A 72,089-nucleotide genomic window follows, 5' to 3' on the forward strand; every position below is an offset into this window, starting at 1 on the left:
GTTTTCATTCCGGGGAACATTTCCCAGGAATTGAGATTTCCCGGGATTCCCGTTTCCCGGGAAATGATTTTCTGTTTCCCGGGATTCCCGTATTTCCCGGGATTTTCTTATTTCCCGGGTAGCTTTATAAAAAAAAGGAATTACTATCTATTTTCAAACAAAAACCATCATATAATTCTAACCAAAAACTCACTACATCACTAGTTATCTTTCGATGCTGATTTTTTTTATTGTAATGAAAAAGTTGTTCATAAAATAGATATCGTTTTTGACGAATTTTGCTATATAAAATAAAGGAATTTACAAGGGATGTTTTTTATGAATTCAGTAGGCTTATAAAGTTTTCATGGATGTAACAGTCACAATTTTCAATATAAAGACTCTGGTTGGATCAAGAATAAACTCCACGAGGACTTTTGCTTAATGTTATAAACTTTGTTGTTCTGAAGCCTTGCGTTTGTAATGAAGCTAACATTTCTTTAGAGACACATGAATAAATTACTCACACCGATTGAGCCGCATGACTAAGAACAAATTTTCGAATAAAATCGGAAAATAAAGCCATTGGCATTGTTTTTACGTCTGAGAGCTTTTTATCGCGGTTTTGTGAAAAAAAAACACAAAAAATACGAAACCAATTTTTTGGATTTATTGTCGCTTGTGCCTATAATACAAAGCAAAAATACAAATCAAACCGTGGTTTTTTTACAAAAACTTTTACATTTTTGCTTTAAAAAGTGGATCAAAAGCTTTTGATTGATATAAAAAGTTCTAATTTAAATAATTATTATGTTTTTTGAAAAATAATTTTTTCTTAGTAGTGCTACTATAGGAACAATAGGTTTGCTATAGATGCAAGGGAACTTTAAATTATAAGCAAAACTATATTTCGATCATTTTTGTTTTTTAACAAAATCGAGTTGAGTATCAATGGTTCCTAGGTAAATGGTTCCCGAGCTTCATGTTAAAAATATTTGCAACGATTTGTAGCAAAAACGGCCGTAAAAACTACTAGTGCGAACAATAGGGGACTGTCCTACTAAGAAAACACCGACCCTACAACGAAACACGAATAATTTAAAAAAATAAAATTCCACCAATTTGCTTTATTTTCACGTTTTTAATGAAGTTTCCCGGGAATGGTAATTTTTATTTCCCGTTTCCCGGGAAATCAAATCCCGGAAATTTGAAAACTCTAGTTTTGACAGCTCTCGACTACCATTCTTCCATGCGCTTGTGTTGGAAGTTTGAGAAATTTGAGAATTCAGCGTAGCGCGATCAGTGAGTGGAATACAAACATCAGTATCGCTGCTCGGCGGCGAATGAGAGAAACTGAATGTTCGAAAGGTTGTTGTATGTAATTTTTTGCCGCTGGCGCCAACTGTTAGCGGTTATGAACGAAATAAACAGTCTTTACTCTATTGATTTCATTTTGATAAAAAAAATAGATTTTTCTCGAACTTTAAATTAAAAAATAATATTATTCTGCTATTTTTTTCTGTGATTACACGTCCAATTTTTTTTTATTTTACGTTCAATTTCAATAGTTTATGGCTTTTTTTAAGTGAATAATGAAGCCAAATTTCCAGATTGATACATGTTTTTGGAAAGTTACAAAACTAAAAATCAATCAGCACAATTCCGTTCTAAAATATCCGAAAAATCTTGCAATTCCTGGAACCTTTTTATAAAGCTATGTAAAAAGCGATTTAAGTAAATTCAGTAATATTTTAGAAATAAAAATTCTGCAATAGTTCTAGTCTGTTCCGGGGGAATAAACCTTTTGGCAAAATTTTGGGAGGAGCTGATGTGGGAATACGATTTTGGAGAATTTTGTTGATGCCCAATAGTTTTTGTTCAATCAGTGTTAACACATGTAGATATGTTGACCCATACACCGTAGAATTATTGGGAAAACTTTAAACAGTCTCATTCGATTTGAGTTCCCTCCAATAAAATGTGTTTTGACGCTCCTATAAGAACTTGCAGGAAAAGTTTCATAAGGGTGGTAAAGGATCCTTGTTGGAGTTGATGACGTCTTGTCTAAGAAATATTATCTGACACTTTCAAAGCCCAAGAAAAAATGGTGCAAAAAATCAAAAGTGTAAAAGCAGTTATCTCTTTTTGAATAGACAAATCGAAGAAAATGAAAACACAACAGTTCTTTTATTTGCCAAATAAAACAGCTGTGTGTTTTTATTTTCTTTGGTTTGTTGGTTTAAGGCCGGTTTGCTACTGAGAAGAAAAGGAATCGCCTATCTCGATGTGTGGAAAATTTCTCCCAAGAAATGGTCAAGAAAATCACTTTTTCTGATCGCAAGTACGCAGTTGAGAAGAAATGTCACTTCAAAGGGGGCTCTCTGTAGGAAAATTTCTTGACCCTTTCAGTCAAGGAATTTCTTTACTTTTCTTGAGCGAAACAGCATACTTAGCTTAAGCCTGATTTGCTGCTGGAAAGGAATCGCTGAAGAAATTTCTCGCCAATTCCTTGCAGAAATTTTCTACAGCGACTCCCGTTTGAACTGACATTTCTTTTCAACTGTGTACCGCGATCAGAAAAAAGCGCTTACTTGATCGATTCCTTGCAGAAATTTCCCATGCATCTAGATAGGCCAAGAAATTACTTGTCAGCAGCGAATCAGGCTTTATATAGAGAAAGCTGCTTTTCCATTTTTTTACTTTTCTACCATTTTACTTGGGCCTTAACAAACGAAATCTGCTAATCAAAAAATTGAATTAGAATTCAGAACCTCAAATTCAAATTTAGATACCCTGGGAACTAACAGAAAGATATTTGATGTTCTCGTCTAACGTTCCATTTGTATTCTCAGCTATATATTCAGAATTAAAACAAACCATTAAAATCTAATTTAACCACCTTTATGTCTGTTCATTTTACTTTCAGTGCGAGCCAGAGAAATGCCCAGATAGAAAAAAACGCCGCGAGGAAGAACGACGCCATCAAGCTGAACACCGAAATCGGAAACAACGCAAAACAAAACGCTATAGATAGAGTTCTTCGGGAATCATTAGGCTTCCTGATCAAATACCACAACCGACACACATCTAGCCATATTTGAATTTAAAATTAAGCGAACAGAAAATCATCGAAGCATCCCACTTTGGTCGAATGTGATGCCTAACCTAGAGTTGTTCTAAGTTCTAAGCATTCCTAGTGAAACCAAAAAACTAACATAGTTCTGAGCCAAGCACACTATTTATTACAACATCAATCTTAAAACGCCGGAAAGAACATAAAAAGCAGGAACTGTTAAAAACTCAATAACTACATTTTCAATCGCTATGTCCCTTGTTACAACATTCCTGAAGTTCAATGCACAAAGTTGAGCAAAACGGCAAAAAAGTGCTATGCGGTCAGACGATTTTAGTCAAGATTTCATGTTCATACAGAACGACAGTTCATCGAAGACCGCTGTATTAATCAAATCCTTCCGAATCAACGTCACAGTTACATTTACATTGCCAATAAGTAGGTTGATTCGAAGGAATCCTACCTAGCTAGTATTATTAGTTCGGAAATCCTATTGGGTTGCGGAGTTCTGGTATCCAGTAGCCAAATTCTTTCCTTTTTAAAACTTGAGTAAATGTCTAGAAGGCATTTCCTATTACTTGAACTCCACTGACTATGCTCTGTCCTTTGTCCTTCCCTCAACGAACATACGCTATTACATTATTATTTTCTGTGATATTATTAACTTATTTAAATTATGAACAACAATGAATTGTGCAAATAAATAAAATGAATAATGACTGTGTCACATGTTTAATTACATCGAAAGAAATTCCTACAAATCAAAATATTTGAACGGGGGGCCTTCCTTAGCCGAGTGGTTATAGTCCGCGGCTAAAAAGCACAGCCATGCTGAAGGTGTCTAGGTTCGATTCCCGTCGGTCCAGGATCTTTCGTAATGTAAATTAAAATTTCCTTGACTTCCATGGGCATAGAGTATCATCATACTGCCACAGAGTATACGAAATGGCAAGTTTGGCAAAGAAAGTTCTAAGTTAATAACTGTGGAAGTGGTCATAAATGACACTAAACTGAGAAGCAGGCTCTGTGAGGAACGGTATTCCAGAAGAAGAAGAAGCATTAGAAAATATGCCTTAGGGGAGCCAAAATTACAAATTTGCGTCACTCTAAATGTCTATGCTATCCCATGTAAAATTGCACCAAAATGATTCCAATGTACTAGAAGAACTTAGTCCATCCTGTACAATAGCTAATGGCTCATTTATTTCAGTCAACGAAATAAGATGCTTCATCAAAACACAATCTAATAGTTCAACAGCCTCATTCAAGAATTAATTCTCAGATTCCCAGAGGAAAATCTTCAGAAATCAACAGTAATTTTATTTAGAATAATTTCAGGGTGTCCTTGAGAGATCTCTACTGAAATTCTTTAAGAGAATTTCTTTGTCAATTCTCGAAGAAAATTATTCAGCGATTTTCCAAAGCATGCTTAGAAGAATTTCTCCAGAAGTTGCTCCATGAAATCCGTGAAAACTCCAAAACTACTGCCTCTGATAATTTCCTCAAAGTATTATTTTTTTTCCGAAAACTATCCTAGAATTTCCTCCACATATTTTTTCACTAATTCTTCAACCAAAATTCTCCAGTTGTTACTGTAGGAGCTCTTCTAAAGATTTCTACAGGATTTCTCGCGAGAAAAACACACCGAATTTTTTGAAAAAAAAATAGCTCTAGGGTTTTTGAAGAAACTATGCAAGAAATTGTCGGGTGGATTTCTTCAAGAAATCGTCTACGTTTCCTCCCAGGAATTCAGAAAATTTCTTGAGGAGTACTTTCGAAAAAATCTATTGTTTTTATATGAATTTCTTCTAATCATTTCATTCGAGTATTATCCAGTATTCAATCCAAATATTACCACTGCAATTTTTCCAAATATGTCATAAAAGGTTTCTCGAAACATTCTCATGCAAATCTTAAAAAGTAATTTTTATTTTAGTTTTTATATGAGTTGATACAGCAGCAATTTTCCCCAATAATTCCTTAAATCATTCCTGGTACAATTTTCTTCAAGATTCTGTCCATTTTTTTTAAAGAAGTTTCCTTTACAAAACCTGCGAAACACTATCCCGAGATTTAATTAATTTTTTTTTCCGATTATCTCAGCAAATTATCCCATGAAATCTTCCAAGACTTCTTCGAAAGTCCAGGATTTCTTTGTAATTAAGGATGACTTTAACACTTACACAGGTTTTATCAGAGGTTACTTAGGATTCTCTTCAGAAATACCTCATGGATTTTTTTTTTTTTGAAACAAAAAACTTAGCGTTCTCTGAAGACATTCCTGGAAGAAATCCATAAAAAAAAACTTCAAAAGACTTACTTTAGAAAATCTCATAAGGGAGGAAATTCTGTAGAAATCGTAGAATGAATCTCTGGAGCATCTGCTGAAGGTATTTTCAGATAAATTTTCTAGTTGAAATCTTGTAAAAATTTTGTATACATCCTAAAATACAACTTCATAGAAAATTTCACAAAGAATTTTTGGAAGAACTTTTATGATTTGTGAAATAATCTGTGTAAAAAATTCCATTTCTGTAAGTACCATGGGAAAATTAAGGCTGAATGTTTGCGGTATCTTATTTTTTTTTGGAGAAACTGCATAGGAATATTCGTGGAGAAATTTCTTGGGAAATAATAGCTAAAATGTACACCTTTAGAAATTTCAGAAGTAATATCCGAACAAACCTGAAATAATTTATGATGGAAATTGCTTGAGAAGATCATGGAAAAAAAACACATACAGTAATAAGAGCGAGCAGTAATACTTGTCGTAACGTCACAAGGAATTCTCAAATAAAAAGTCTAAGTTCTTATAGAGATATATCTGCTCATATGGTATAAATAATCAGTGTTGACCAGACTCATTTCCCCCGAAATTCGAATGGTGAAGCCATGGAACTGTTATAACTGTGCGTTGTATTCCTGAGATGGAGGGGAGTTGGTTGGGCTTGAGTGTTTCACATGGGATCCGACAGTTTCGATTTCGGTGGGCCGCAATTCAAGTTTCGGTGAAATAATTCGCACTCACTCACTCACTCATTCATTTCACCGAAACTTGAATTGTGGGCTCTCTGGGATCAAAATTGATCGATTTTGTGTGGCAGTACTCAAGCTTAACCATCTGTTTTGCTATCTTAGGAGGATAGAGCATGTTTGTAGTAGTTTCGTGGCTTCGTAGTTCGGAAAATGTTATTTTTCGGGGAAATGAGTCTGAGCAACACTTTCGTTTATTTTCTAGTTTCGTTTATTTTCTAGTTTCTTGTTCGGTCTCTTTTAGGCCTCTTTTTGGTTCCTTTTTTTTCAGGCAACAGGTCGTTAATATCTTATTTTTAAGGTACTCAGTCGCTACCAGCGCCTGTAAAGACGGAAAGATTTCTAAATCTTGTGGTAACGACTGACACTCTTTGCGTTAGAGCCTTGTAAATATTTTATTTTTTTTAACTTTCAATTTACAATTTAGAAATGCATAGGGTTAAAAAATATTAGCCAAAGTTTGTCCCTAGCGGAATTTGGGGCAAGTGTGCCACCTTTAGCAAATTGTTCTCTAACTTTGCCTAAAGCTTATAAAATCCACCTATTTAGCCCTCATGATGTTAGTTTCACATCTTCTCATAACCATTGTGCCATTTAAAATGAAAATAATTTCTAAAAGTATTAGTTTTAGAGCTTTTCAAATATCATCCAAAATAACCTATTTTTCGACACTATGGGCAAGAATGAACATCGCATGTAATTCCTACTTGTAATGAAATTTTATTTATTTCCTATTAATATTACTTACAAAGCAGACGCTAATCGATAATTTAAAAAATAATTTTAAGTTTACCGTAATAAGGGGATTCAAATGCCACATATAACTGACACATTTGAATAGTTTCACGATGGACAGTACATTAGAAAGTTCTGTTAATAATTTACCTTTTACCATCCTATTGAGAAACAACGAAATCTTATAAAAATCCACTCAAATTTGGTTGTCTTTGCAAAAGTCGATGTAAATACGTGAAAAATAGAGCAATTTTCAATCATATTTTGATCATTGTATTGTGAACTATAGGGGAACTTTATGTTAAGCTCAAAGAGAAAATATATATTGTAGTTTTTATAAAAAAGCAGGGGTGGCACACTTGCCCCTATGGCACACTTGCCCCAAAGTCCAAAAGTGGTTTGGAGGATGATTAGTAGGTCAAACAAGATATTACTCTGATCGTGGCCATATCACTGTTTTTGTTGGCTTTCACTTTAAAACGTAGCTTGTGTTTTTCATGCCGGTATGAACGTTAAGTTCATGCTTCAAATGGGAATCAAATCTTAGCCACACCACCCTCCCGTTACGCATATTTAATATCCCTCCACCCACAAATATATACAGTCGGGTCTCCTATTAAAAGCTTTCCTATAACGTGCACTCCTATTACGCTCACTCCTATTAGACACACCAGGACGTTATAGGAGACCCCAGGGCTTATGGGGTTTCATCACTTTGGGGGTGTCGTTGAATATCTCGTATGCCAAAAGAGATAGTACAGTACAGTTTTCGGCGAAGTTTAAGTACTAAGTACGATCTACCTTGAGGAGTTGAGGATCATCTTTTAGTTGAGAACTTGGCCGGTAGGGGCGCTTTTTCTGATTTGTACTATATGAACCGTCAGGGATAAGTTGCTCAATATCACAAGGGCTAACATTATTTGAGCCGAAAGTTCGAAATTTTGCCACTAGGCGGCGCTAGTGAGCAAATAATTTTTGTTTCGTAGATAGCTCAGTAGCCTGACTACTTAGAAAGATGGCGTCTTCGGCAAATTTGCTCAGTACCACAAGGGCTAACATTATTTGAGCCGAAAAATTCAAAATTTTGCCACTAGGCGGCGCTAGTGAGCAAATAATTTTTGTTTTGTGCATAGCTTCAGTTGCTTGACCACTTAGAAAGATGGCGTCTTCGGCAAAAGTTTGCTCAGTATCAAAAGGGCTAACATTATTTGAGCCGAAAGTTTCAAAATTTTTGCCACTAGGCGGCGCTAGTGGAGCATGGAATTTTTGTTTTGTGGATAGCTCAGTAGCCTGACCACTTACACGACACTCTTGTTTGAATATTTTTAAAATATAAACCTTCTTTTTCATAACGTTAATTCAATCTTATAAAAAAAACTTTTTCTCCCGATTTGTAAGTATATATAAAATCTCGAACTTTCGCTCAAATAATGTTAGCCCTTGTGATACTAAGCAACTTTGGCGAAGACGCCATCTTTCTAAAATGCTCGGGCTACTGAGCTTTCCACGAAACAAAAATTCATTGCTCACTAGCGCCGCCATAAGTGGCAACATTTCGAAACTTTCAGCTCAAATAATGTTAGCCCTTATGATACTGAGCAACTTGCCGAAGACGCCATCTTTCTAAGTGGTCGGGCTACTGAGCTATGCGCAAACAAAAATTCTTGGCTCACTAGCGCCGCCTAGTGACAAAATTTTGAAAACTTTCGGCTAAAATAATGTTAGCCCCTTGTGGTACTGAAGCAACTTGCCGAAGACGCCATCTTTCTAAGTGGTCAGGCAACTGAGCTATGCGCAAAACAAAATTTCCATGCCCACTAGCGCCGCCTGGTGGCGTAATTCCGTATCAGAATAACCACCACATGTTAGCCTTTGAGCTACTGAACAACTCTTCCGAAGATACCAACCTTCCAACACATCAGGATTCAGAGATATCATATGTTACAAAAATTTTGCATTCTTATCCCTCATGGTTCATATAGTGCAAATCAGAAAAGCGCCCCTACCGGCCAAGTTCTCAACTAAAAGGATGGTCCTCAACTCCTAAAAGGTAGATCGTACTTAGTACTGAAACTTCGCCGAAGACAGTACTGTGCTATCTCTTTTTGGCAATACGAGATATTCAACGACACCCCCAAAGTGATGAAATCCCATAAGCCCTGGGTCTCCTATAACGCAGATTCCTATTACGCCCCCCCAACCATGTGTCTAAGTAGGAGACCTGACTGTACTTTTTGAACATGAAAGAAGTGTTCGAACAAGCTATGGGGACAAGTTATAAATGGATGTGCAAACCACATAGCAAATGCAATGTATGGCGCTGTTTAAAAACCAAGCAAATTAATTTTTAAACTTGTCGTTTGATGGAATAAAATATATTTCTGTCGTCTTTATTCCATGGACTTCCATTGACGATTTGATGAATTTATTTAGCTCTATGGCTAGGTTATTGGTTATTCCATAGTACTTTCTACAAGCTTGAGTAGTTCTACGTTTCTCAGGTGCCTATAATAGTGTAGAAGAAAAAAAAGAATTAATAAGAGAAAGCGATAATTATTTTAGAATTGATTTTAGAATGCAATGAATGATTTAAGGAAATTTTGCACATTCAAAACAGAAAAGTGAACAATTTTGACAGTCCCAATCAACAATTTCAGATTACAGCTTGCTTGGATTATACTATAAAATCTGTGGCCAAGGAACGTCAAAGTCGAACCACCCCCCATCAGATTCAAAAATGAATGTAAATGGAAACATTATATTATGTTATAACTTTGTCTGTGCTATAACTGTTAAATAATCGATGACACATATGACCATCAATATAGATAAAGCATTTCAAACTGAATATATCATTTATTAGTTTAATACTAACTTGATGTGACACCAGTGTCCTATACGAATATGCAATTGGGCCACTGTATGCATGCTATAAAATGTTTGACATTTACTGTGAGCGCTGTTTTCAAGTTACCCATGAGATAAAGCGAGACAGCACCAACACACGGCGCACAGTAAAAGTCAAAAGAGCAAAAAAAAAATATTTTAAGTGCAGAGGCTCATACTGTTTAACCTACTGTTTGCGCGACAACAGTTGTGATTTATATGCTATCATTTTGCAACAAAGATATCTATCGACACCAAACCAAAATGTATTCCTCAAGAATCTTCTTAAGAACAATACTTGACAGTTTTTATTTACAGTTTGGCCCTTTATAATACGGCAAAATCAACAAATATACATGGAAGTCGCATAATAATGAACGCACTATGTACGGTTCGAGGAAACCACAGTTTGAAATCGTCATATCTTAAAATCCAGATAATATAGAAACTTGGGGTCTTTATTAAAGTTGTTCTGGAGGTAAAGCGCTATATGATGGTACCTCATTTAATTCGGAATTTGACCTCGGGCTCAGATTAGGTACCACTTCTAGTACTGCATTTGGTCCCTCGGTAGTACAAAAGGTACAGATCGCAGTACACTTTTCACGGCATTCTAGATTACCTTATGAGCCATAAAATTTTGGGCAACTGCAAGGGACATGGAGGTCTTTAATTTGTCTTTGATTTGACCGCTAGGTGGCAACTAGTGGGCATGGAAGTTTTACTTTTGTTTTGCAGATATTTCAGGATCCTGGCTATTAAGAAGGATGTCGTCTTTGGCAAAGTTGTTTAGTAAGTTAAGGACTATCATTGTTTGAGCTAGTTGATTCAAAATTTTGCGCTAGTGAGCATGAAACTTTTGTTTACAGATATCTCATACTGCAGGATCTCGACTTTTTAGACAGGCACCTTCGGCAAAGTTGTTCAGAAGCTCATAGACTATCATTATTTTGCAAAATATCGAACTTTAAGAATTAAACAAAATAAAAGAATTTGAGCTACTGAACAACTCTGCCGAAGACGCCATCTTTCTAAGTGATCAGGCTCCTGAGATATTTGCGAAACAAATGTTTTATGCTCACTAGCGCCGTCTAGTGGCAATATTTTGAATCAACTAGCTCAAACAATGATAATGCTTGAGTTACCGAACAACTTTGCCGAAGAAGTCATCTTTCTAAGTGGTCAGGATCATGAGATCTGAGAAACAAAAGTTTCGTACTCACTAGCGCCGCCTAGTGGCAAAATCCCGAATTTCTTGGCTATAATAATAATAGCCCCACAGATAACAGATGTTTATGCTAGAACAAAAATTTTCTGAAAACCTGTGTAAATATTCAAACAGAAACTCCTTGCAATCACTAGCGCCGCCACACAACGAATTGCGTCAATCAGTGGTGAATATAATTATCTTGAAATGTTTTATATTCACCACTCACATCGTCATGGAAACTTAGCGATAACAGCGCCACCACAGTGTTACTGCTTGTGTTGCCATATAAAACGACCGTTTATTATTTTACACAGTTTTGTAATCGTACTTGAACATCTGTTATCTGTGATAGCCCTTAAGCTACTGAAGAATTTTGCCGAAGACGTCATCTTTCTAAGTGGTCAGACTCCTGGGATATTCGCAAAACCAAGGGTGTTGTACAAAGTACAACGCGCGACTACTCGCGTTACAAAAATTCGCGCGACGATCGAAAGGTTAAAAAAAATGACTTCTGTCGCGAAATTTTTATTTCTGACACATAGCGCACTGTCCAGCAATATGCATGTAAAACGAGAAAAAAATCACTTCAAGGACGCGTTATAGTTTGTGTTATCACAAAGCACTTCTCCGAATCATCGTAACTCAACTACTGAATAGAACATTCTTACCGTAGGTATACGTTCACGAAATAAAACATTACAACAGTCACCACGGGTCAAAAGAAAAAGAGCTTTTGAACAAAGTATACCAAGTATACATGTTGGCGTTAAGTTTTGAATCTACATCTACACGGAAGTAATAATCTACCCAAATGTAGGTTTAATTCATCCATAGCACGGACGATCGGATCACGCTTATAAACATACTACAGGAAAATTACACCGGGGTTGGATAAACACTTGACATTAGATCACATATGAGCTTATTCTACAATTAAAATGAGGGCAGAAATCTCGGTCTGGGTTAACAATAATGAAACGAATCCTCGGCGAGTAATTTCATTCGAATCGAATATGGACATCTTGCTATACGAAATCGAGATTCCTTCCCACACTCCACTCGTAGAATAAGCTTTACTGTAACGTAACATTTTACAAACGTATATTACGAGGTCTATTTTGTAAATCGAGCAGAATCATGTGACTCGTCTGTAATCACTGTCGATCAAAGTAAGCAGGCATATTTCAGATGTCACCCGTCGACTTCCATAGTGATAAAGTCACATAGAGTGACAATTGTCGAAAAACTCGAGTGACAGAGCTGAGTCGAGCGATTTTTTCGGTCGACAGTGACTCCAGTCGAGTCATTTTGATCGACTCGACTTATAAAATAGACCCCTACATCAAAGCAACTGTCAATGTCATACCAAAAAAACTAAAGGGTTCAAGAGCCATACGAGTAGATGCGTGAATTGAACAAATTGTAGAAAATCCACTTTTCCAAATTATTGTATTTCTACGGCAAAAATCTGAAATGCCTTTGGAAATATGAATTGACGTTTCGGCACATGAAGTAAGTCAAACAATATAGTTTAAGTATTTTTATTTTAATCTATTCATGAATTAATGTAACGCATAATTAAAAAAAAACTGGTTAAAATATCTTAATGGAAATTATATTAAGCGTACGGCACTCCCAACCAAGAGAGGAAGCGTATCGAACTTATTACAGAACATATTTGTTTCTTGGTAAATCAGAATCCAATATAGGTTTATGTAAATTTACATTTGGAGAAGTCCATCTCCGGATGTTGTTGCATAAACCTGAAAAAAAAAGATGTTTGTAATGATTTGTATAATTAACACCAAAAACCCGAGACTTACTTCTTCAGCACATCTTGCTTTTCTGCTCATCGCTTGTCGGCAGTCCCATCTCCTTCTGTCGCTGGTCGAACATCATCTTCTCAACCATACCACGCGTCTGTCCATCCAAATCGGACAGCTTGGACGATTCCGGATTGATTTTTCGCGTATTGATTGGCGGATCGGTCACGACCAATCTGTCCCACCAATTCATCTGGTTGATTTTGTCCAAAGTGACCACAACGGTGTTCTTGTCAAGATGCCACAGAGACTCTTCCATTTTCACATCGGCATGCAGTTCACCGTCAATGACCGGTGGGTGTCCTTTGAGGCCAACCTTGAGCGATTTTCGTTGAATGTTCACCACGACGTCCTTGGCCTTCAGCGTGAACTTGACATCGAATGGTACGCGGAGTTCCAGCTCCTGAAGCGTTTGAGTCCATGTGTACTTCTCCAGATCGCATCCGTTGCCTTGGTTGGGTTTCAGTTTTCCCTTGTCCTCTGGTTCTTCGTCATCGTCCTTTTTCTCATCAGCATCTGGGGTGGCCTCCGTTACTGGTTTGGATTCCTCCTTGCTCCTAAAATGCAAAATTTAAAAGTTTAAACGTTTTCGATTTCCAATATTAAACTCATTTTTTATGTCTAGGTGTTTTTCAATTCCCGTAGTTGATCAGTCCCAAGACGATGTCTAAAATGGATTACCACCGCTAGCATTCGCTAACGAGTCCAACGAAAAATCGAAGGCATTTGTGTACGCACCGCACGAGAGTACGATGCGCACTGAGAGAACGTTAACGCTCAACGCTCCGTCATCGTAATCATCGTAATCATCGTCATAATCGAAACTTCAAAACCAGTTTTTCTGTTCAAAACTGAAAACCATATTTTCATAGAATAATTTTCAGTTTTGAACAGAAAAACTGTTTTGAAGTTTCGATGATGACGATGATTACGATGACGGAGCGTTGAGCGTAAAACTTGATTCCATGGAAACCCACTACAGCAAACATTGATACGTACTTTTGGGCAGCAATTTCCTGCTGCATTTTCTCCGCCTCGGCATCGGTAAGCTCAGTAATGGCAGCTGATTGCTGTTCCTGTTGAAGCCGTTCCTCTTCCTCCTTCTTCCGGCGAGCCTCTGCCCTTCTGCGCTCAGCTGCCTCACGTTCCTCACGTTTCTTACGGGCAACCTCCTGAGCAATTTCCGCTTCCTTACGGAATATTTTCAACACCAGCTTCTCCCATTCGCCCTTGTCGCCTCCGGTGTAGAAATCCGTTTTCCGGTTCAGGAAAACCGGCGATTGTTGCGAGGAGCTGAAAATAATTTGTGATTTAGCGAGAACGAAATTGAGGTTAACCAATCAATAAGCACTTACGTCCGGAACGCCACCCGGATGCTGCTCTGCCAGAGTGAACAAAACCTGATCGAACTTCCCTTCGTCGCTGGACATTTTGAGGATCTGTTTCCGACCAAAATCAGAATTGATTTGTACTTAAATCGTCGATTTTACTATTAAACAATCAGTTTATCAAGTCACCACGGTGAGTTTGTTTGGATTTTGCCAGATGCTTCGAGATTGCGAATCACGGATAACCAAAACAAAAGGTAGCTGTCAAAAATATCGATGCTTTTTCACAAGCGGCACACCGACCTCATCGGCCTAGAAACGTTCAATAAACACGGAGAACCGAAACAACCCAAATTAATGGCCACTCACTGATAAAAATCCACACGCTCGATCTGTGTGTTTAAAATTATGGATTGATTCATGAACGTCCATATCGATTTGCTATGATTTTCTTACAAACTTCGTGTGTGTTACACATTAAATTCCTGTGTTTTGCTCCATGGATTGATTCATCAACCGAAAACAGGGATTCCATATTTTTTCCACATAAGTTCCCGAAGTTTTCTCTTCAGATTCGTATGTGTCAACCTATGGACGCATAGATCATCACCCCAACACGGATTCAGTGTGTTTTGCTTATGGTTATCTTGTGTCATAATCATCATGTTCAAGTTGGTCGATTCATTGATTTGCGCAATGAGATTGTTAAAATGAAATCCATGAGTTACGCTATCGATTTCCATGTTCAAAGCTTCTAAATTGTTTGTGATCAACCCATGGATGCATAGTGAACTGAATTGCGGTTGGACCTCGTGTCGAACGACAGTCATCATCATGCTTCCAAAGAGAAGAAGCAAATTTTGAAGCTGAAAGTGTTAGATGAAAATTTGTGAATTCGATTTTTCTTTTATTAGTGAAGTTGATCGATACACGAGAATTCTACCTTTCTATAAGAAAACATTGATTATAATGTATAGTTTAGTGTAAAAATCTGATTCCACTAACAGATTTTCCTGGCTTTCACTTTCGAAAAAAATGGAATATGCTTATCCCTGGCTTCCCAAATTATGGATTTGCCGCGCCCCGCTTGTTGCTGGCTCACGGGTTTGAAAAAAAAAATCAAGAGAGCTTGCGACAAGCAGAGGAGCCTCGGATCCATATTTTGGGGAGCAAAAGTTTTTCTACCAAATTTCTTCTTTCAGTCCCATGACATTTATGTTCTATCACACATGACTATCTAAAGCTACTACATTTCGAATTCAATAAGCAAATCAGTTGGTTTTCATGATTTAATATTTGGAAATTCATGTTTGTTTCACATGACAACCTAATGTTGATACACATGTTATTATACCGTGAAATCAATGATGAAATCCATATGGCTACCACACTCAAATCATGTGGTTTTCCTCATTGCGCAAATCTATAAGTAAAACACACGACCTTGACGTGTAGATTTTTCTCAGTGAATAACCCCGCTGAAGACACCGACACGATTCGATGCAATCCCGCACTTTTATTCGCATTTTCGCACTTACGAAGCCGCACTTCGCAGTCCAGTAGTGAAAGAAATACACAATATGATTCAAAACGTCTCATAAAATGGCTTATATTGGGTCTTTCACGAATGTTTATATTTCAGTGATAATTTTGACATCTCTCCAAGCATGATTTCGCTGCGACCTGGGAGGGAGGCACCGATACTACACACGAAATATAGAACAATGTTTGTTTGAACTGCAAGATAACTCCAGCTTGCCAACAACAATCAAGGCAGGCTTGAGGAAAATCGCTAGTTTTCTTTTGTTGTGTACTTTTGATTTTTCCTGACAAACATGGAAAAAGGGCCACAGTTTTTCTATGCACTAAATATTCATTTTTATTGGAAAAAGTAAAACGATGCGTTTTTCAATGCTTTATATTCAATCAGATTGAAAGGTGCTCACGTGGCATTACTTGCATTATGTGCATGAATTGATTTTCATTCGATTTTTGTCACTTTTGATGAAATGCGAAAATGTGTTTTAATCAGTTACGCTCTTTTTCCATGTTAGTCCAATGTTTGAAATCTGGGCTCACAGTGACAGTTCGTGACAGCGGAATCCCGGCTCACTATGACGTACAGAAATTTTGTATTGGTTTCTCCCTCCCAGGCTGCGACATTTTCTCCCGATTAGACTCAACGATTATCACAGTACGATTTATTGCGCACTAATCACACGGTTGCGCACAGCAAGATCTGTTTAACTGAGTAAGCTAACTGGTCAACTGTGAAAAAGCTGAAACAACCTTTCTCATGATAGACCTTGCTTGTATACATTTGCACCGCGAAATTGTGTGCGAGATTCGACTGTGATACAGTTATCTCTCCCTTACTCGATATTCCGTATCTCGATATCGAGTTAGAGAACCATAGTAAAAGTTAGTTTTCATGGCTAACTCGATGGTCCCTTGGATCGCAGTTGCATTGGTTTTGTGTTCTGTAACTCGATACCTCCCTAACTCGATGGTCCCTTCAATATCGAGTAAGGGAGAGTTGACTGTAGAAAGAAATTTGGGGTAAATCTAAATAGGTGCAAAAGTCGCAATATCCCATGAAGCGATTCTCAATGCTATCAGCACCTCCTTTAATTACACAGCGCAACAAAAATGACATTTTTGCGTGTCTCAAGGACCAAATTATGTGTCTCTGGTAGATTTGGGGTTGCTGAATCAGATGCCGTTCTCAGAAATTTCCCAGCACGTCACAATTTTTAGCTACAGGTCGCCAGAGTTGTATAAAACATTGGTTTTATTGATGTTTACCTAAAATTTGAAGTATATTTCATCAAAACTTTTTTGTGATCTAATCCGCCAAGCATGCAAAAGAGGACTTAAACTTTCGTTTTAGATATATTTTGGTTGAAATTTCACGATTAAATTTAGATTAAACTGATCTTTTGAACATGCTTGCAGTCTTCATACAAAATTCTTCATTTCTCTTATATGGAAAAATACAATACTTTTCTGAACCATCAAAAATAACTTTTCCGTATCAAAAATGTTATAAACTTTGATGATGAGTATAGGGTCCTAAAGCCCTGTCCTAATTTTAGTGCCAAACGCTTAAGTTTAGGTCAAAAACACATGTTTACTCTATTTTATAATGTTTTCCGTTGGTTTATGTCAATAATGCATATTTTTTAGATTTTGTCACACCCCTTGGCTTAAACTCAAATTTTGGGTGTATTTTGTTTTCCGTGTCCCTTCCGAAATGTCAGATAGGAACAACCCCGGTGTTAAAACTAAAACCCCTGTGGTGTTTTTGTCGACTAAGCGAACGTCAAACATGATCAAAAGTGTCAAGGTTCATTTATGGACCCAATTTTCAAATTAAAGTTTAAACATGATATAGCCGTTATTAGTTAGCGGCTGCTTGGGCACGTCAGGAGTTAATCATCAATATTAACCTCCTTTTCCCGAGCAGCCTAGATAGCCGCGTAGTGTCGGTAGCGGTTGTTTCAACTGGCTAAGAATTAACACTACGGACTGCCTGTTCCGGTGGTAAAAGTCCACCTCACAGGTGACCCCTAATTTATGGTGTGATGCGTACCGTGCCTAGGAATGAATGGTTAGGGGGGTCTAAATAAAACCTAACCGCTAACGGAGCCTGTGGGGTACCAGGGCGCCCTCCACAGTATTGAGTCCTTCCTGTGCTACCCGTAGCAATGGTGCAGGTGACCTTGTGTTTCTCCGAGATAATCGGCTGCCCTTCTTCAGTCTCTATCCTGAGGCTTAATAAGGGTGGGATTATGAATATGTTGACATTTAATTTAAATTATCACCTATATGGATTCGCATTATGCGTTTTACACAGTGTATTCTGTGCTCTTTCGCCTTTGGCGACTTTAAATAGATACCGATCTGGTTTTTTCGTTGCTGGTCTTTTTCGTGCTGAGATTGCAAAAAGCTTAATCCTGCCTAGTTTGGGTAGTGGCTACGGTTAGGTTAGCTCAGATCAATCTTCAGCATAAAAGAACAGCAACGATCAATCTTTGCAGACTCATGCAAAATGGTGCAGCCCAAGTGGCGCTAGTTCAAGAACCCTACTTTCGTAGAGGGAACTTCTATCTAGGTAACCTTGTGGACCCAGTTTTTGCTACTTTTAGCAAACTTGAAATGGCAAACTCGCGCTCCATGCCCCGCGCATGCGTGCTCGTTAATAAAGCAATCGTTGCTACACTCATTTCTGAGTTGACGACCAGAGATGTATGTGCTGTCACAATTGATGTTTCTGTTGGTGACCTCAACAGGAAATACGTCTATTGTTCGGTATATTTACCACATGATGAACCATCCCCAACGGATGACTTCAAACGAGTTGTCGTACACTGCGTAACAAAAGGCCTTCCGCTGATTGTGGGCAGTGATTCCAATGCTCATCACATCATCTGGGGCAGCTCGGATATCAATTTGAGAGGCTCCAGTCTGATGGAATACTTAAGTAGTACAGAACTTGGATTACTTAACATAGGCAATCGCCCAACCTTCATGGTTTCTAATAGAGAAGAAGTGTTAGACATAACACTCTGCTCGAATAGAATCAGTCACGAGTTGACGAATTGGCATGTATCAGATGAGGAATCATTATCTGATCATCGCTACATCTTCTTTGAACATTCAAATGTAACTGCGCAGACTTTGCGTTTTAGGAATCCCCGGTCAACAAACTGGGAACTCTATATTGAATTGGTTGCGACCAAATTTCATGGATATTCTCCATCCATTGAAAATCCAAGTGATCTGGATGATGCCGTTGATACTACAACATCCTACATTATGGAAGCTTTTGAAGAAGCATGTCCTCTGCGGTCTGTAAAGACTACAAGAGGGACCCCATGGTGGAATTCCGATCTGACTAGACTCAGGAAACAATGTAGAAGGAGTTGGAACAAACGCCGTTCAGCTGGATCAGAGTCGTTCAAGTCGGCTCGCAAGGCTTACAAGAAGGCTCTTCGTTCTGCTGAACGATCCGGCTGGAAAAACCTTTGTACAAATGTTTCCAGTTTGAGTGAAGTCAGTCGGTTGAACAAAATTCTTGCAAAGTCTAAGGATTTCCAAGTGAACGAAATTCGCTTACCTAATGGTGACTTTACTTCTTCCGATGAAGAAGTTTTAGAATGTTTATTCAATACACACTTCCCCGGATGTGTGGACATAGCATCTACGGATGAACCAAATGTCTTTTCATGTAGTTACGAGTCTCTGGCCTCGGCTCGCAGTATCGTAACTACTGAATCGATTCAATGGGCACTTAATAGTTTTGCTCCTTTCAAATCTCCAGGAGTGGATGGGATTTATCCTGTTCTGCTCCAAAAGGGATTTGAGTCTATCAAACATGTTTTGAAAAAGCTACTTGTAAGCAGTTTTGCTACCGGGTACATTCCCAAATCCTGGCGTGATATTACTGTAAAGTTTATCCCAAAAGGAGGACGTGCGTCGTATGAGGAAGCGAAGAGTTTTAGACCAATCAGTCTGACCTCTTTTCTTCTGAAATGTCTGGAACGATTCTACCCCATTACCCCGAATGCCATTTCCCCGAATGCCGTCACCCCGAATTCCATTACCCAGAATGTACCATTACCCCGAATTCCATCACCCCGAACCTATTTCCCCGAATTTACAATTATCTTCACATGATGATATTGATGACATTTTCCCATGATATTGGAATTCGGGGTAATGTCATTCGGGGTGATGGGTCGTTCTGGGTTTTGGAATTCGAGGTAATGGCATTCGGGTTAATGGCATTCGGGGTAATGGGATTCGGGATAATGGGGTAGAATCGTCTGGAACGCATTATCGATCATCACATCCGTGATGTTTATTTGGCAAACATGCCTCTTCATGTGAATCAACATGCTTACCAATCTGGAAAGTCCACTGTGACTCTTCTACACAAAGTTGTATACGATATCGAGAAAGCATTCGCTCAGAAGCAATCGTGCTTGGGTGTTTTCTTGGATATTGAGGGTGCCTTTGATAACGTGTCTTTCGATGCCATATTGGATGCCGCACGAAACCATGGGCTACCTACAATGATTACCAATTGGATTCATCAAATGCTCAAAAACCGACATCTCTTCTCGACATTGCGTCAAGCAGCGATTCGAAAATTGAGTGTTTGCGGATGCCCCCAAGGGGGAGTCTTGTCACCACTTTTGTGGAATCTCGTAGCAGATACGCTATTGAGGCAACTCAATAATAGCGATTTTCCAACATATGGATTTGCCGACGACTATCTAGCTCTGATAGTTGGTATGTGCATAAGCACCCTATTCGACCTGATGCAAAGTGCTCTTCAGGTAGTCGAGAGTTGGTGTCGCCAATATGGCCTTTCGGTTAACCCGAATAAAACATCTATTGTTCTTTTTACGGAAAGACGAAACCGCGATGGAATTCGACCTTTACGTCTTTTTGGCACTGAGATTAATGTGACTGATCAAGTAAAGTATGTCGGAGTCATTCTAGATTCCAAACTTTTATGGACAGCTCACATTGATTTCAGAGTCAAAAAAGCTTGTATGGCCTTCGGTCAATGCCGGCGAACCTTTGGTAAAACTTGGGGCCTCAAACCCAAATATATCAAATGGATTTACACAACAGTTGTTCGACCAATATTGGTATATGGATGTCTTGTGTGGTGGCAAAAGGGCGAAGTGTGAACAATCCAATCAAAATTGGGCCATCTCCAAAGGATGTGCTTGATGGCGATGTCTGGTGCGTTCTCTACAACTCCCACAGCAGCGCTCGAGGCCCTTTTCGACGTTGCGCCACTACACATATATCTTAAACAAGAAGCACTTTCTTGCTCTTACCGTTTATGGGTACTGGATCTACTGGAGAAAAATCCAGTGAATCGTAGATCTACACACACTTCGTTGTTTCCACTTTTGGTGAATTGGGACAAAATTGTCCTTGCTCCAAGTGATCTCACAATTGCTTGTCACTTTCCTTACAGGACATTTACCACACAATTCCCTTCACGGGAAGAGTGGACGTCTGGCTATTTGGAAAGAAGTATATCAAACAATATAGTATGTTACACTGATGGCTCCCTTCTTGAAGGTAGAGCTGGTGCAGGAGTATATTCTCGTGAGCTAAGGCTGAATCAGTTTTACTCACTTGGTAGAAACTGCACCGTTTTTCAGGCGGAAATATTTGCTCTTATGTGTGGAGTGCAATCAGCACTTCAACAGCGCGTAATGGGTAAAGTCATATACTTCTGTTCAGATAGTCAGGCTGCTATAAAAGCTCTCGCTTCGGCCAACTCAAGGTCGAAGCTTGTTATCGCATGTCGAACTCAAATTGAGGAACTGAATTCAGTCAACTCTGTAAACCTTGTATGGGTACCTGGCCATTCTTCCATCGCTGGAAATGAATTGGCTGATGAGCTAGCTCGCGATGGAGCATCGCATGACTTCATTGGCCCTGAGCCGGCTATTCCAATTTCGAAGTGCTGGGTGAAGCTTCAGATAAACTCTTGGGCGGCAACTCAGCACAAGCAATATTGGAATAGTTTGGAGTCGTGTCGTCAAACAAAATTGTACATTACTGAGCCATCTCCAAAGGTGGCGAAGTATTTAACAAATCTGTCAAAGCAGAATTGCAGTCTCTTGGTCAGAGCGTTGACAGGCCACTGCCGACTCAACTATCACATGGCAAATATTCAGCGTGCTGACTCATTTGTGTGTGATAGTTGTGACTCCGATTATGGAACTTCGTATCACCTGATATGTAACTGTCCAGTTTTTTGCGCAAATGCGATTCCAATTACTTGGTAAACACTTATTAAGTGAAACTGAATACAGAAGCCTGAATCTTCAGGACATCCTGTTATTCTTAACCCGCTGTGGTAATGAGCTAAAGGCTATCTTTACGCTCATGCATATTGTAGTGCCCTTTTTAGGGCGCTGTTCGAACCCATTGTGGTATGGAGCTACATGCTCTCATTTCGCTTATGCGATCTTCTCTCTTCAAGGGACCCCACTCCTATTTCCTCCCATCTTTCCCTTCCCTTTCCTCTCCCATCGGGTAGATGATGAAATAGGCTCAAATATGGCGATGGCACAAATCTCCCAACTGGTGGGGAACGTGCCTTTGGAGCCGGCCTTCTGATACCAACGATTATCACAGTACGATTTATTGCGCACTAATCACACGGTTGCGCACAGCAAGATCTGTTTAACTGAGTAAGCTAACTGGTCAACTGTGAAAAAGCTGAAACAACCTTTCTCATGATAGACCTTGCTTGTATACATTTGCACCGCGAAATTGTGTGCGAGATTCGACTGTGATACAGTTATCTCTCCCTTACTCGATATTCCGTATCTCGATATCGAGTTAGAGAACCATAGTAAAAGTTAGTTTTCATGGCTAACTCGATGGTCCCTTGGATCGCAGTTGCATTGGTTTTGTGTTCTGTAACTCGATACCTCCCTAACTCGATGGTCCCTTCAATATCGAGTAAGGGAGAGTTGACTGTAGAAAGAAATTTGGGGTAAATCTAAATAGGTGCAAAAGTCGCAATATCCCATGAAGCGATTCTCAATGCTATCAGCACCTCCTTTAATTACACAGCGCAACAAAAATGACATTTTTGCGTGTCTCAAGGACCAAATTATGTGTCTCTGGTAGATTTGGGGTTGCTGAATCAGATGCCGTTCTCAGAAATTTCCCAGCACGTCACAATTTTTAGCTACAGGTCGCCAGAGTTGTATAAAACATTGGTTTTATTGATGTTTACCTAAAATTTGAAGTATATTTCATCAAACTTTTTTGTGATCTAATCCGCCAAGCATGCAAAAGAGGACTTAAACTTTCGTTTTAGATATATTTTGGTTGAAATTTCACGATTAAATTTAGATTAAACTGATCTTTTTGAACATGCTTGCAGTCTTCATACAAAATTCTTCATTCTCTTATATGGAAAAATACAATACTTTTCTGAACCATCAAAAATAACTTTTCCGTATCAAAAATGTTATAAACTTTGATGATGAGTATAGGGTCCTAAAGCCCTGTCCTAATTTTAGTGCCAAACGCTTAAGTTTAGGTCAAAAACACATGTTTACTCTATTTTATAATGTTTTCCGTTGGTTTATGTCAATAATGCATATTTTTTAGATTTTGTCACACCCCTTGGCTTAAACTCAAATTTTGGGTGTATTTTGTTTTCCGTGTCCCTTCCGAAATGTCAGATAGGAACAACCCCGGTGTTAAAACTAAAACCCCTGTGGTGTTTTTGTCGACTAAGCGAACGTCAAACATGATCAAAAGTGTCAAGGTTCATTTATGGACCCAATTTTCAAATTAAAGTTTAAACATGATATAGCCGTTATTTGTGCGGGAAAAATTGCTAAAGTAGTTGCAGTAACATGCTCTTTCGTGTTATTGCATAAAAACAAGATTTTATTAAAAATTTTAGGAACCCCCCCCCCCCCCCACATAAAGTTTGAATTGGGTCCTAAAATTTTTAATAAAATCTTGTTTTTATGCAATAACACGAAAGAGCATGTTACTGCAACTACTTTAGCAATTTTTCCCGCACAAATAACGGCTATATCATGTTTAAACTTTAATTTGAAAATTGGGTCCATAAATGAACCTTGACACTTTTGATCATGTTTGATGTTTTAGTTTTAACACCGGGGTTGTTCCTATCTGACATTTCGGAAGGGACACGGAAAACAAAATACACCCAAAATTTGAGTTTAAGCCAAGGGGTGTGACAAAATCTAAAAAATATGCATTATTGACATAAACCAACGGAAAACATTATAAAATTGAGTAAACATGTGTTTTTGACCTAAACTTAAGCATTTGGCACTAAAATTAGGACAGGGCTTTAGGACCCTATTCTGTGGCGAATTAAGTAAATAAATTTCCATACAAGCTGGCAAACTTGCATGCAAGTTGGCTGAAATAGTAAATTTTTGCATTTTCAACAATCAATATCTCAAAAACTAGACGTGCTGTGATATTTCTGTAAACATCGATGGATTCAGCAACCCTTAATTGAGTAAATAGAGGTATTTTGATGCTGGAGACAAAAACGTGTTCCGTAGTGTTATTTTCGAGTCGACTGAAATATGTATGAAACATATATCGATAGTCATCTTGATGTTAACATTTCTTTACAAACAAAACATGATATTGACAATGCTCTTGAAACTTTAACAAATTCCATTGTTGAAGCCAGGGGCATTGCTATACCAAAATGTGAAGTAGTATTTGAATCCGTGATTATAGACGATGATCTTAAACTCTTTATCCATCTTAAAACGTGAGAAGAAAGCAATTTCAACGCACTCTCGATCTAGCTATGAAAATTCTATGACAGGATCTGTTGGGCAGAGGTGGACATACCACAACGCAGAACAAGGTCACCGAAGCAGAACGCGGAACCAGGATTTCGGTACACGGAGAGAATGAAAAATTCTAGTTAATATATTTTATATGCGATTGAACTCATTTGTACATTTTATTCATTGCAAAACTTAGAAAACAGAGTCATTTTAAGCTTTCCTTTGCATAATTTAGAAATATTATTAGCTAAACATATTGATCGTCCGATATTGCTCTGAGGACTTTGTAAAATTTGCACGTTTCTCGCTTTCAGTCGTTTTCCAGCTGCATTGTAAAAAGTTTCTTTCTTGCACGGGTCTAGTTTTATCGTTTCACTATTTTGCTGTTTATTGTATCAAAATAACAGAAAACAAATCACACTTGGTAAGTGTATTCCCCAAACAGTACATCCCGGCTGTGGAACTATGTAAATATTCTAAATATTGCAACTTTTCCCCAGAATATGATTCGTCTTCAAACGCAAAAAAAACTGATCCAGAAACACCACCGATGGAATCTGTACGACTTCGTGGATGATCCCCCATTTATCAAGCGCAACTTCCGGTAAGGATCTTCAACCTATAACGGGTTTCTTCGCACCGTTTAAAGTGACTTTGAAAAACAGATGTACGCCTCCAAACATCCGCTGAGATGAGCATGTGGAAATTCATCTGCAGCAAGGGAAGAATAAAACCAATTTTATATGAAAATGCGGGAAATTTGGACCAATGGTATGAAAATAAATGCGCTATATACAAAGTTCACATTGTTAAGTTTTTCTAGGCCTTTGTTTACCGTAAATAAAGAAAAATGGCCGATTATATTCATAGCACATGATTTTAGAACTTTATACGTTAAATGTTTATTTCCCGAATAATCATTTATCAATATAAAACCTGTTTATACTAGCCAAGCTTAATAAGCTAAAATGCATAGCAATGAGTGAATAGACCGAATATGGTTTTAGAATGGTATTTAAGCCATTTAGTATAATATTTTCTTAGCGTGTAGGAAAGAAACAGCTACAAATTAACTACTGAACTCAAGAGAACTTTACGACTTTACTATAAACACGTCTGTACGGATCGTGAATCACATTACGGATGAATGGCAAACTTTCCATTCTCCCTTTCTTCGTCCTATTCGTCATCAAACGTCAACATCCCACCGCAAAATCGCTAGTGTTTGGAGGGGATTTTAACCTCCAAATTGCCAAATAACCTCCAAATCATCACCTCCAATTTAGTTCTAATAACCTCCGACTGCCTTCAGCGCCACCTTACTCATACAGCTACACACATCCAGTGCTGTCGCTTTGCATACGAGGCACAATCATTGCATTCTTCAACAGGATCTGCAGAAATAGCGAATCACAGTCACCGGTGCCAGTGAAACTCACGCGTATCGCTGCTGTAGGCAAAATGCCGTGAAAATAGCAAAACACCCGTTGCTAAGGGCAATCCAAAACTACTGTAGAAAAATGTTCTATTTCCCGTTGCATTTCCCGCATTTGCAGCCCTCAATGACACTCCTCATTTAGAAAATTCATGTACCCAACATAGGCTACTTGATGAGATTCACAATTTTGAACTACTGTATTAGGAGAGCCACGTGATTTTCGCAAAAACTTAAGCCTACTACTATTACCATTCCCAGCACTGCTCTAAGCCCTTTTGGAAATTATCTAAAATTTAAAAAAAAAAACCTCAGAATACAATACCGGCATTGAAAGGGAAAAACAAATTATTACTAACTAATTGCGAAAAAGCTCAAAAACTTGCTATGCAGTTTGAAAACCCCTCAGGACTTCGAAAATATTCTCAATCAAGAGAACGTTTTCGAAAATTCCTGGGAGATTGATTTGGAAGAAGTGACAACTATTATTAAAAAAAATCAAAAATGTGAAAGCCCCTGGCGATGATGGAATTTTCTACATCCTCATCAAGAAACTTCCAGAAAGTAGCTTATCATTTTTAGTGGATATATTTAACAAATGTTTTCAATTGGGTCCTAAAATGTTTAATGTTTAATGTTTTTATTCAATAATACGAAAGAGCATGTTCTTGCAACTACTTTAGCAATTTTTCCAGCTCAAATAACAACTATAACAAATTTGAAATTTAATTTTAAAAATTGTTCCAAATATGAACTTTGATACTTTTCATCATGTTTGACGTTCACTTTATCGACAAAAGTACCACAGGGCTTTTAGTTTTAACACTGGGGTTGTTCCTATCTGACACGGAAAACAAAAGATACCCAGTTTAAACCAAGGGGTGTTACAAAATCTCAAAAACAATAAAAAAATGTTTTATTGACTTTAACCAACGAAAATCATTTATAAATTGAGTAAGCATGTGTTTATAGCCTAAACTTAAGCGTTTGGTATCAAAATTGGGACAGGGCTTTAGGACCCTATTAGCATTTTTTCCTGACAAATGGACCAATGAACAGTTTGGATTCCGCCATGGACATTCGACCACTCATCAGCTATTACGTGTAACAAATTTGATCCTTTCCAAATAATTTGTAGGCTATTCTACTGGTCTTGCTGTTCGCGACACAGAAAAAGCATTTGACAGTGTTTAGCATGAAGGTTTGATCGTAAAATTAAAAAACTTTATTTTTCTAACATACATTGTTAGAATAATTCACAGTTACCTGTCAAATCGTATACTTCAGGTTAATTATCAGAACTCCAGGTCTGAAAGACTTCCTGTAAGAGCTTATGTGGTCCTCAAGGCAGCATTTTGGGATCAATATTATACAATATTTTCAAATCTGACTTAGCCTCAAAGATGTCAAAAATCCTTGTTTGCGGATGACACAGGCCTCTCCGCCAAAGAACGAAGTCTGCGTGTCATCTGTAGTCGATTGCAAAAAAGTTTGGATATTTTTTCTTCATACATGCAAAAATGTAAGATTTCTCCTAATACTTCCAAAACTCAACTAATAATATTCCCACATAAATCAAAAGCTCTTATTTGAAACCTTCAAGTAGACTAGGGCTCAAGTTAGATAAGAATTTCAGAAACGTTCAAAAATCACATTGAGGGCATTCAAGCCAAATGTATCAGATATGTAAATGTCTCTATCCCCTTATTAATAGAAAATCAAAACCTTGTCTTAAGAACAAGCTTTTGATATTCAAACAAATGTTCAGGCCAGCCATGTTGTATGCTATACCAATATGGACTAGCTGTTGTAATACCAGGAAGAAAGCTCTACAGAGAATTCAAAATAAAATTTTGGAAATGATCCTGAAGCTTTCTCCCTGTTATTATACCAATGAGTTACATAGCAAATCCAATGTTGAAACATTGGAATGAAAGTGAAATAAAATAATTAATAATTTTAGACGAAAATCGTTGCAATATTCTATTGCCACGATTAATGCGTTATATATTTAGGTTTAGTTAGATTAAGTAAATTGTAAGTATTTTTTTCTCTTATAAGCAGGTGAAATCAACTCACCTGTAAAAAATCTGAACTGCTACGGTAATTGAAATCATGCAGTTAACAAAATGTTAATATAAGCTTAAATTTGTTTTACCAAATAAGGATGATAATGTTGTCTAACACAGAACACCTAGATAAAAGAAATAAATGCAATATTTGTAATGATACTTATAAAGAATTAGAAAAAGTATGGATTCAAACCAACCTGGATGCTTATGAGAAGATGTAAAACTTTTTTTTTACCAATTCGTTTATTTTAGGCTCACACGCCGTATTCAGCTTAACAGAGCCGATTTGCTATTTCTAGATTGTATAGAAGAATTAAAACTTTTAACAAAATTTGTGTTCCTAATTTCCATCTGATGTTGAGTTGATCCTCATGATCGGTGTTTGGGGAGCACTGATCAGCACATGCTATTTTCGTTCTACTCTCTTTGATATCTCGCCTCGATCGCCACCGCTTGTGTGTAGTCCTATTGTGTTCAGTGGATGAGTTTGAAGCATCATTATCATGTAAAACTATTGTGTATTTCTTTCACCACTGGACTGCGAAGTGCGGCCTCACAAGTGTGAAAGTGTGAATAAAAGTGACACGGGAGACCGTGTTATTTTCCCTATCTTTTGTCAAATCTCGAATTTTAGTAAACCGATTAAGCTGAATTTTTATTGGGTTGTGCACTACATATATAGAATCATATTGATACATTTTTCACGTCGATATATGGAGTAGTTCTTGGGATTTGCTTCTTCAAATGGATAGGGTGATTATGATGACGTCCCGTGCCGCCAACCACCAACTCAGCCGTTAGACATAGACCTAGACATTTTATCTATACAAAATGGTCAGATATGTGGAAATGGTCAAATAATAGGCAATTGATTATAGAACAATTTTTGAAAGGCAAAGAACCAAGTCGAAGGTATAATATGGAATTCTTTCATAATATTGGAATCCATTTGATTGCACTTATTTTATTTCACTCAGTTGTCCACGTGGTTTCACTGGGCGAAATTCTCACCCTCCTGGGCATCGGAACGCCGTAGATTTCGTAGAGCAAAGAATTGCCCACATGTTGCAAGAATCGGACGTAGTTGTCAAACCGATTGTTGAACTCCTTCCACAGTGGTAAAATGGGCTTTGATTGTCTCCGTTCGGCTAGTTCGTCATCGGTGGGACCAGCTTTCATCGATTTGTTCACGTATGTGTAGAGCATGGACGACGGTGAAGCACTTGTCGTTGTTACATGGTGGAACATTGGTGGGATATTCGAAAGACTTTGCCCTTTGCTTAGATGATTAGTCCTAGTGTCGTTGGCGTGACGATATTCTACGCTGCCTTCAAGTATTGTCAATGTAACATTGTCCATATCGGGAACTATATAGTTATCCAACGTCAATCTGGGGAAGTCAGCAACAAACAAAACGTCAGAAGTGTTGCTCCAAGAGTGTACTTCTTGAGTCGTCTTGTCGATCATAGATCGCATCTCGGTGAATTCGTTAAGCAAGGGTAGTAACCAATCAACCGGTTTAAATGGAGACCATCTAGCAGCCAGTATGTCCACTTCAGGGTTGAATATGCGTTGTAGAAATCGTCCATTCATGCTGCACCATATGTCGAAGTAAATTGAGAAATTTGTGATTGGCCTACGATCCTCTTGATACTCTGCACGAATGTTACGATCAATACAGTGAGCGAATTGATAAGCCATATCTGCATGCTTGGTCCATCTATCATTATCCACGAAGGCATACGGTAGAAGGTAGAGGGAATGATTTTGATGATTGTCCACCACCTTAATAGATGTGAGAACGGTATCCCACGCGTGTACCATCATATCCCAGGAGTATCCATACAAACCATTCGTCCAGTTGTTGTAGCCTTTGGTGATGATGTGTGAATACGGTAGGAACAACTGTAATCCACAGTAGGAGAGCATGACCGTCATGGCCAATCTTCTACGACATGACAAGGCAGAGACCGTTTGTTGCTTGACATGGTTAGGGACTTTCTTTGGTACAGGTGCATCGCTATCACGACTCTTGATTGATAACTTCTTCCACACTAACCGAGGCCAACTGACACTGTAGTACAGTGGAAGTTGCGTTAAGCATACCCATGGGAACATACCGATATGAAAAAGTCGTGAGTTCATCAGGTGAAACGCACATGCAAAAAGCGTGGCTATTTTGCGAGTCGGGGCATACACTAGGAAAAATACAACCGATGTGTCGAATATGCAGCCGAACCAATGAATTATCAGCAGATCTGTGAGTTCCGGGCCCATCAGTAATCTAGAAAATAAAAAATCAGCTTAAGAATACACACTGTGTAGTTGATAACACTGCGGAACACGATTTTGTCTCAAGCACCAAAATACCGCTATTTACTTAATTAAGGGTTGCTGAATCCATTACCATTTACAGAAATATCATAGCACGTCTAGTTTTTGAGATACTGGCTGTTAAAAATGCTAAATTTGACTATTTCAGTCAACTTGCATGCAAGTTTTCCAGCTTGTATGGCAATTTATTTGCTTAATTAGCCTCAGAACTCAAACGTCATGTGTTTAACAATACCTATCAACAAAGTTCATAATTATTCCGATGCTCAAAAGTTAATTTTTGTTGGTTAAGAAAAGTGTTGCATTTTGCCATATAAGAGAAACGAAGAAAAAGGTTGAACAAATCGATTTAAGCTCAATTTAATCGTGTAATTTCAATCAAATAATATCTGAAATGAAAGTTTAAGTCCTATTTTGCATGCTTCGTAGATTAGTTCATAATATTTTTTGATAAATCATTGTTTAAATTTTATGTAAACATGAATGAAACCAGTGTTTTATACAACTTTGGCGACCTGTAGCTAAAAATTGTGACGTGCTGGAACATTTCTGAGAACGGCATCAGATTCAGCAACCCCAAATCTACTAGAGAAACATAATTTGATTCTTGAGACACGCAAAAATGTCATTTTTGTTACGCTGTGTAATCGATTTGTCTTACCTAAACGGAAGGAAAACCCAATGGTAGCTTAGGTTGGTCATTGCATATCCAGAGAGCCATTCAGGGCACATTTTTTTCAATCCGGCCAGAAAATACAGTATGAAGAATTGGTATTTAAGAATGAAATAGTTCCAGAATGGTACCGTTTTCGATTGCGGATCGTTGTTCCGACAGGCATCCAGAGAGCTGGAATGAACGAGGTAGTATGATTAGGATCACAGAGAACAAACATTCAGGCTTGTACGAATTTTCTTGAAAATCGTACGAATTATTTTGAAATTCTGTGTAAGGAATGAGAATATAAATAATGAACATATACCTACAGGTCCATAATTAAAAATAGTGCAAAAGTCTTTAGATAGCCCTAGAAGCCACTGTGAAAATATGAATAGAATCCATCAAGTCTAAGCAGGGAAGTCTCAGTGGGTTTGAAGTTTGTATGAGGAAAACGAGAAAATTTATGTTTTTATTGCTTTTTCAACCAAAGATGGCTTAGTAGTCAATTTTTCTTTAGTGACTTGAAGATTCTCCCGCAATTGACAAAAATTTTGAAAATAATTTTTCTCTAAGGCATAGCTTTCCAAACTCGGTTTTCGCGGCGCATTTCATAACGTGAGATTCAGCATTTAAGTGTCTATTTGTATAACTTGTTTAGTTTTTAAACAAAAGACTTCCGGTTTATGGCAGCCTCTTCTTCATTGATTGGAGAATCTTCAAACCATAAACGATAGAAATTCATCGCCACTTATGTCAACAAGCCGAAAAATATTGCCAGTCAATTTACGGATCTACTTTATTTAATACTCCTGACAGCCTAGTTGTAAGAATACCGTAAAATTGTCTGAGATGCTTTAGCTAAAAAATCGGATTGATCATCATTTTTACAAAAAAAAATAATTAAAAAACATCTGTCAAGCATCACATCGAATAATAGAATTTCATCGAAGCGATCATTAAATTGAGGATTATACCGATTATATCTCAACACCATCCAAAGATGATGTAAGTCAAGATATCTAGTAGGACGGTAGTTCACTCTGTCGTATTTCTCATTCAGCCATTTTGGAATAGGAATTGACAGCTGGCGAGTTTGTTTTGGTTATAAAATAATACCATCATCACTATCTTGATACAACGTTCCTAAAAAATATTCGCTTATCAGGCACATAGGTTCACTAGTTTTGGTATCAATTTAACTGTTTTCTTTCTAGTTTATGTATTTCGAGTGTAGGGCGTTGCAAAGCACTCATACGGTACACATTTCTGGCATTCCTATGCCAAGTTTTTTAGTAAAATGTTTCTAACACCGGAATAAATGTATTTTTACATAAATAAAAGACGGTCAAGTCGCGATAAAAAGGCCCATGGACGCTGGAGAAAATTTTCTATTCATCGTATAAGTTGCAGTCAATAATCCTTAACAACCCTTTAGAAACGGTAGAGTAAAAACCCAGCCTCCTGACACCGCCAATACTATCCCATTGGAAAATAACGAGCAAACATCTCTGGTTCCCACAGGAAGTGGTTCCCACTGACAACTCAATGTTTGTAAACAAATAGTCGTTTAAGGACTAACAACCGAGGAAGGCGAAATCTTATTAGCCGGAAAATTTCTTTTCTCACAATAACAGTTGTATTAGCACAAACAAACGGTTGCAAACTATGCATTTGCAGTACAGCAAGGTAATTAGAGTTGCTATGGTTAGCGCGGAACACATTTAAATATCGAAGAAAAATTTCCCTAATATGATTACGCCAATGTACGTTGTTGTTCTTGAATTAGATGCTGACCTCGAAAACATGGCATACCACCGGGCTGTGAAAACCAGAGTAAACAAATCCTCAGCCCTGTTTTGTCAAACATTTTGTTTTTTTTTTTTTCAAAAAGTGGTTAGTTTTCGTAATAATCTTGTTTGATGTTCTTAATAACTTTGGGAGTAGAACTGCTTCCCGAAGAAAATATATGCAAAACTTATCAGATTTAAGAGATACACACATCACGTGCGGGCCGCACTTTGATGACCACGGGCTTAGATTGATGAACCTCTCTTCAAAGAATCTTGATCTAGGGGATCAGATGAGATTGTAATGTCTGATCAGAATCTGAGAGAGAGGAGACAGCTCACTGACAGTTGGCATGTTTTCTTGCCTACTTTGACTTCTTTCTTAATTCTTGGGTTGTGCACAACTGAGACGAGACTCGCGGAATCGGCCTTCTTTTTGTACGATTGCTGAGTTTCTTTCTTATTCCACTCAGTGTGTACATCAATCTTGCGCAAGCCGTTCAAGCTTTCACGTGACCATCTCAGCAAAAAAACAATTGCGTTTGCATCACGCCGAAGCATAAACGGAATTTTGAGTGAAATTTCATGCTAGGAAACGTAGCAGACATTATTAATAACTAGTCTTATGTTTAGATTTATCAGCATCTTTGGAAAAACTGCTCCACTGACTGAGCTTTTTAATAGTAGTTTATTTTGAATACAAAACTTTTCACATTTTCAGCCATAAAAACGATGGGTTGCATTTGACGTTTCGTGACAGCGGAATCTGGGCTGCATATGACGTTGATATTTTTCCTCTTCGCGAGTCTCTCTCAGGTGCACAATAGTCGGATGAACTTATTTTGATCAAAAACATATTCACTTTTTGTTGTTCACTATGAAAAAGGGTATGATTATAAAAAATCAATCGCAGCTTGCCAACACACTACTACATACAAAATGGGAAATCATCGAAAAACACCTAGAAATTTTAATTACGTTTGCTTCAATTTTGACTGGTTTTCACGCTCTATTCTTCGATTGTGCGGATTTCCAGTGACAGTTGGTGACAGGTTCCCTTGACTTTTGGGAGCTCACAATCGAAGCCAGCTCTCTCCTCTCTTTCAGGTCAGAATGGACCAAGTGCACTTAGTGCATAAAAAATCGTTCTATTAGTTAAGGCATAAAGATTTCCAGCAGTATTCAGTTTTCAAGACAAATATTGTAAAATCGGTAAACATTAAAATATTGCCTTAACGTTCAACGCTCCGTCATCGTAATCATCGTCATCATCAAAACTTCAAAAGCAGTTTTTCTGTTCAAAACTGAAAATTATTCAATGAAAATGTGTTCACTGTGTTTCGGTTGGAGAATAGAATGCAGTCAACTTTCGTTCGTTGAACTAAACCCGTGGCCCACCTAGTGGAACACTCAGAAACACGGATGACTAAAGTTTAGTAATTTATGACTATTTTCTATCTGCCTCTCTTTCATTTTGAAGGGAAATTTATTCCTGTTTGTCAATTCGCCTGGGTTGAAGCATCGCTAAGCTTCAACTCAGGCGAAATTACATTTAGCGTAGAAATTCACAGCAGAATGAAAGAGAGGCAGATATCAAATAGTCATTAATGCATAAACTTTAGTAATTCTGTGACTATTTCTATTTCTGAATGAAGACTTTCACTAATCGGGCTAAGTTTTAAGCTGTCAAATAATCGATTACAATAGAAATTCAGGGCTACCAACATTACCAAATTGCGGTTTATGTCAGAAAGTGACGTTTGCCTTCGTTTTAGGTGGGCTATAGCCCACTTAACGGGAGCCCAATTAAAACGAAGTGCAATTAAACGTAGTGCAATGAACGAAATTCGACTGTACAGTGAACACACTTTCCTGTAAATTTTATTGATTCTGAATGAAAAAACTGCTTTTGAAAATTGTGAAATCAATGACGGATCCTGCCCCCCCAAAGTCCCTGTGTCAAACATATCGAAATTTCAACAGTAGTACGAGCTCACTGTTGTTAAAAACACTCAAATCAAGCTAAACTTCAGTGTAATTTTGAAGCTAATTCTAAAGCTTTTTGGAATCTGACGTTTCTCAGACTTATAAAACCATCGAAATTTCAATGCTAGTCAGGCAAGATGAACACGAGGAAATCGTTGATGTTCTTCAAATTCCTTTTTTTTTTTCTCTCTTGGTGTAAACCCAAGCTACCAGAAGTAGAGATAAAAAGACATGTTTTGGCTTAAGCAGCTAATTTTTTTAGCAGGTAATCGAACTTCAGTTCACAAAAAGTTAATTGATGTTGCTCCAATAGAATGATGATAATCATAAAGTAAGAAAAAAGTTCGTCATGAACTTGTTATGAGCTCTCTAGTTGTTGATAGGCGCATCACTTAATTTTTTAGAAAATCAAGTTCTTCAAGTGTCCTTTATATTCTCTTATTCGGCGATATAGTTTCTACCATAAGTGAAGTTTTGAGTTCACTGCTTAAGTAAAATCCGAATATTTGGTTGCTTGAAAAATACCCAGTTTTGAGATTATCTGAACTGAAAAAATGCTATTCAGGGCTACTTTCAAACTATGAAAACTTTAAGTTTTTGGTTTTAAAAGACTTCAAAAACCCTTGGTCAAATTAAGTATATCTTTTAGAATCATGAAAACCTCAAAACTTATAGAAAATGCAGAACTATCCCTGAACTAAGATATTTAAACCATTATTCTTGTATTCTTGTATTCCTGATCACTATTCAACGCCTTATTATGAAAGAACGTGAAAGAATCTTGGCATGCTACCAAACAACATCTATCTCATATCGTAATTCGAAGAAGGATTATGATAAATAAAATCATAATATGCGGGCCACATCCCTTTCAGATTCTAAATCAGTTCGCGGGCCGCACAAAACCTTGCCCAGTTTGGTGACCACTGTATTGGAATGTCATTATACCAACAAAGCGTCATCTAGATCTTATACTCAATTTCTTTTAATTAATACACCCGATTCTGTTTTTGCACGGGGGATGCGTACCGTGAAAAAAAAGTTTTCAGTTCAAATTTCAAAAACCGTGCAAAAAAAGTAACACCATTTCTCGACGATTCATGCAAAAATAAGGTTTTGGCGGAAAAATATGTATGGAAACTTTTTTTGCACGGCCGTGTAAAATAAATCCGTGCAAAAACAGAATCGGGTGTAAATTTGATTTTTCTAATAATGTTTTCTCTGACTTAACGTACCATTTCTTTTGGTATAGGATTTAATCTACATTTTTATGTGTCGATTTTCATTTTCATTTCGATCAAATGTGGGAAATTGTAACATTTACGGAACTTTCTGAACCTGATTTTGTATTACTAAATGACCGACATTACCTAAAATCTGATACATTTCTGATGGATTCTCTATAATATTTTATCAACTTTTATAATGCAATCATAATATGCTTGATTCGACAAAATATTTAAATTGAGTAGGGGAGATCCTCCATTACCGGACCCTTAAGCCACTTAAATAATAATTTAAAAATATTGGTTTTATTAATATTATTTTTATAGCGTACTAAATAATTTGTGAATGTAAATATAAATTTTGACATTACTTTTAAATATACATTACATAAAAAGTGGCTGCAAATACCGGGCACAATCTGGAAATAGCTCGATTTCTGTAGATTTGTATGTACATCATCGAATGCACGGCTACGAAGCCGACGGGTACCGGTAATTAGGACTAAATACTGCAAACTATTGAATTACCAGAAATATAACTTTAGTATGAAAAAATATTATGCTAAGCGATTCGTTCGGCAGATCTTACCGCGTAAAGGTATGTTACCTGCGTTACGGACCAATTGGTTTATTTAGGAACAAACGAAATTTGTAATATTTTCGATATTTAAAAGGTACGTTTCAATTTTTTTTTTTTTTTGTAAAAGTATCGCATCGAAAACCATATAAAACAATCAAAGAGTTTATGAATGGTTCATTGATATGGTATGATCAAAGTTTAAATTTGACTCAAAATTTTTAACATAAGTATTTTACATAAATTTTATGATCTATTGCTTAAAATTGTGGTGTATTGAGCGGCATTGGATTTAGCAACCCCCAATTAATTGGTGACATCTAATTCGATCTTTGGGACACGCAAAAATTGTACCGTAATCCGGGGTAACATTGATCATTTTTTTTCGTTTTTCTTAAATGTTTCTTTCCACAATACAAATGTTACAAGTTTTATATTTAAAAAATAAAGTACTGGCACCGCTCCTAACTATATACTTTATTTTGTTTTCCGAAATATTTAAACGGGTTTAAATAAATGTTTTAAGTGATGTTTTGATTCAGCCGATATGGGGTAACATCACCCAAGTAAACAACGTTCGGTAATATTGGAAATGTCGTTACTTACTAAAATCATGGCCCCTGAAGCCGAATATGAAGACCAAACTCTAACAAATCATTTACTTTTCGAGTTATTTCAAAATTAAAAACACATTATACCGCGGAATACGCCTAAAAGTAGGCAATTTCCTAAGAAAATTCTACTTTCATAATAGTAATTAGTTAATGTTGACTAATTGAATAAACTTATAAAAGATTTGACAACGAAATCGTTTTCGGCGATGCCATATTTAGTAACAACCACATTTTTCTTGATCACATCGTCTGCAGAACTCATGTGCGACATGAATTTTCGGTAGTGTTAGTGAAAATGATAGAAATCATTGTTTCAAAAAGTTGACAAATTTACGCATGAACTAAACGCAATTTTGGCAAAAACCTCAATTTTCATTAGCTTATGAATATAAGAAAGAGAGGCACCATTCATGATTCGAAAATGTTTCATCAATAAATCTTTATTTGAACTTTTAACGAGATGAGTCATTCCGATCAATGTTACCCCGCTGATCAATGATACCCCGGATTACGGTACCGTCAAACGGGGTAACATGCATCAGGGGTAAAACTTGCAACACACCGACATGTAACTGAACTGACGTTTTCTAAAGCGTTTAATAAAATTATTCTAATTTGGTATACCGGTTAATGACATAAGGTACAAAAATAGAGGTTTTGGTGAGGATTTGCGTATCATTTAAATTTTGTTTGGTTTGCTGGAGGAGAAAATCATATCACACATTTGATCATATAAAAATAAGAATGAAAATCGTTCATAGTACCACACAAACGGGATATAAATGTTATTCTATGTATTTGCTACCCGTTACTGTATTTAATTGTGTACAAAAGGACAATGAACAAGTTTTGCTAATTTCACGTTTAAACATTGAAAATAATAAAAATCATTTTTGACTATCCTTGTAGTGTAACTTGCAACAGCAATTTCAATTTCAATGGCAAGATGTTTTCTGCCGCTTGTCATCAAAAGCACATGAAAAAGCAAGATTGACCATTTATTTATAGAATTACATTAACATTTTTGTACCTTAACCAACTTATTACACGTTTGGTATATACCCCGAACGCCAGTTTCCCGAATGACCCTTTTCCCCGAATGCCATTTCCCCGAATGACCCAGTTCCCCGAAAAGTGGTACTGTTCGAATAGGAGCTCTAATCTTTTTAAGTAGCAAGATGGTGAACTAGAAAGAACGATAGGCAATCGAAAGAAGGAGGTATTTGGTCTTTCTTGACTATACACATGTTGCCAAAAATGCTGAGGACGGTAAAACTCCCAAGAACCGCCAATCAAATAAAGAAGGGTGCATATCAGATGACCAGTACGTTCACTTACCTGAATTGTAAAAAGTTATGACAATTATGATTGCCAAAAACTGTTCGGGGAAGTGGGTTATTCGGGGAAACGGGATATTCGGGGAACAGGCATTCGGGGAACTGGCGTTCGGGGAAAAGACATTCGGGGAACCGACATTCGGGGAAAAGTAGCACAGCCTTTTCAATGACCTACAGAGGCCATTTCAAAACACGCTATCAATATCTGATACGTTGCTTTGCTTAAAATATGAATAAAAATAATTTATGTGAAGCAAAACCTAAAACCCATTGTATTTGAATAAAAAGGTTGCACTAAAACTTTTGAATGGCTTTCCACTATTGACGGCTAGTGACTTGTGATTTGTTCGAGTTTCCACTTGGGGAACCAATAAAATACAAAATCAATTGATTAATTAATCGGATAGTGTCAATATTCATAATTCAATTAATAAAAATGATTTTTTTAAAAGTATGGTACCTAGTTTCTTTTTATTTTAAGCTTTTACTGTAGTTAATTATTTGAGGATAAAAAACACGGTATTGATTAAATTTTTGATAGTAAACTTTAGTCAGCATTGTGGGTTGCATGTTACCCCACATCAGGGTAGCATGCAAAATCCATATTTGCAGCCTCTCCTGATCCCAGGAAACCAATTTATAATAAAATGAATATCACATGGTATTCTTTACGTGGCGATCAGGATACCAGATTGTCTTTGGTTCATCTGAGTCCCTAAAATTTGCATCCAAATAGATTTGAAGCTGAAAAGTGTTGCAAGTTACCCCGTTTGACGGTACTTTCGTTTCGCTGTGTTAATTGTCATATAAAAATATCCTTTAATGCACTTCTTATCCCAAACTTGTAACAAATTTAGTACATTTTGAGTGCTAAACTACATTCAACTTACAAGCATTTCTGGGCATCCGTGAACATAAATATCGTCCCCAGCAATCCGTACAGGTAGCTGTGATTGTTCCAAGCACTTTTGTCCAGCAGAAACACGTACCAATAGCTAATCACAAACATAAGTCCACTGAGTCGGAACCGATAGCCCAACATAACCCCCAACGCTCCTAACCACATCACCAGATAGACGATTCCCATCCGTGGATAGCTCATCGGTTCCATTCCGGTTATGAGCGGGAACTTGCATCCACTGGGATCGCCCCAGCGAAAGTCCAAATCTCCACCTCCACGTTCCTCGGGAATGTCTATCAGCATCATTAGGCCAAAAAGTATCCGCGCTACGCCGAGGGCTGCGGCATCCGTCGGGCGGTACATCAGAGTCATAAATCCATCAAATGATTGAAAACTCCTCAGGTCGTGACCACAGTATGCGTTTAGCAGATGAGGAAGATTGGCTCGAACTCCTTGCCATCGCGAACAAGACGCTTTCGTTGGCCCGTGCTTTTCTTCACCCATCTCGTCGGTTATTTATCGGCTTCTTGGTTGATTGGCAAAGGGGAAAATCAATTCAATTGTTGTCGTAGCTTTGAGATGCCATCGTTCCAAAAGGTATCCGTGAAAATGAGAGCTGCCCGTCAGCAGGCCACTTATGGCGTCAGATGAACGTTTGATTGCAAACCACGATAGGTAACAGGGAATTCACTTTCCTTGCCGAATGATCCAATTGCCTACATATCCGAAACGAGGCGCTTCATACACTTTAAACCAGTTGTTTGCGTAAGGTTTTCTGGCTTCGTAATGTTTGCTGTTAGTAGACGAGTGGAAATGTATTTTGGTAATGAGAAAAGCCGTGAAATTAGAATTTATTTTGGAAGGATTGTTAACGCACTGAACAGTTGTGTTTCGGTCGGCATCCTTTTATATATGCTGTGGTGCTCCAAAGGATGCTGATTGCAATATTATCGAGATGAGAGACACGGCCCTCGCGCATGGCATCTACAGATCCTAAACATATGTAAGAGGGAGAGTCAGTATTAGTGTCTCAGCATGCAATAATGATGTGAAGGAACATAATTGATAAACTGTTACGATTGTCGTTATAGTTACTGGATTAATTTTTGTACTAAAGTGTAAAACTTTATATTGAAGTTGACATTAAATTGTTTTCTTTTTGTTCAACTTGTGTCATAGTGCCTGACGTTGAAAGATAAAGTAAAATAACCAATCCCATTACTGTGGTATGGAAAAGTTTGAAGTATGTATGTCTGGAAAATACTTGGAATCACTCAGGGCAGCTAATCTTTTTGCATCGATTATCCATTTGATAAGGTGTATCGGGAAGATATTTTGGTTTGTTTAAAGAATTTGTTTTACCTTTTAAGAGGCATGGAGAAATGAATCACTCTCTACTGAGGGGTGGTACACAAATTATGTCACGCTAAATTTCAACTTTTTGACCCCCTTCCCTCCTTTGTCACACTTTTTGTATGAGTCCTCCGAAAATTTTGTAAAGCTTGTCACGCTTGGCTCGACCGAAATTTGTAAATCTTTGTATTTCATTCGACATCTAAGTGTTTGTTTAAAAAAACGTCATTTTGGCAATATATACCGAAAAATAATATTTTTTATTACGTTTACTCTTTTCCCATGAGAGTGACATAGGATGTCAAACAATGTTGATAAATAGATTTGGGACACATTTCAGGTTTTGATCTAACTCTGTATAAAAGTGCGCTACTATAACCGGTTCACAAATATTATTGAAACAAGAATTGTTAAGTTATGTAAAAACATATGGGACCTCTACCTTTAATAAGAAGCGGCTGAAGAAGTCTGATGAATATTTACGACTTTGATCTCAAATCTGAATAAAATGAGCCTCGTGCTATCTGTTTCCCCAATTTACTGTAAGAAACTTCATTATATTTGAATCGCCACTAAAATAAGTGAATCACTTTCAATTATGCACTATTATTGTTGAAAATTTGAAAATCAATCTTCTAAAAATATCCTCAGGTAATCTCTTGTAAATGTGTGCACAAAAATTTACAATTTTCAGTCTCGTTCACCCTATGTCACAATTTTTATGTGGTACTCCAATTGTGTCCCGTACTTAATGGGTGACCCATTTATAAACTCCACTTGATGTTCCATATACTGCAGAAAAGAAGTAAGTACAGCAAATATTTTATAGTCAACTCTCTATATCTCAATATTGAAAGATAAGACAACATGACAACAAGGACGTTCCTTAGCCGAGTGGTTAAAGTTCATGGCTACAAAGCAAAGCCATGCTGAAGGTGTCTGGGTTCGAATCCCGGTCGGTCCAGGATCTTTTCTTAATGGATTTTCTTGACTTCCATGGGCATAGAGTACCATCATACCTGTCACACGATATACGAATGCGAAAATGGCATCTTTGGAAAAGAAAGCTCTCAGTTAATAACTGTGGAAGTGCTCATAAGAACACTAAGCTGAGAAGCAGGCTCTGTCCCAGTGAGGACGTAAATGACAAGAAGTAGAAGAAAATATGGCCTGAGACGAGACTCGCATAAAGGAACAAAATCAACGTCATATGCAGCCAGATTCCGCTGTCATGATTGAAAAAGTGACAAGTAAATGTTTTTAAGAACCTAATTCAGTGGAGTAGTTTTTCCAAACATGTTGGTAAATCTAAACACAAGACTAGTAATTTCCAATATCTACTTCGTTAGCTGACATGGAATTTTATTCAAATTGCTATTTATGCTTCGGTGTGATGCAAACGCAACAATTTATTTCTGAGACGTTCATGTAAGGGTTTTGAGCAGCTTGCTCATTTATTGATGTAAACACAGAGTTGTATAAGAAAAACTCAGCAATTATCGGAAGACCATCTTCGCGAGTCTCGTCTCAGGATATGGCGAGTTGACTATGGGTCACTGCACAAAAATCATCCTCTCTCTTTGACTCATACATAAAATTTGTAAACAACAAGGGAAGCAAGTCAACTTTTTTTCAACCTGAGTCGACTCATCTCACCTCATTTAATACACAAATACACAGGATAGACACAAGTCTCTTGTTTGAGAGTTATAGATTAAATTAATTGCCAGGTTTGCCCATTTCTTTTAATTTAACTAAAAATCACAATCACAATAATAATTCACCATGATTAGGATACGTATCCAGGAAGAACTTTTGAGGTACTTCGTTAAAATCGTTCCCTAGAAATAATAGGTTTTTAAATTGGTCTCATTATTTAACGTGTAAAAGTGCATTATGTGCAGACAATTCAAGGTGTCCAAATTATTCTATGGCCCAACTGTATCAGAACTAGCCCCGCATTCAGGATTCTTAACCATGGTAATGCTGTAAAATATGATAAATAATAAAGGCTCGAAGCACTCACTCTAGAAGTTGTCATTGGATAAAGACCACCAATTATATATAAAGAACGATGACAGTTTTTCAAGAATAATAAATTCATCAATGCTTAACACTCCAATAACTGAGCAACGAAAATATGTAGGAGGATTTTTCCAAGTAATGATTATATTTTGAAAGAATAATAAATTCAACAGATCAGTATGGTTTCAAACGTTGAGCAATAAATAAGCACATTTACTTTTGAACTTCTACAAAATTGGGTAAAATAAAACGTCTTGTCTTCCAACCAAAGATATCTGAAGTTTAAGGACATTTACAAGAATAATTTTTCCTATACAGACACAAGTACATATACTGAACACTTTGTAAAGCGTAGGTAATGATTATCATGTAGATAAATTCGTTATTGACTTCTGATGAAAAGCATCATTGATCATCCATTGAGATCATCCATTGTTCAAAAAAAAATGGTTTGGTTTTATATCTGTTGAATCAAACGATTTTTCGATTAACCACTACTGAATAATCATTCGAGCAAATTTTCTAAAGTGATTCGACCAAACGTCCATTCGACCAAATGTCCCTTCGACCAAATGTACTTTCGACCAAATGACATTCGACCAAATGACATTCGACCAAACGTCATTCGACCAAATGTCTTTCGACCAAATGTCCTAAAGCCCAGTTTAGTGTATAGGTACATATGAGTATTTTTAGAGGAAGCTCTATTACCTTTACTTGAGTGGCATTTCGACATTGCAATTTCTCCAATAAATTGAGTGCAACGTAAGCTTGACTGACATCAGCGATTAAAGATCTACAAATAATTTGAGGATAGATAAAAAATAGGGTATCTAATAGCCATTTTGATAAACCCGCGACTATTCAGCAAGTTAAACTGTTTCTCGACACCCCAGAGTATAGAGTTTCTTAGAAAAATACTATATATTTACAAATGTAAAAATAATCAGCACATCCTCATAAGTTGACGTTTCTATTCTAAAAAAAATGAAATACATGTCAGATTTGTTGTCTATTATATATATCAGGCGTATTGCACTTGTCATGTTGATGAATCGCTCACATATTTTATTTTATATCCAAAAACAAATTTACCCCTTGAAGAATTTAGCAAGGCTCACCGATTAATTCCATTTGAAAGTACTCTAGAAAACACTTGAAGATCTAAGTTTTTCTTGAGATTCCTACAGCAATTCTCCTACAGATTTCACCAAAATTCCTTCAAATATTTTCAGAAGAACACTTATGATAATTCGTTCAGAATTCTTTGACCAGTTCTCCATAGATTCCTCCAATAAGTTACCCAGTGATTTATCTTTCAGAATGCTTGATATAATTTTTCTCAGAAAACTTTTGAAAACCTGGTGTGAATGTTTTTACTTTTACTATTATAAGCATTGCTGCAAAAATGGTCCCAACATGTCTTTTTCAGGAATACATTAGCACTTTTGGAGTCCAGGAATTACTGTTCAAATTCATTCAGATACACCACAAAAAAAAACTACCGAAAAGTAAAAATGCTTTCTCAGATTTTTTCTTTCAAAAGAATTTTGGAATATCTGAAGTAGTGTTGGAAGTAAACTTTGGGTAAATCCGCGACAATTTTTCCCGAGGAATCTTTGTACATTTTGCATCGATTGAGTTGAAAAGGTTTCATGATTTAGAACCTGCACAGACAATTAACTCAAGGAGTCATGTACAAATTATGCCAACCTACAAGGGGGGAGAAGGTCAGGCATAGCGTGCCTGAGGCTTAGACATATTTTGTAGGTCTCCCCAACGAAGCGCGCCCTGTGATGGCCTAAATTTGTTAGCTTCAAACTATGATAACTATGAATGCAATGCATATATACACTTCAAGTTTGATTTGTTTTATAAGCAATAATAGCAAACATATGCTAACCGTGTAAACGAAGCTCTTTTCGCCTTGTTCGTCTGTGGCAATAGATTGAAAAGAACATTGAAACTTTGTAACGCAGAAATATTGGGAATGGGAACAACGAACGACTTAAATACGAAGTTCTTTGAAAATTCTTTACGGAACACATGGAGTTTATTGATATTGAAGTGATATTTCTACTAAAATTATTAGAGAAGAGTTCCTGAAATGATCGGTGTTATAATGTATAATGTAATGTAATGATTCCAGAAAAAAATACAGAGAAGTTAAGGGAGAAACCCTAGAACACTTCTTGCAGGTGTTCTAGTTATCCCTGGTGTTAAATTAAATTATTTTAATTGACAGAATGCCTGAAGAAACTTTAGTAAGATTCTTTAATATTTTTAAGAGAAATTTTTGAAAAAAATCCTTGTTAGTCATAGAAGGATACCAGTATTTCTTAAAGAAATACAGTCTACTTTCCATACCTCGATACTGAAACGACTTTCAGGGAGAAAATAAAAGTCAGTGCAAAGCGGTTGAAAAGATCATCGATGTTCGTGATCCTATGTTTTGATATCAATATGCCTTAAGAAACAAAAGTAATTTAAAGAACAAAAAGTTTTTTTTCCAAAACTGAGTGTAAGTACTAACTAAGGAAATATCTACTTAAATTTCTAAGCAGCTCATTTGAGTATTTTCTGACAAAATTATTATAGTGAGAAATTTTTGAAGATATTGATAAGAAAAACGAGTGAAATACCTGATAATGCATTAATTCTTGACTGAATTCTTGGGCTACCGTAATTCTAGTGCTAATTGATCACTGATTAGAATTTGATCAGATTAGTACCTAATATCAATTCCTTACAAGGTTGGTAAATGGCTGGGCATGGCGTACCATTGGTACCTCGCGTACCTGAAGGAATAAAATAGACCCCTTTGTGCGGTCCTTAGCCTCTTGCCCAGCAACTCCTATCCCTACCTCCTCGTGGTACTGGCCGGGGTACGATCGGGTAACCAACCCCCGGTGTGAACTCTGGTCGTATGCTGACAGGGAAGGGGGGGTTTGCTTTTGCTTTTGCTTCTGCAAACCTTGAGCGTCTGTACTCCATGTTAGGAGCGGCTCACAACAGCGTCTGTTCCCCATGTCAGGGGCGGCTGATCATCGTCCGAGTGCCAGAGAAGGACTCTAAGCTAAACTGCGCACTATGGCCCTCCGAACATTTAGGGGGAATGGTCCTCCGGAAATCTAGGGGGTTGGTGTCAGGCCCTGCAAGCCAGCCGTAAAAAAATCAAGCAACGAATAATCAACGAGAGAATACGAACCGGGACAATCGGCGAAGACCACAGCGACGTAAAGGGACTAGCGATTGGAAGCTCGGTACGTGGAACTGTAAATCTCTCAACTTCATCGGGAGCACACGCATACTCGCCGACGTGCTGAAGGACCGTGGATTCGGGGATCAATGGTATGAACGTTTAGAGGTAACCATACCATCTACCAGAGCTGCGGCAATACACATGAGCTGGGAACAGCTTTTATAGTGATGGGTGATATGCAGAGGCGCGTGATCGGGTGGTGGCCAATCAATGAGAGAATGTGCAAGTTGAGGATCAAATGCCGGTTCTTCAACTTCAGCATAATAAACGTGCACAGCCCTCACTCCGGAAGCACTGATGATGATAAAGACGCTTTTTACGCGCAGCTCGAACGCGAGCACGACAGCTGCCCAAGCCACGATGTCAAAATCATCATAGGAGATCTAAACGCTCAGGTTGGCCAGGAGGAGGAATTCAGACCGACCATTGGAAAGTTCAGCGCCCACCGGCTGACGAACGAAAACGGCCTACGACTAATTGATTTTGCCGCCTCCAAGAATATGGCCATTCGTAGCACCTACTTCCAGCACAGCCTTCCGTACCGATACACCTGGAGATCACCACAGCAGACAGAATCGCAAATCGACCATGTTCTGATTGATGGTCGGCACTTCTCCGACATTATCGACGTCAGGACCTATCGTGGCGCTAACATCGACTCTGACCACTATCTGGTGATGGTCAAACTGCGCCCAAAACTCTCCGTCGATAACAACGTACGGTACAGACGGCCGCTACGGTATGACCTAGAGCGGCTCAAGCAACCGGATGTCGCAGCGGCATACGCGCAGCACCTCGAGGCTGCATTACTGGAAGAGGGTGAGCTGGACGAAGCCCCTCTTGAGGACTGCTGGAGAACAGTAAAAGCAGCCATCAACGATGCAGCTGAGAGCAACGTCGGGTACGTGGGACGGAGTCGACGGAACGATTGGTTCGACGAGGAGTGCCAGGAGGTTTTGGAGGAGAAGAATGCAGCGCGGGCGGTCATGCTGCAGCAAGGGACCCGGCAGAACGTGGAACGCTATAAAAGGAAACGGCAACAGCAGACCCGCCTCTTTCGGGAGAAAAAACGCCGCCTGGAAGAGACGGAGTGCGATGAGATGGAACAACTGTGCCGGTCTCAAGAAACGCGTAGTTCTATCAGAAGCTCAACGCATCCCGCAACGGCTTCGTGCCGCGAGCCGAGATGTGCAGGGATAAGGATGGAGCATTCTGACGACGAGCGTGAGGTGATCGAAAGGTGGAAGCAGCACTTCGACGAGCATCTGAATGGCGCTGAGAGCACAGGCAATGAAGGACGGGACAATGGAGGAAATGCCTTCGTCAGTACTGCGGAAGATGGAAACTAATCAGCCCCACTTTGAGGGAGGTTAAGGATGCCATTCACCAGATCAAGAACAATAAAGCTGCTGGTAAGGATGGTATCGGAGCTGAACTCATAAAGATGGGTCCGGAGAGGGCTGGCCATTTGTCTGCACTAGCTGATAGACACAATCTGGGAAACAGAACAGCTACCGGAGGAGTGGAAGGAAGGGGTAATATGCCCCATCTACAAGAAAGGTGACAAGTGTGATTGTGAGAACTTTCGAGCGATCACCATTCTAAATGCGGCCTACAAAGTATTATCCCAGATCATCTTCCGTCGTCTGTCACCTGTAGTAAACGAGTTCGTGGGAAGTTATCAAGCCGGCTTCGTTGACGGCCGATCGACAACGGACCAGATCTTTACTGTACGGCAAATCCTCCAAAAATGTCATGGATACCAGGTCCAACGCATCACCTTTTCATCGATTTCAAGGCGGCATACGACATTATCGACCGCGTAGAGCTATGGAAAATCATGGACGAGAACAGCTTTCCCGGGAAGCTCACGAGACTGATAAGAGCGACGATGGAAGGTGTGCAAAATTGTGTGAAGGTTTCAGGCGAACACTCCAGTTTGTTTGGATCCCACCGGGGACTACGACAAGGTGATGGCCTTTCGTGCCTGTTGTTCAATATTGCGCTAGAAGGTGTTATGCGAAGAGCCGGGCTTAACAGCCGGGGTACGATTTTTACGAGATCCAGTCAATTTGTTTGCTTCGCGGATGATATGGACATCGTCGGCCGAACATTTGAAAAGGTGGCAGACCTGTACACCCGCCTGAAACGCGAGGCAGAAAAAAGTTGGACTGGTGGTGAATGCGGCCAAGACAAAGTACATGCTAGCTGGTGGGGCCGAGCGCGACAGGGCTCGCCTAGGTAGCAGTGTTACGATAGACGGGGATACGTTTGAGGTGGTCGATGAGTTCGGTCTACCTTGGATCCTTGCTGACGGCTGACAATAACGTTAGTCGTGGAAAGTGCGGAGGCGGCATCATCAATGGAAGTCGGGCCTGTTATGGCCTCCAGGAGAAGCTGCGGTCAAAAAAGATTCACGCCCGCACCAAATGTACCATGTACAAAACGCTCATAAGGCGGTAGTCCTCTACGGGCATGAAACGTGGACGATGCTCGAGGAGGACCTGCAAGCACTTGGAGTCTTCGAACGTCGGGTGCTTAGGACGATCTTCGGCGGTGTGCAGGAGAACGGTGTGTGGCGGCGAAGGATGAACCACGAGCTCGCCCAACTCTACGGCGAACCCAGTATCCAGAAGGTGGCCAAAGCTGGAAGGATACGATGGGCAGGCATGTTGCAAGAATGCCGGACAGCAACCCTGCAAAGATGGTATTCGCTTCGGATCCGGTTTGGTACAAGAAGGCGTGGAGCGTAGCGAGCTAGGTGGGCGGATCAAGTGCGTATCGATTTGGCGAGCGTGGGGCAGACCGAGGATGGAGAGATGCGGCCACGAACCGAGTATTGTGGCGTGGAAATTGTTGATTCAGTGTTATCTTGTTAGATGTTAACTAAATAAAAAAAATAAAAAAAATCAATTCCTTACAAGGATGGTAAATGTTACGTTTGCATCGCAGATATTCCATGTTTTCTAGTCTAAGTTTAAAAGAAGCCAGTTTAAAATATACAGATCTAAATTCTTCAACCTACCTTAAACAGCACAAGTCTATTTCAAAAACTGTAAGTATTTACTTCAGTGATATTTCTTTATTAGGTAATACCATTAACACAGCACAGACGCCTTCGATTCTGTTCATGTAGCCTTGCAGCATCGCGCAAAAAATGTTTATCTATCTCCACACTTCTCCCCAACCAGGTGTTATCCGGCTTTACCGTATCGGACAAAATAATAAAATCGCAGATAATGAGGTGAATCAACAAATTGACAACGCCGGAGATGGCTCCAGCAAACTCGTACATCAGTGCAATAAAATAATTTATACAGTGGAGGGAGCCTGCTCTGCATGAACGTAGCTCGCCGCCCCACGCATGTTGGAGCTATTTTGGTGTGATTGCGTGAAAGCAACTATTTCTTTCTGTGGGCCAAAACAACTCCCTGGAGACCCAATGCACTCTACCTGTGGCTGTGGCCAATGGTGCACCGCACAGCCTTGATACGTATGACTAACCCCGCCGAAGACTACCACAGCACACAGTGGTTCCATTTGTTCTTTAAAGTGGTCATAAATGATGATAACTGCCATCAAAAAATTACCAAACCAATCATGATTTGCTTTTCAAACTACTCATCAGGTTGATGTCATTGCTATGCAGTAGCGTAGCTGTGGCGTGCGGTGGATGCGGTCCACACCTATGAAATTGTGAAAAGTAATACCACATAACTGAGAATCTGATTCTAGAGTACGATTATACTAAGCAGGGAAAATAACTGGTTGAGAGATAACATAATTGGCAATATGTAGGGGCCCTACCTGTTTGGCCCAAAATTTAAATTAAATGTTTTAGAATATAAGCTCAAATTACTGTCGAATTTTATACCAATTTGGCCGACAAAGGAGGTGACGAAAAAAAACAAAACGGTCAAAAATACATAAGTTCTACAACATCTTCTCCATCTTTCACGATCGTAAGAAAAAAAAAAGAATTTGTTCCTACATTCTTGAGCCACAAAAGAGTAGAAAGTGAAAAAGACGACGACTTTTTATTCGATTTACCTATGTGCAGTACCACTGTGCAACATGGCGATAAACGCACCCGTTGCCGACGTGAGTAGGTGGAGGGGCTTTTCCAGTCAGGTTAAATAATCGCCAATTCGAGAGACAGAGAGATGATGGGTTCGCCACATTCAGTGAGTCGGACAGTGTAAACAACCGCTCGCTTGTTTGAGCAGATGTGGATTGGAAACACGTTGGTTTTGCGAAAGGTGAACAGACATATATACCGGACTGGTCGTAATTGGGACATATTTTGAAGGCAGAAAATTGTTTCGGGTTAATTGATAAGTTTTGGTTTCTTTATTTTATCTACCAGCTAATCAAATAAATAGTCACACTTTCTCCCTATCTTAAGGACGCACGGATTAGGTTGTCTAGCATTGTTTTAGTTTTAAGCGTTCACGTTTGGCACGACCTCGATCAACCGCTGCTGGAGCTTTTGTGGTCATCGTTGAAGAACCGGAAGAAGCCTCCCCGGTGGTTGTTCAAGTAGTGGATGATCTCCGGCTCGTCCTTCGGGCACTTGGGGTAGTACACGTCACAGCTGTTGGCTCCAATTCCGTACCCGAGTAGGGCTGCCCGGGAAAATTTTGAGCCACGGTGAGCTGTCGGGGACAGCACTCAACACTCTGGAAGGGCAAGGAAGAATGAAAGAGGTTTTATGCATTATAGTTAGATCTATTATCTGACGTAAAAATATTAAATTCGCCATTTTTATTTCATGTTTGTCATAATTTGCCAGTTAAAGATGTATTCTATTGGCTAGCAGTTATTACTTTTTTGCAAAGCTTTATACACAGACAAACAGACGAAAAATTGGCGAAATTTCCGTCGGTCGCTCAATCAACAATCATTTCAAACTTGCTGAATTTAAATCCTCCCAACCAGAGGCGTACGTATTGGTTTTCCTCGTGTCTGACTGCCATCTACAAGTCTTGTTGCACAAATAATATTTCGTACAACATGTTCACCAGATGGTGTGAACTAACCGATGGATTTCAAAGAAGTTTGTTCAAATTTTTGTGTGTGGTATAAATTTAGGCTTTCGATTAACTATGACACGAATGATAATGTTTTATGAAGAAATAAAAATTAAAATAGAATACACAGGATATTGAACTGTGAAACGAACGTAGATCACTGTAACACAGATTTGCTTTATTTTAGTACAAGGCTAGGGAAAAGCCATTATTGAAAATGATGCGATTTCATGCGTCACATAAATGAGATTCGCATAGTAGTGTATTTGACCACCTTTTCGAGGCATCTGCAATCGGTTCCAAATCATTACCTTTGTGGTAGTGATAAATTAATTACTCACTTTCATTATACAGTCCAAATCGATGCAATCAATTGATCGCAAGATTGATTTTTTTTTTTTAATATTTGACCTCTTCCTGCAGAGTACATAGAAATAATTATTGAATCGAGAATCTTGCAAAATGCTAGTACCAAACTAATTTAAACTAACAGCAATCCCTCTCACATATTCACATATTCACATATATCACATATTCATATATTGCATTTACATTACCTTTTCATTCAATTAAATTCTCTGATGTTAAGTCAAGTTTATTTGCAAGCATCGTGCTCTGCAGTTTAAAGTTTAATCGCATTTCTACCCTACACTATCAAATCTCGGAATATTTCTATTGTGGCAATACTATTTGTAAATGCGTTTGACCTAATTGACATATATCTTAGAAACCTTAAAAAAAGATAGAATAACATCGAAGAAAGAGGTACAATTAAATAAAAAAAAAGTCTCTGACAGATCAGAGATATTGATTTCTTATTTTTGCTTTCGCAAACTTTTTGATTTCAAAATGAGGTTGGGTGGCACTAATGGCTACCACTTCTGCTTTATAAGCAAAAAATGACATCGCTGAAAATGATTCCGTTGTCAAAACTTTTAGAAGTATGCTGAATTAAACAACATTAACGAATTACTATGAAGAATGTTGAATTTTCTTAGGATATTGCCTACATTAAGGCGTATTCCGCGCTTTAAAGCGTTTTTAATTTTAAATAACTTTAAAAGCAAACGATTTGTAAAAGTTTTGTCTTCATATTCGGCTGCAGGGTCCATGATTTTGGTAGGTAACAACATTTTCATTACTACCGGAATGTTATTCACATGTTACCCCATATCAGCATACTCAAAAAATCACTTTAAACATTTTTTAAACATGCTTAAAACTTTCATAAAATATAATGTAGTGCATAGTCATGATCAATGGGTACCAGTACTTGTTTTAAAAATATAAAACTTGAAACATTTGCATTTTCAATTGAAATATTTATGAAACGTCCAAAAAACTGATCAATGTTACCTGAACTACGGTACCTAAATTGAAATGGTAGCCAAATTTTGTGCATGAGGAATATGGGTCCTTCAAGGAACATTGAAATATTTTCAAAACCAGATGACCAATGATCAATACCAACGCAGGTAATCAATAGAAGTTTCTTTTTGTAAACTTGTAAAGTTTAAAGCCCGATTCAAAGTTAATTTGGACGCATTCAAATGATCATAACTCAAGAATGAACAACATACAGGGTTGGTCAAAACGTCAAACAAAAGGGTATTTTATTCAGCTTCCAAACATAATAAAACAAGTTATTACATTTCACCACTTCGAACGAACTGTCGCACTTACTTGTGATCGATGCCATCATGGTCTGCACAGTAGCTGGCGACACTGTAATCGGCGAACTTATTCCACTTTAAACGCATTTGTTGTGGCATTTGTCACTTCTTTACCGGCATCTCGAAGTTTTCGCTTGACAATGCCCAATATTGTTCGATCGTCTGAACGCAGGGCAATTCGAGGATTAATCTCTTTGGCGACAAATTGACATTGTTTGCAGCATACCATTCTAGTACCTCCTTAGAGTAGTGGCAGCTGGCTAGATCCGGCCAAAACATAACGTTGGTCTTGTGTTGCCGAATGAAGGGTAAAATCCGCTTTTTCAGACACTCTTCAATGTAAACCTTCGAATTCATTGTGGTAGATGTGATGAAAACCTTGGTTTCAAGGCCACAACTGCAGATTCCTTGCCATAGTCATAAGTTTCCGAGCAAACTTGTCAGCAAAAAACAAATTTGTACGTGAAGGACATCCCCCACCCATTTGCCAGGTAAAATTTTTCGTCCGGGGGATTTGTTTATAATCCATTTTGACGTATGTCCTCATCATCCATTAAAATGCAGCCAATCAATTTCGTCAAAACTCGTTCGTAAGGTATCGTGCTCGCTTTTTGGCCACTGAATTTGTTTCAGGGAGCGATTCGGATATTTACCTGGCACACAAAGACTTAGATCCTTCTCTTGAAAGGATGTTACGCACGATGGGAAAGTTAGAATGCATTTCTTTGCCCAAATCACGTATGGAAGATACTGGGTACCTTTCACGCACCTCAACAACTTCCTCCTCAGCCTTTGTCCCTAGTGCCACTTTTATGATAGATGCGCTGTGCTCTATCCACACTCAGATATCCTTGTAACGTTGATTACAAGGCACACTGTTGACTTTGGAATTTCAACACTTTTGCTATTTTTGGAGGCGGAACCAGAAGGGATTCTCTAGTGTTTGGTGCACAATCAATTTTCCTTTTCTCGAGTTCCATGATTCGTAATTTCGAGATGCGTCCGATCAATCGAGGAAAACTTTCACCAATTTTTCGTCAATGAAACGTAAACATGTCGTCAAAAGTTTTTGTTCAACCAACCAGGGCGCGGGGGGTGTTTGAACCGTGCGTCCAGATTTACTTGAATCGAGCTTTATGCATAATGACTATTTTCTATTCATTTGAGCATTCATTCTGCTGTATTTTTTACACTAACTGTCATTTCGACTTCAACTCAGGAGAATTGATAAATAGCATAAAAATCCTGCTGAATGACAGGGAGGAAGATAGAATATAATCCTAAATTACAAAAAAAAGTAATTCTGTGACTATCCTTGTTTCTGAGTGTCAGTGCAGCTGATCCTGGCGGCAGATCATGCATAAGCTCACAAACTTTTTTGATTTAAAGAAAAAGCGAGTTCAAGATTAAACAGATGAAAAGGAACATTGACTAATACACCAAATTTAATGAACTTTCTTGATCCAGTTTGATTATTCAGGTGGCCATTACCTGTTCGATTCTAATTTACTTGTAAAAATCACATTAATTTCAATTTTACATAATCTGATAATTTAACACCCTCAACCGAATTGGAAATGACTTTAGCCGGTACGAGTATTTATGGGTTTCGTCTGTTAGCTAACATTTTTTTAGTTTGAGAGGAATCTGATTGAAAATACAAAGTTGATGCCAATTTGTCCAGGAAAGTCGAGTTTCACTCAATTGTTAAATTAAAGACACTTAATAACTATAGCAATACATTTGTGCACGTAAAACTAAATGCGAAATAAAAACAACCAGTTTCAGGGGTTAATTAAGTGCTCGCACCGGGGTAATTTTCAGCAGACCAGAAATCGGCTGATTTTACATGTATGATTCAGTTGAGACCAGGTTGATGAATGATAATTTTATCAAGTGTAATATAAACCATAGTAATTGATAATAAAATCTTCGAGCTGTTTAGTAGAATACCTATAAGTAGATGAAAAAAAACGATTTAGTACTAACCATTTAATTCCACTAGAGTTTGTATCTTTGACAGATACGCGTATTTCGACTCAACTGTAAGGCGTCTCAGTGTCGTGTACTAGCTCGAAGTCGAGTCTAGTACCACGACACTGAAGACGGCTTACAGTTGAGGTCGAAATACGCGTATCTGTCAAAGGATACAAACTCTAGTGGAATTAAATGTATAGTTACTAATTCGTTTTTTCATCTACTTATAGCAAATTGTTCTGAAATCCCATGGTAATTTCAAGAATGCAGTAATGTTTACCACAATTTTTCTCCATGTGGCAAAATGTTTAAAATTCAATAGTTCTTGAATTTTATTTCGAACGCTTTTTTCATGAATCTTGTGCTAAAATTGTATATGTCCCAAAATTTTTTTTTCTATATGACCAAAAATGTTTAAAATTCGATTAGGTAGTTCTTGAATTTTATTTCGAACCCTTTTTTATGAATCTGTGCTAAATTGTATATGATCCAAAATCCAAAGGATTTTGACTGGAGGTCGTGACGTTAAAAAAAAGCAAAACAAAAAAAAATTCACCCTATGAAAATTAAAATTTGGTTTTCCCCCGGATTTTGTAAATTAAATGTGCTCGTTATTGACAATTTACCATTCACCTATATTTTAACAGCAGAAAAAAACTCTTATTATTTTTTTCTGCATTTTTTTCTCTCTGAAGAATGTCCCATTCTGGCGAATGTGTTTTTTTTTTTTTTTGAGGTGGAAGCTCCTTTTATCAGTTTTTGCACAAATCGCGTACTATCTAAAAGTGCATACAATGAAAATCTGAAAAATATATTTATCATTGCCGATACGATAAATGTTCAGACCATCAACTTAATTTGATTGAAAACTATAAACTTATTGTATGAAATTTGAATATAAATAAACATCCGATTTCAGCTGTGGTCCTATTTTTAAAAGGGCTAAATCCAAGTCCTTGTAAATTTGTTGAAAGATGTAAGAACCTAGAATTTTGTTGCCCTATCCAAAAGTATAGATATTTGACATAAGTAAATCTGGAATGAATTAAAATACCTCAAAAGCTATGATTTCATGAAGCTAATCTATAGTGGAGAGAAATACAAACGATTTTATAAAAAATAATTTTAACCATTTCATCTAATGTTTTTTTTAACTCATCACATCGAAGGATTATTGAAGAAAAAATCATTACTGGTTAAGTTTCAAAAAACACAAAAAATAGGATCTGTGTTGACTGGATAAATATGGATTTTCTAAAATAAAAAATTTCGATGTAAAAAGTTATGTTATCGAAACAAAAAATCACAGGAACATTTAAATGCCCCAAGGATAAACACAAACTATAAAAATATTTATTGTTTGAAAAAGTATTGTTGATTCTTGTTATCAAAATCGTGGTCATACTTTCTGGGGCTCACTGTCCGAGACAAAAGGTCAAAAGGTGGAAAGACAAAAGGTCAAAAAAACCGTGGCAAAAAAGTTCAGTTCAAAATTTCAAAAACCGTGCCAAAAATAAGTTACACCATTCTCGACGTTTCATGCAAAATAAAGTTTTGCGCGAAAAAAATTTGGTATGGAAACTTTTTTTACACGGCCGTGTAAAAAAATCCGTCGCAAAAACAGAATCGGGTGTACAATCCTTCTATTCACTAACAACAACCATAAGAATATATATAAAAATCTTTAAAATCTTCGCGGGTAAATATATAGCAAACTGTCACAGCTTTATGAAAACATACTGCAAAACTAGAGTGCTGTATGCCCTAAGATGATCTTGCAAAAATATGAAATTTGACGAAGGTACTCGATTTTTCACCACATTTTCATGGATCACCATCAAAACGCATCATTCTACCTGGAAATTCGATGTTTTCCATATTCCCACTGCATATTTTTCCATTTATGGGCCAAATTTATCATATTGTAGGAGCAGCTAAGGTGGGGCAAAAGTTCGACCCTTAGTGGTATACTCCAAAGTTTCCCAGGAAAACAATAGCAGCTGAAACAAAACAAATTCCATACCAGTAACCTTCAACATATGGCTACAATTTGCTGAACAAAACTTGTGTCAAAATTTTACCCATTTTTTAGTTATAACAGTTTCAGAATTGATTGTCTAAACGGAACTTTGCCCCACCGGTGGGGCAAGAGTCGAAATCTAGTTGTGGGGCAAAAGTTCGCTGGCTAAAACACAAAATATCGGATACTTTTATGACAGGGCAAACTTATACCCAGCCGTAAAACTTAAGTTTTGCCGAAAAATACACCTAATTTTCATAAAAAAAAATTACCCAAAACTTGGATAATTGTAGTATACCTCGAAAAATAGCAGTTTTTCGCAAAACGAGTGGAAATGTTGATGAACATTTTTCGCACGATCAGGCAAACTTTGCTTAATTTGAGATAATATGTGGTTTTTTTTGCAATTTGCTAATTTTTCAGTAGATTATCCATGGATCGAACTTTTGCCCGCCTGATTCGAACTTTTGCACCACTATAGGCCCAAAATTGTTTCCAAGCATTTATTAAAAACTAATAACCTCAAAGCAACCTCATGATAGGCCTAGAAACGCTTTTACATAAAATATTGAAAAAGATTTATCTTTATTTGATTCCATACAACGAAAGCTTGACGGAATAATTACAATATTTACGTCGAAAACAACAATAGCCATAACTTTTCCAATCTCAATCAATTTTAATGCTATTTGAGTGAATGTGTCTTTCTTGTATAGCATTCGAGCCATTATGACATTTATAAGTTTTGTTTTTGAATTGAGCCAGAATCTTAAAAAAGAAACTCTTGCCCCACTCGAACTTTTTTCCCCACTTTACTCTACATGTTTTCATTTCGTAAAAAACCATTATAAACCACTCGATTACCCAAGTTTCCAATATATTAAAATTCAAAATAAGTCTATAAGGTAAATAGTAACTTCGTGAAAATTATCCTCAACATCGCAGTTATTTCGAATACATCACAATCATGATGATAGAATATACTGGATTATTTGAATTATACTTGGGACAGTGGAGGCCACTATAAAGCTCTTCGAGAGTAACTATAAAAATAATTATGGGCTTGAAATCTTCTTACATATATTCAAGAAAATCAAAAGCCAGAATTTATTTTAAATTAATCCGCTTTGCCACCCTAGACACATTTATCAAAGAAATTCATAAGCATTATCAGAAGGAAATTTTGGCAAAACTCCTATGATTTTTTTCAAAATTTTTCTTTCCTGTAGAAATTTCTTGTGTGAAACTTTAATTCTAAGAAGTTTGAAAAAAAAAACAATAGCTATCTAGGATGAGTTTCATGGATTGACCATTTCCGGATATTCCGGATTTTTTCAGACAATCAGACCTTTGTAGGGGTAGGTGGCAGGATATAATCATCATCAGGTTGTTGACAATCGAAGCCAAGTTACTAAACGGCACCTCTCTGCTAAGATTTCGGATAACTGAACAATGATTCATCCAAAAACCAGAACTATTTGGTCATCTCAGCGTTGAAAAACGGAATAAAACGTAGCCCATATTTACATTTCCAAAAAAATGGGGAGGGTTCGTCCCGGCACTTTGCGGGTTAAATAAATTATAAAAAGTATTCCCAGTAAAATGATTGTTAAAATCCCCAAAAAAAATCCTAATAAACTTCGCGACAAAATCCTGAAGAATTTATGGAGTAAATTTTAATAATAATCTGTAGGGTAATTCTTGCAGTGACACAAAGTATTACTATAAAAATTACAAGAAAGCATTGCGAGAAATTCTTGTATGACTTCCAGGTAAATTTTTCTAGTCGAATTTCTTCAACCCCTAGAATAAGCTTTTGTAAAATTTCCCGGAAGCAGTTCTGTAGGAATATATCTCCAGTCATTATTCTCAGATAGTAAAAAAGAAGAAAATCGATAGAAAATGTCTAACAGAATCTATTTAGAAATCCTGGAAGAATTTTCGTAGTAATCACATGGTTGGCCTGTTTAACGATTTCCTTGAACAAATTATGGAGATTTCTCTCATAATACCTTGAAAATCATTTTAAAATTTTCGGGTAGAATTCTTGGGAAAACCACTAGAAGAATCTTCATAATAACTTTTGAAGGGATCCCTGAAAGAGTCAGTTTACGTATTTCTGAAGAAAATTGTAGACGCATCACTAAGAAAGCCAAAGCTCTTCCAAGAGGAAACATATGGAACATATGAAATAATCTATAGGGTTTAAGTCACCGTCGATTGTTATAGTTTTGGGGAGATTGTTGATATTTTTCGGTGATTACTACACACTGAAACACGATTATAAACGTTTCGGCTTACTGATTTTCACCATCATCAGTATTTGTTCAAATCGATCGTTCACCACAGTGTGGTTTATTACTCAGTAATTGGGAACGATCGATTTGAACAAATCTGATTGATGGCTGAAAATCAGTAAGCGAAACGTATAATCGAGTTTCAGTGTATGTAATCACCCGAAAATATCAACAATCTCAAATACTATATGGGATAATCGCGTAGTAAATCTCTTGGAGTACATTTCGAAAGCATGGGAATCTAGAGTAAGGTGGGGCAAAAGTTTCGACCTTAAGTGGTATAATCAAAGTTTCCAGGAAAACAATAGCTGTTAAAACAAACAAATACCATACAGTGAACCGTCACAATATTGGCTATAATTTTGCTGAAACAACTTGTGTCAAAATATTTACCCATTTTAGTTATAACAGTTTCAAAATTAATTGTCTTATTCGAACTTTTGCCCCACCGGTGGGGCAAGAGTTCGAATTCTAGTGTGGGGCAAAAGTCGCTGGCTAAAACACAAATATCGATTTTTTATGATAGGCATACTTTACACCAGGGGGTCCGTCGCCTTGAGGTAACGCCTTTCGCTTCCATAAGCGGAAGGTCATGGATTCAATTCCCAGCCCTCCAAAAAAAAACACCGTCCAGCACCAGAAGACGGCCGCACGGAGGACCCGTGCTTAGGGGAACACATCTATCCTCCGTCAGTATAGATGGTGACTGAGACAAACTGACCCCACTTCGCAGGCCACTAGCCTCAAACGAGCTCAGGAACACGGCAAAACGAACCACCGCAAGAGCAATTGACTATGGCTTATTGGAAATCGATTGGACCAACAGCAGAGCACTCTCCTACCTGCCTCGGTGTGAGAGCAAAAGAGCAGAAGAGAGTGAAAGCAGATGTAAATATAGATTCGCTAAAAAATAAAACTGTATGGTAAGGAAGATACACCAGTCGTAAACTTGAGTTTGGACGAAAAAATACACACTAAATTTTCCATCAAAAATTGCCCAAAACCGGGTTAATTGTAATATACTCCAAAAATAGCAGTTTTCCACAAAACTATGTGGAATGTAAAATTTTGGTGACATTTTCACACGACAGACAAATTTAAACTGATTTGAAGATAATATGTAATTTTAGGCTAATTTGCAAATTTTTCCGTGATTTTATACATGGGTCCGGAACTTTTGCCCCGCGATTCGAACTTTTTGCCCGCCACTATGAGCCAAGAATTGTTTTCAAGCATCTATGCAAAAACTAATACACCTCAAAGCAACCTATGATAGGCCTAGAAACGCCCTTACATAAAATATTGAAAAATATTTATCTTCAATTGGTTTCCATGCAACGAAAGTTTGACCAAAAATTACAATATTCACGTCGAAAAAACAACAAATAGCCCATAACTTTTCCAAATCTCAATCGATTTTTTATGATATTTGGATTGAAAGTCTGTTACTTGAATGCATTCGAACCACCATGACATTTATAAGATTGTTTTGAATTGAGCTGGAAATCTAAAAGAAACTCTTACTCTACTCAAACTTTGCCCCCCACTTTAAGTCTACTTGTTCTAAACATGGCTCACAATAAAAAAATGTTTCCAAAAAAACCTCCTGAATTCTTCAGCGGTCAAGTTACAGATAACCCTCAGATACTCAATGATTTTTAGGTTTTTTTTTACAAAAAACACGATGTTCTATAAACAGTACGTTTATCGTGGAAATTAATGCTACCTTCATCAATATACTGAATGTTCACGGGCGCCCCTACAAAGTATCAAATTCAGGTCCCCTTCAAACTGATTTTTCCTACCTGTACATATATGTTTGTTAGAAAAAAAATTTCCTACAGCTATGAGAATTTTCACCATATTTCCGGAGCCCTAAGAACCCGTGGCCCCAGTATGGACCGCACCGCCCCTGGCTACGCTACTGACCCTCCTAACAGCTGATTAGTCCACAAAACAGCGTTTCCAGGAACGATTATTGTACGGTAACATTCGTACTTCTGAGCTCTGCTTTTCTATTCAATTTTTATCGATGCGTACCAGAATTTCAAGATCATAAACGAGTAGAAGAAAGCTAACAAGAAGCCCCGTTGCCACATTTTCTATTAGCTCAAAATGATTGCTTCAGAAGTCATTCAATAAATCCTATAAAAATATCTACGAATTGCTTTATAAATTTCTCAAATCGAGTAAAATACAATAAATGAATATTTTCCACTTGAGCCATATCGTTCTTTACTAATTGATTGACCCCAACGAGGCTGCATACTCTACGTGCTGCAACAATCCCCGATTGACGTAGGTACTGAACCCTTGCCCGCTGGATCGCCGGGACATCATGCAGATCAGCTTCGGCACGCACTGGGAGCTCATCGTTGCCGGCGATATTGTCCAGTGCTTTCCGAAGCTGACTGCTGACGGCCATGATGGGCGATGCCGATCCACCCGAGGCCGCCGCGAATGCTGGACATGTGCTCCACCGGTTAGATCGCTAACATGACTAGATGGCGACTGCGTTTGCGTCGGAGGATAGTTACCAAAAGGTTCCCGGGGCAAAGTTTGAATATGCTCTGTAGGAAACCGAAAATGCTCTGGGGGCTTATGGGGCTGTCTGATTGGCCCACCGTTGATTCAGGTTCGTTGGGACGTTCGGTTGCTGTGGATAAGAGGCGGATGCGTCGGCGTAAGGTTGCTGAATGGGGGCGGGCTGCTGAGGGTACGGATAGTTGGCGAGGTAGTTTTGAATGTAGAAGTTGCTGGGATCGAAGGGCGGATATGGCGTTCCTGGACTACTGGGACCTGGGTTTTGGTAATAAGAGCTATCGGGGATACTTTGAGGTGTTGGAGGGATCTGGTAATTGGCTTGATGTTGACCGTTTTGTAGATAGTTGTCGTAATCTTGGGGTTGTTGATAGTTGAACCCATCTTGTTTTCTGATATCGATTCCATGTTGATTGTAGATTTTACCCTTCTTCTTTTTTGGTCTTTTAGTTGTGATGGGAAAGGTCGGTGGTGTAATAGCGGAACCATCGGATTCTTGAATTTGTATTGTTGCTTTTACCGTGTAGAACTGATCTTCAGTGCTCTGCGGCGGGGATGGGCTCTCATTGAAAAAACGATTTGGTTTTTGAGATGATTCTTCGAACCGCATGTGAGAAGATGCCGAATTATGTTCTCTGTTTTCGGGTTCATGGAATTTGAAAGGCTTACCAGAGCTTGTCCTAGTTAAGTCTTGTCTAGGAAACTTGAAATCTTCTCGCGATACATGGCTTTCCTGAAATTTGAAATTTCTGACTGGATTTGTTTCGGGTACTCTGCTACTCTCTTCGAATCGGAAAAACCTACTTGCATTTCTGGGAGTGGTTGAAAAATTTTCTTCGGCGTCGGGTACACTATTTTCATTTTTAACAATGCGTGGTTGAGTATCACTGGGAACACCATAATGATCCTGCTTGTTTTCAGCATCTTCAGGTCGAAGCATTTCAGTTGCATTTTTCATTAGGTTTTCTACAAGGTAAACTTCATAGCTTGCCGGATGCATGGATTCAGTACCATCAATTTGGGTTTTTGGTGTATCCTTAACCCTTTCAAATACTTTTGGCAAGTGGGTATCGAATTTCATTCCATCATTTTCTTCGAACTTCAACATTCTCGGAGTGATTCCCGAATGATTTTCAACCAGATTCACTTCTCCCACATTCAATTGATGTAAAGAATCTTCGTAAGAAAGCTCTTCTTCTGAGGAAATTTCTTTGAATCTGACTTTATTGGAAGAAGGTACACTAGTTTGCTCTGTTGACACAGTCATGGGATTCATCATAATATCAGATTCCGAGAACCGAAACAGTCTTGTGGTTTTATTCCATGGCTCGACCACCTTTGAGCGATGCGAGGAATCCTGAGGAAGCTGATCTGAGAACTTTGCCCTAGCCGTTTCCATATTGAAGACCAACATTGGTCGCCAACCCGATTCAAAATATTCATTGGCACCTTTAGTATCACTAACTCTTCTGATCGGTCCCGGAACTCCCCGAGAACCATCATTGCGCACTTGGAACGTCGTATCGCTGAATATTAACTGATCTTCACCGTTTGCAGAAAACGTTAAACTGTAAGGACACAAAATAAAGGATTGCTCATTTGAAGTTCTTCTTGAATCAAACGTCCACTAAACCACACTAACCTTTCTGTTTTCCTTTCTTTTTCACTCGCAGATACTTTTTTGTCACTGGCAATGGTAATAGCATAGCCATTACACCACAACAGAGGTCCCAGCAAAATTGCTGCCAGCACCGTAACACTTGTCATACTTCCTGCTTAAGCTCGTAGAGTGCACTGAACATATCACAAAAAAAATTGTTCCGCAAACCGAAAAATTCGACCTCACACTCCGCGGCCTGGCCGTTTTTCGCTCTCTCGTAATGTTTTATATAGATTATTATCGAAATGGTAGCAGCGGCACGCTGGATGTTGCCTGACTGCAGTTTCGCGACCGAAGACGGCGCCAAAACACCATCACCTCGGTATATACGATACCACTTGAATAGTGCCCACTCTACCAGCTTCTTCAGTCAACAACCAAATAGTGTTTGGAGTTGTTATGGACGTATGGTCCATTGTCGTTCAGTAGCCCCATGCTGCACAACTTCGGACTGAGCATTGCCAGGGAGGCTTCTGGCGCGCGGCACGTTTCTAGGGTGTGCGCGCGCGACTCAGTTGTAAACGTTTTGTTCGCGGATCAGGCGTAAACGCTCTCGTGTATTGGTGATACAGTCGTGTTCCGAGAGGTACGGTTTCTCAATTGGAAAAATGCCAAGCTTGTACCAAAACTGAACAAAAATCCGGCAGAAGCATTCAGCTATCGTCCAATCAGTTTGCTTTCCTCCATCAGTAAACTTTTTGAAAGGATCATTTTGAACAGAATGATGGTCCACATCAACGAAAATTCAATTTCTGCCAATGAACAGTTTGGATTCCGACTTGAACATTCCAGCACTCATCATCTTTTACGTGTAACAAATTAAATTCGTTCCAACAAAACTGAAGGCTATTTTACTGGTCTTGCTCTTCTAGTATTTGACAGTGTTTGGAATGAAGGCTTGATTGTAAAATTTAAAAACTTTAAATTTCTAACATACTTTGTTAGAATAATTCAAAAGTTTCGATCAAATCGTACACTTCAGGTTAATTACCAGAACTCCCAGTCTGGAAGACTTCCCATAAGAGCTGGTGCTCCTCAAGGCAGTATTTTGGGACCAATATTATACAATATTTTTACATCTGACTTACCTCTGTTCTTCATACTTGCAAAAATGGAAGATTTCTCATAATGCTTCCAAAACTCAACTTATAATGCTCCCACATAAACTAAAAGCTCTTTATTTGAAACCTTCAAGTAGACATGTTGTCACGATGAGAGGGGCTCAAAAAAAATGAAACCGAACAACCATTTTAGAGTTGAATGTCAACAAAAGTTATACGTATGATCTTCGAATGCGTAATTATGTACGTGTGCATATTAAATTTAACATACAGATTCAAATTTGTGGTGAAATCAATTATTTAACTTGCTCAAAATTGACGCGCTCATGAAATATCTTATAATTTTAAATTGAATTATCCATGATACCTGGATTGCTTAGATAATATGTCATTGTAACTGCCATAAAAATTGAAATTAACACTGTAACTCACTGTAAATCAGCAGTGTTTCTCATTTGTATTTTATCGTTTGTGATTCCAAAATCACGTTTGTTCGTGTCCCGCGGTTGGATTTTCTTGATTGCCTATCATAAACCGCCGTTTAACTTCATCTTGCTGCAGATATACTTCCGAATAACTGTTTGAAGACAGCCAATCTAAAATGATGACCACTTTTAAAAAGTTGTTAGAGAGGCTGCATATTGTGAATTCAACAATTTTAATTAATCACTGGAAAAATATCTATGAAAACAATAGCTGGTCATAAAATAGTAAAGTTCTTATATCAAAATTCACAATACGTATGAAAACTTTTGGAATGTAGTGTTGACCACTGTCAGCAAGTTACAGAAATCTTATGTTATTTTGAAACTGATGTATAACTATACTGAAACTGCCAATAAATTACACTGCTGTCTATGAGGGAAGGGGTATTAAAATGAACCTCTAAAGGATATCGTCTTGCTTCTAATGGGAAAATAATGAATTTGCGATAAATCACTCAATAATGTTAATTAACGCAGCGATACGAAGTAAGACAAAGATAGCTGAATTTTCACATATTGTTATCGTCATTAAAATATTATGGAAATGTTCATTTTATGTTGGTGGCAATTAATCCCACGAGCGCAACACCAGAGTTTTGGTTGTATTTGTCTGGTATTCAACCCGACATCAAAGAGGATCAGGTACATCACATGGTGCAAGAGAATCTAGCGACGAACGACCTGAAAGTAGTGAAGCTGATTCCAAGGAATAGAGATCTTCGAACGTTATCATTTGTCTCTTTCAAAGTTGGAGTCTCTGCTGATTTGAGGGAAAAGGCAATGTCTGCTGATACCTGGCCCAGAGGAATTCGTTTTCGTGAGTTTGAAGATCATAGCCTAACACGCCATGGTTTTTGGAGACCAACATCCCCAGGTAACCAATAAGCATTTGAATAAGCCGTAAATCAGTCTTTTGATTGCATTTCATATGCTAACTGCCTTAATACAGCAGACAGATTGCTTAGCTGCCTTAAAATAGCAAATGGACTGCCATTCAAAAGTTGTTGACTGTTAATCAGCATTCCAAATGCACAACATGTTTCGATTTCCGAACATTTCAGTTGCTTGTATACTGCCACGAAACTGCTAAGAGAGGCGAATGTTTTCGTAAGCTACCAAACTTTTATCTCTCACGCTGGCCAACAGGACACCCTTTCACGCCTTTAAAGAGGAATCGTGAGAACATAACTGTATGATAGCTGATGAAACAACATTTGAAAAGTTAAAAAGGATATTATGATCACTGGAATCACATTCAAATCTGACACATGTGTTTGTGTAAATTTTTAATCACGCAGAGAGAATTGTTGAAACTATTTTAATTTCTTTGAAATAAGAGAAGGACAAAATCCCGTATGCAGTGGTTTTATGTTAGATTAATTGTAAAATTCAAATTGCTTCTCTACATTTGGTACATTTGTGTTCTTATTTCTGCAGCATGTTTAAATTGCAAACAAAAACAAAAAAATATGCGTAGCTTTTTCTACGTCATTTTCTAGAATGACAAGAGAGGGTATGCCGGTGGCCTACATGAGCGTCTCGTTCATACCCAACACTATCGATCGACCCAACACCATTCCTTTTCCCTTTTTACACTTATGATAGATTAAACCAACAGGAGAGAGATCTTTCTCACGCCAACACCTATTTCATTCGATCGCCCAGACTGCAAATGTTTGCAAAGCAGAAATGAAATCATGTAGAAGCAAAGTTAAAGTATTGCGAAAAATCTACGCGCATTACATTTTCATTTATAGCTCATCCTGTAGCGCGACGTACCACCAATCACCATTCGTCAATCGTAGGGGGTCATAGGTTCGAATCCCAGTGGAATGACAAAAAGTCGAGTATCAACAAACATGTTGGAGTAGGAACAGCAGCGATCTGAGACGAAGACAAAAATAGAATTAAAAGATGACAGATGGGTACGAAAGATGGAAGGAGGGCGGGAAGAGAGAGATATATTTTTGTTTTGCTCTACGTGAGACGTTACTATCTGGACGTTATCATTTTTGACAACCTGATACGAAATTTCTGAAGGCCTAGCATTTAAGCAGCCGTATATCGGGCCAAAACCTGCATTTAGGTAGCATTTATGGCGCATATACGGCTTGCTAGCATTAAATGACCTGCAGTAAAGGCGCATATACTGCTAAATAAATGCTTTTTTAAGTGCTTATTGGTTACCTGGGTCTGTTCCCGTGATTACGGTTCCACAAACGATCATCATACCAGACCCTCAGCAACCGAGCATGGCTTAATGCTGAACTCCGATACCGAACCACCACGTACGTCGTCTGTCCTGTCCTCCTTTCTTGTGTTTTACCAAAATGTTCGTGGTCTAAGATCAAAGACGAGCGATCTGTTTGTACAATTAAGTGACTGCGATTATGAGGTTCTGGCTTTTACGGAAACTTGGTTGCATCCAGGTATTGCCAATTCAGAGCTGTCCTCTGCATACAATTTTTATCGGTGTGATCGGAACGCCTCGACAAGCAATCTTCAACGAGGGGGTGGCGTTATGATAGCTGTTAAGAAGCACCATCGATGCGAGATAGTTTCATTCGGTCAGGGGTTCGGCCTTGAGCAAGTTGCAGTACGTATTAAGCTTCCATCAAAATCGGTCTATGTTTGTAGATACACATTAGTCCCAACTCCGATTCGTCAATCTATGACCAACATGCTTCCTGTATTCGAGAGGTTTGCGAGAAAGCATCGATCAACGACACCATAGTTTTGTTGGGCGACTACAATCTACCGCATCTCATTTGGAGTTATGATGACGAAATCAACGTGTATCTACCGACAAATGCATCTTCTGAATCAGAGATCACGTTGACGGAATCAGTGCTTTCAGTCGGACTCTTTCAAGTGCTGAACGTCCTTAATCAAAACGGTCGTTTACTCGATTTGGCGTTTGTAAATGATGCTCATAGTGTGGAAGTATTGGAGCCACCCATGCCTCTGTTCAGTAGCGCAACCAGGATTTGGTTCTAGGGGGTGTTTTGAAAAATTTTAAATACTTCTTGAGAAGACAGTTTTAGGTAGAATAAATCGAGTTGAAAGGGCTCGCCTAGGTAGCAGTGTTACGATAGACGGAGATACGTTCGAGGTGGTCGACATTCGTCTACCTTGGATCCTTGCTGACGCAAGACAATAACGTTAGCCGTGAAATACGGAGGCGCATCACCAGTGGAAGTCGGGCCTACTATGCCCTCCAGAAGAAGCAGCGGTCAAAAAAGATTCACGTTCGCACCAGATGTACCATGTACAAAACGCTCATAAGGCTGGTAGTTCTCTACGGGCATAAAACGTGGACGATGCTCGAGGAGGACCTTCAAGCACTTGGTGTCTTCGAACGTCGGGTGCTTAGGACGATCTTCAGCGGTGTGCAGGAAAACGGTGTGTGGTGGCGAAGGATGAACCACGAGCTCGCACAACTATACGGCGAACCCAGTATCCAGAAGGTGGCCAAAGCTGGAAGGATACGATGGGCAGGACATGTTGAAAGAATGCTGGACAGCAACCCTGCAAAGATGGTGTTCACTTCGGATCTGGTTGATACAAGAAGGCGTGGAGCGTAGCGAGCTAGGTGGGTGGATCAAGTACGTATCGATTTGGCGAGCGTAGGGCATAACCGAGGATGGAGAGATGCGGATACGAACCGAATATTGTGGCGTGAAATTGTTGATTCAGTGTTATCTGTCTAGATGTTAACTAAATAAATAAATAATAAAATCGAGTTGAAGAATTTGAGTACATTTTATTTTTTTGCACAGTAAAATTAATTAAGAAAGTTTACAATAAATTAGCGTGATGTTATTCAGCTGCTCTTCTTCTATGTTGTTGTTAAATATGTTTTCGAGTACTTGTTTTAATTATGAATTGTCCATCTAATCCAATTGCAAATTATATGTAATGTTTAGCTTTTCGGTAGTTGTTAAACTTCCACTCGGCTGGTTGGCCGTAAACCACGATTCATAATTAAAACAAGTATTTATCGAGCAACGGACTCATGTTCCGTAACCGGTCGTTTGAGAACGTCGAGACCCATTGGAAGCCCACACAATAGAAACCTCAGCCAGCGCAGTTGCTGGCTAGTGTAGTGTGCTATTCCTATATCTAAAAAACAATGCGCTCTCGGGCTAGGCATTGGATATATATAGAAAGCGATGTGTTTGGATGGGCATCTAATTCTTCCGAAAGAGGTGCACTTTGCGAAAGAGGACCACGTGATTATTGAGCTGAAATCGAATTCAGGTTAACTTCTGCGTTCATGAGTCCTCTCATGGCGTAGTGGTTAACGCGCCCCAACTAGAGATCGGGGAGTCGTGAGTTCGATTCTCACTGAGAAGACGTGTAACTTTTTCGCAAATCTTCACATCAATTTGTCCATCTAATCCAATTGCAAATTATATGTAATGTTTAGCTTTTCGGTAGATGTTTTCGAGTGTTTTTAACAATGAGAATGACTTCGACAATAATCTTCAAGTGCAGCAGTTTGCAATGGAAATCATTGACACTAATGTTGTAGTAGATCTTACAGAATGCAATCTAGAAAATTGAGTCTAAGGGCTAAAAATGAGTTCTGCTTTCATTGTGAAGATTTTATGTAGAAATATGGGAAAACACCTTAATTTTTCTTCTAAACGACAAATAACCTTTGTTTTTTTGGGGCCTTCCTTAGCCGAGTGGTTAGAGTCCACGGCTACAAAGCAAAGCCATGCTGAAGTTGTCTGGGTTCGATTCCCGGTCGGTCCAGGATATTTTCGTAATGGAAATTTCCTTGACTTCCCTGGGCATAGAGTATAATCGTACCTGCCACATGATATACGAATGCGAAAATGGTAACTTTGGCAAAGAAAGCTCTCAGTTAAAAACTGTGGAAGTGCTCATAAGAACACTATACTGAGTAGCCGGCTCTGTCCCAGTGGGGACGTTAATGCCAAGAAGAAGAAGAACCTTTGTTTTTGGATGACTTTGTAATTCTATTGGTTTACTATTGCAGCGCTAATGCATCCATATTTCCAATACACAAATCCAAATTATAATTTACCAACATTTTTTTTCAATGAACACCATATGTTCATGATTGACTTAAAAAAAATAATGTGTTTCATAATCCACGCATACAAAATCTCAAAATTTTCATAAGTTTCTAATGGGGCCAAAATGTTTCCACCGACAGCTAAATACTTTAAAAGCATTTGTAGATTTTTATTCTACGAAATCTTTCAAAATAAAAAAAAAAGTTGTATGCGTTGAAAGGTCGTCAAATTTGGCAAAATGTTTAGGCAGCTATAAAACTTTTGATATTTTTAATGCTGTATTAATGAAAAGGTTCCAATATATCTGAAGGCACTACTAAGTGTTGACACAACGTCATCAGTTTAACAACTACCGAAAAGCTAAACATTACATATAATTTGCAATTGGATTAGATGGACAAATTGATGTGAAGATTTGCGAAAAAGTTACACGTCTTCTCGGTGAGAATCGATCTCACGACTCCACGATCTCTAGTTGGGGCGCGTTACCACTACGCTATGAGAGGACTCATGAACGCAGAATTTAACCTGAATTCGATTTCAGCTCAATAATCACGTGGTCCTTTTTCGCAAAGTGCACCTCACCATTGGAAGCCCACACAATAGAAACCTCAGCCAGTACAGTTGCTGGCTAGTGTTGTATGCTATTTCATTACCTAAAAAATAATGCGCTCTCGGGCTAGGCATTGGATATAAATAGAAAGCGTTGTGTTTGGATGGGCATCTAATTCTTCCGAAAGAGGTGCACTTTGCGAAAAAGGACCACGTGATTATTGAGCTAAAATCGAATTCAGGTTAAATTCTGCGTTCATGAGTCCTCTCATGGCGTAGGGGTAACGCGCCCTAACTAGAGATCAGGGAGTCGTGAGTTCGATTCTCACTAAGAAGACGTGTAAATTTTTCGCAAATCTTCACATCAATTTGTCCATCTAATCCAATTGCAAATTATATGTAATGTTTAGCTTTTCGGTAGTTGTTAAACTTCCACTCGGCTGGTTAGCCGTAAACCACGATTCATAATTAAAAACAAGTAGTCATCAGTTTGTTTTTAAATATGGTGTTATTTATTAGCTTATTGTAGTAATAATTCGTAGAAAATTTTGTTTTTATGAAACTAAACTCTTCAGAATTAAAAAAATACAACTTAGAAGAACATAACTGTGAGAAATACTGAAATTTCCATTGTTAATATGATTCAAATTAAGTTACTGCTCTGTAGTTGTATGATGTGTAGTAATGAATTTTAAAAATTACATGGCAAGCCTTATAATTTTTCGGCTCTGGGGGGGGGGTGTGTTTGACCCCCAAAACTCCGCCTTGGTTGCGCCACTGCCTCTGTTAAAAGTAGACCAGCACCACAAGCTGATCCTCCTAAATTTTCACCTACCGTTGAAAAATGACGATACGGATAATTACGACATCCGACTCTATTTTCGTCATTATGACGTCAGTGCTGTCTGTAGGAGTATAACCGCCATCAACTGGAATGTAACTCTGAATGAAAACTCAGTGGACGACGCAGTCATTGAGTTTTACAATCTAATCCACGACATCATCCGTGAGCATGTGCCCCGCAAAAACAACCAAGCAACTCGCAGCTTCAATCATTTTTCATTTTTTTTTAACGAAAATTCGACTCAAGTTCCTCACGAGGCTCGATGGTGTTTTATCGTATGATTTGCGTATGCCACCCATGGAGGCAACTGTAGACGAAGTTTACCAGCGTTTATCTGACTTGGATACCACTAAAGGTCCAGGTCCCGATGAAATTCCACCGCTGTTTATTAAGCAGTGCGCCGAATCGCTTGCCCTACCCTTATCAATTCTCTTTAATCGATCGCTGACGAATCGCGTTTTTTCTGCTTTATGGAAAGAAGCGTCTATTACTCCGATTCACAAATCGGGCAACCTAACGAATGCTGAAAATTACCGTTGTATTTCAATTCTGAGCTGTTTTTCCAAAATTCTCGAATACTTCTTCCATGAGGCCTTGTATCGAGCCGTTTTGCCAGTCATTCCGGAGGTACAGCACGGTTTTGTCAAAAACAGATCTACAACGACGAACCTAATGACGTTTGTAACTAGTGTTAGAACCAAAATGGAAAAAAATCGTCAATTCGATGCCGTACATATCGATTTTGCAAAGGCTTTCGATAGAGTACGGATTACTTATTGCAAAGCTACAAAAAATGGGCCTCCCGAGTGGGCAACAGCTTGGTTACGCTCATATTTGACTGCATGCTGGGCTTTCGTCAAAATTGATGGTATTAAGTCATCACGTTTCAGGATACCTTCGGGTGTTCCTCAGGGAAGTCAT

The 72,089-nt window shown here is 38.2% G+C and overlaps 3 protein-coding genes across 3 annotated transcripts; all 3 read right to left on the bottom strand.

Moving 5' to 3' along the window:
- Nucleotides 1-12,441: 12,441 nt before the first annotated feature.
- LOC110680273 (nuclear migration protein nudC-like) lies at nucleotides 12,442-14,311 on the bottom strand. Its single transcript, XM_021856096.1, is given in 6 exon segments — nucleotides 12,442-12,679; nucleotides 12,740-12,761; nucleotides 12,764-13,296; nucleotides 13,739-14,010; nucleotides 14,012-14,032; nucleotides 14,095-14,311. Coding segments are annotated over 6 exon segments (975 nt in total). The 5' UTR covers nucleotides 14,170-14,311; the 3' UTR covers nucleotides 12,442-12,627.
- Nucleotides 14,312-28,868: 14,557 nt separating this feature from the next.
- Nucleotides 28,869-40,303, bottom strand: LOC5575300 (vitamin K-dependent gamma-carboxylase). Its single transcript, XM_001655624.2, has 4 exons — nucleotides 40,218-40,303; nucleotides 39,330-40,133; nucleotides 30,916-31,101; nucleotides 28,869-30,204 (listed from the first exon to the last, which is right to left on the bottom strand). Exons 2-4 carry the CDS (start codon nucleotides 39,842-39,844, stop codon nucleotides 28,890-28,892), a joined length of 2,016 nt encoding a protein of 671 aa, XP_001655674.2. The 5' UTR covers nucleotides 39,845-40,133; nucleotides 40,218-40,303; the 3' UTR covers nucleotides 28,869-28,889.
- Nucleotides 40,304-61,576: 21,273 nt separating this feature from the next.
- LOC110680274 lies at nucleotides 61,577-63,647 on the bottom strand. The gene is made up of 2 exons (XM_021856097.1): nucleotides 63,161-63,647; nucleotides 61,577-63,086 (listed from the first exon to the last, which is right to left on the bottom strand). The coding sequence occupies exons 1-2, from the start codon at nucleotides 63,283-63,285 to the stop codon at nucleotides 61,577-61,579; spliced, it is 1,635 nt and encodes a 544-aa protein (XP_021711789.1). The 5' UTR covers nucleotides 63,286-63,647.
- Nucleotides 63,648-72,089: the final 8,442 nt, after the last annotated feature.

Source organism: Aedes aegypti, unplaced genomic scaffold (genome assembly GCF_002204515.2).
Source record: "Aedes aegypti strain LVP_AGWG unplaced genomic scaffold, AaegL5.0 Primary Assembly AGWG_AaegL5_hic_scaff_1142_PBJ_arrow, whole genome shotgun sequence".
NCBI classification, from domain to species: domain Eukaryota; kingdom Metazoa; phylum Arthropoda; class Insecta; order Diptera; family Culicidae; genus Aedes; species Aedes aegypti.

Bases quoted from the DNA above. Each gene is read 5' to 3' on its own strand.
- LOC5575300 (XM_001655624.2), bottom strand. From the start codon at position 39,844: ATGGGTGAAGAAAAGCACGGGCCAACGAAAGCGTCTTGTTCGCGATGG. The intron at 31,102-39,329 runs GTAAGTTGAATG...CGTTCATTCCAG, and splicing joins ACGGATGCCCAGAAATGCTT to CTCTCTGGATGCCTGTCGGA. The intron at 30,205-30,915 runs GTAAGACAAATC...TTTATTTTCTAG, and splicing joins TGGGTTTTCCTTCCGTTTAG to ATTACTGATGGGCCCGGAAC.
- LOC110680274 (XM_021856097.1), bottom strand. From the start codon at position 63,285: ATGACAAGTGTTACGGTGCTGGCAGCAATTTTGCTGGGACCTCTGTTG. The intron at 63,087-63,160 runs GTTAGTGTGGTT...GTGTCCTTACAG, and splicing joins AAAGAAAGGAAAACAGAAAG to TTTAACGTTTTCTGCAAACG.